Source organism: Eurosta solidaginis, chromosome 2 (assembly GCF_040869045.1).
Source record: "Eurosta solidaginis isolate ZX-2024a chromosome 2, ASM4086904v1, whole genome shotgun sequence".
NCBI classification, from domain to species: Eukaryota; Metazoa; Arthropoda; class Insecta; order Diptera; family Tephritidae; genus Eurosta; species Eurosta solidaginis.
This window is the reverse complement of record NC_090320.1, coordinates 266,121,250-266,182,320: the sequence shown is the minus strand read 5'-3', so window position 1 is coordinate 266,182,320 and position 61,071 is coordinate 266,121,250. Positions and strand designations below refer to the sequence as shown.

Genomic DNA, 61,071 nt, shown 5'->3' with positions numbered 1-61,071 from the left:
ATTAATATACGCATTCTTTAATATTTTTTGGTCTACTAAAGTGTGTTTTAGCAAAAAAACTCATATCAATGTGTGCATGTTTATAAAGAAAGAAAGTGAAATATGTAATTGCATAGTATAAATAATCGTGAGCAATTCTAATGCAGAATAGTAAATTTTCATTTCCACATACATACAAGAAAAAAATTCTTGTTACAGTGCTTATATGGATCTACTTACAAAATACATACCATTAAGATTTATTATCCAAAATTGAAAAAAAATGATTAGAAAATTCGGTGTAAAAAACGGCTATGTGTGCAATAAAATACCCATCCATGGTCTCCATTAATTATTGTGACGGAGGTGTGTTTGCAGCAGCAAAGTGAACCCAAACAGTGTAGGTCGTGGTGAGTGTTGTTCGTACATGCATGCATGGAGTACTCGCGATTTTTGCAGGGTATATGTTTCGCGTTATTAACAAAATCGTCCCAAATTTTATGAATTAACAGATCGCTACGACTCTGCAAAAATCGCGAGTACTCCATGCATGCATGTATGGAGTACTCGCTATGGACCAACCGAGTGCTCCAAAATTAACCACAATTCATACAAAAAATATGGTCCAATTAACATTGCGATGTCCTAGGACTGGACCATATACTCCAGCTCCGCATTACATCAGAGTAATCCATGGAGCACCCACAGCCCAATAAACATCGTGTAGTGATTACAATCGTTAAAAACGAACAATGCTCGGCCTACAATATGTTCGTGTAGAAACATGAGTTGGTCCATTGCTGCATTACAGTTGGGTATAATGGTAAGTACTCCAGTGGACCACATTATCCAACGATTTTTGCAGGGGAACGACAAAGCACCCGAACGTGTGATCAAAGAAAGCACTACAGAAATTATTGCCGGCGGGGCCGTATTCTACAATCCAGTACAAGAATTTAATCGTGATTTAAGTATTTCAGTACTTAATGTATCAAAGCGGTTGATAAGAGAGCGGGAAGCGGCGGCGCATAAAAATGCACAAATTACAAACGAAAGCAATGCTAATGACAAGAAACCATACACGGCTGGTGTAAAATACGACGATGGACTGCGAATATTGGAAGCGCTTGCTGCAACAGGTTTACGTAGCATACGTTATGCAAAAGAAGTAGCAGGCGTGCGTGAAATTGTTGCAAATAATCTATCTAAGGTGGCAGTAGATTCCATTAGCGTAAATATGCGACACAATGGAGTGGAACATTTAATTGTGCCAAGCGAAGGGTATGCAATGTAGGTTTCATATACGAATCAATAGCTAGTGATTTAACTGTAATAATAATAAAATTCGCAATAGGACTCTCATGTACCTTTCAACTTCATATGAGAAGCGTTTGGATGTTATAGACCTAGATCCTTATGGTTGTCCGAATCGCTTTCTGGATGGCGCTATACAATCACTGACGAGTGGGGGTTTATTACTTGTAACTGCGACTGATATGGCTGTGCTGGCTGGCAATACGCCTGAAGCTTGCTATGCCAAATGTAGTTCAGTGCCTTTGCGTATGAAATGCTGCCATGAGATGGGATTGCGTATACTATTGCATTGCATTGAAACGCACGCTAATCGTTATGGAAAATATATTGAGCCTCTTTTGAGCATTTCTGCCGATGTTTATATACGCGTATTTGTGCGTGTGCATAGTAGTCAAGCGAAGTGTAAATATAGCATGAGGTTGGTATACAGCATTTTGGCCTTTTACCACAATCCAATTACATACCATATCTTTATATTATGAACACAGCAAACAATCAATGATATTTCAATGCACTGGTTGTGATACCTATACGCTACAGCCTATGGGTATTGTTAAAAGCAAGATCTCAGATAAAGGCAATGCGGAAGTTAAATGCGGTATATATGCGGTAATATATACCTATTATTAAAAATTAATACAAACAATATTTTCAACATTTTTTCTCGATTTACGAACACATTTAGAAAGGCTACAACGCCTGCTAAAGAGCCGGTATCTTGCCAACGCTTTGGCTTGGATTTAGAGGAGGATCTACAAACTTTGCTAGAAGCACGCGCAGCTCCTCGTGTAGTGAATATGGATCAACACGAAAGTACCGTTGCTGTTAGCGGAAATGCAATGAACAAAATATTTGAAATGGAGTATGATGAAAATAAATCCAACAATGCAAACACTATAAAGAGGATTCCTTATAATTTTTAAACGAAGGCATCTTGTGACGAAACTATATTCGAATGCCAACAGCAACGTACGTCTGATGAAAGTTTTATGGCTTTGGAAAAAATGTGTGATAAAACAGCATCTGATCCTGACAGCACACTATTTAAGTACATACATAGCGAGAACAAGGATATGGTTATAGAAGATGCTAAAAAGCGCAGCGCCGATGGAAACTATTTTAAAACCCCTTGTAAACAAGGTAAGTGAATATACAACATATTGAAAGTTGATAAGATTGTGTGGTTTAAATTTAATAATATAATATTAGAACTACAAGAAATAGATGAAGAAGCACAATCATTGCAACGTCTATTGCATGACTTATGCGTACAGGAGCAGCATCAATTGGATAATGAAACTCCTTTAAAAAGTATTGATGTAACACTCCTAGAAGATATTGAAGCGCCATCTAAAATGTGGGACTCCACAATAGTGGGCGATACCACTTTACAAACTTTACCTTTGAAAATGGTGAGACTTCTCAGACCATCTACTATACTAGAGGAAAATTGCGAAGATCAGTCTAATAGTTCTTTGGGTGGTGATGATGTATCATCACACATAAGCTTTCAAAGCGCTCAAAAAGGCAGTGAAACTTCAGCGACAACAAGCTGTTATGAAACAGCACATGACACCACAGGCGCAAGTGCACCCAGGAAAGTTTCACATTATACCCAAAGCGAGTCCTCCGAAGAATCGCATGAACTGGAAAAAAGTATAATATTGTCACGGATATTGGCATCGCTGAGCTGTACCATCACTAAGGCGATGCTAAGGCCATGCCAAGCAGTATTTACGTCAATAATCAAATCATGTATACACATATATAAGGCAGCCGAAAGAGATGACACACACAGATGCATTTACTTATGCGCCTATGTATCCGCGAGAGACTGTAAACTACAAACATTCACATCAATAATTCAATCATTATGTATCTACATAAACGAATAAATAATTGCGTCTACACATATGTACGTCTACGAGCAGCGGAGCGGCAATGCACAAATACATGCATATATCTTATCTCAGTTTTCACAAGAGAGGGCAATAATTTTTGCACGTATTTGTGGCTGGCGATTTTGTAGCCCAAATAACTAGTAAGTTCTGGAAATCGAAGAGCCTAGAAGTATGCAGCGTAAACTATAAAAGCGGGGCAGGCGAGTAAGAAGTAATTCAGTTTGAGTTGAGCAATCAATCAGTTATTGATTAAGCACGCGATCTGGCGGCCAATAGTAGAGTTTAATTTGAGTTATCAATCAGTTTGGTTATTAAGCCAGCGAGTAGCAAAGTATAAGTGTTATTGTGAAGTACTTTAATAAAGGCCATTTTTTCATTATTCAATATTGGAGTTATTTATTCAACAGTTTAGCGATACGAACTTAGCAGAGGATTGCAAATAAGAGGATTTGCAAGCAAATTCGTTACAATTGGTGTCAGAAGAGGAATTGTTAAATAAATTCCAGAGGACAACAAGGACATGGCAAAGTTCAGTGAATTGAAGATCCAGCAACTAAAGAAGGAGTTGGAGAGCCGTGGATTGAATACAAGCGGCGTTAAACTTGAACTTCAGGCACGGCTACTAGAGGCAATGGAAGGAGAAGGAATTGATGTGGAAGAGTATGACTTTCATCTTGATGGCGAGGAAATAACAAAAATCGAAGAAACACCGCAGACAATGGCGAACATAGACTTGAACATGATTTTGGCTGCAATATCTGCTCAAACATCGACAGTGGCTTCTCAACTGGAATCGCAAAGGACAGATATAACATCTCAACTGGCATCTCAACTAGAAGAACAGAAAACGTATATGTCATCTCAACTAGAAGAACAGAAGACGTATATGGTATCCCAGATGGAATCACAAGAAACGCGTATGTCAGAAATGTCGACACAGATTACATCGAAGATGGAAGCACAAGAAACGCGTATATCCGAAATGTCGTCGCAAATGTCATCTCAGCTGGAATCGCAGGAGAACCGTATAACAGCGAAGATTGAAGCACAAGAGGCACGGATATCCGAAATGTCGGCTCAAATTTCAGCACAGATATCATCGCAGATCTCTGCTTAACTGGAAGAGCAAGAAGGACGTATTTCCTCGAAGTTGGAGGCGCAAGATACAAAAATTTTACAGTTTGAAGAAAAAATAGAGGCTGTACAGGATTGGCCAAGACCACAGAACCTACATGAATTGAGAAGTTTTCTTGGGCTGTGCACATATTACCGCCGATTTGTACCAAATTTGTCCAGCGTAGCCCATAGCCTCCATGAGCTTACAAGAAAAAACACAGCTTTTGAATGGAAGAAGGAGCAAGAAGTGGCTTTCCAAACATTGAAGGAGCGTTTGTGCACTGCCCCAATGTTAGCATATCCGATTCCAGGAGCAACATTTATTCTAGATACAGATGCAAGTGGATATGCTATAGGAGGCGTTTTATCACAACTGGTCGATGGACAGGAGAAGGTAGTTGCATATTACAGCCGTTCGATTGGAAAACCAGAGAGGAACTACTGTGTTACGCGGAGAGAGCTGTTGGCATTGGTAGAGTGCATTAAACATTTTCACAAATACCTCTACGGCCAGCGATTCCGTGTCAGGATAGATCACGCAGCGTTGAAATGGCTTCTGCAGTTCCGTAATCCGGAAGGACAATTGGCACGGTGGATCGAGCGACTACAAAGCTATGACTTTTCCATTGAGCATCGAAAAGGTAGTACCCATGGAAATGCTGATGCAATGTCACGAAGACCATGTAGTTTGGAATGCAAGCACTGTTCAAAGGCCGAGGCTAAAGAAGACATTATAGATGTCCGGCTAATGACTATAACGTGTACGGATGAATGGGACAAGGAACAACTAAGAAAATGTCAGCTAGAAGATACAGATCTGTCACATGTTATGCAAGGGCTCGAACGAAACGAAAGACCAAGCAGAGAGGATATGTCAGCAGAGAGTCCCATTGCGAAGTCATATTGGGCACAGTGGAACAGTTTGGAATTGATATCCGGTTGCTTGCATCGATTATGGGAGAGTGAGGATGGTCAATGCAAGAAGAAACTGATAGTTGTTCCCAGAAAGAGGATTCCTGACGTGCTCAGCGAGTTGCACAATGGTCCAAGTGGAGGCCATCTTGGAATCACGAAGACACTCGAGAAAATTAAGCAGAGATTCTATTGGGTTGGTTGCCGTCAGTCGGTCACCGAGTGGATTGCCAATTGCGAGGTATGCAACAGAGCGAAAGGGCCCAAAACCCGAAGTCGTGGCCAGATGAAGCAGTATATTTCAGGTGCACCATTTGAAAGGATCGCCATGGATGTCGCAGGTCCATTTCCTACTAGCAACCGCGGAAACAAATACGTACTGGTGGTTATGGATTATTTCAGTAAATGGCCAGAGGTATACCCAATCCCAAACCAAGAAGCAGAAACAGTAGCAGAAGTGGTTAAAAACGAATGGGTTGCAAGGTATGGTGTACCAATGGAGTTACATTCTGACCAAGGCAGGAATTTTGAATCAGCTGTGTTCCAAGAACTGTGCAAGAAGTTGGGCATTCGAAAAACACGGACAACTGCATTGCATCCTCAGTCCGATGGTATGGTGGAACGTTTCAATAGAACATTGGAGGAGCATTTAAGGAAAGTAGTCGACAAGTACCATAAGGACTGGGATACACACATATCATTATTCTTGATGGCCTACCGATCGGCAGTACATGACACAACGGTCCAAACTCCCGCAAAGGTAATTTTTGGCAATGACCTTCGACTGCCAGCTGATTTGAAGTATGGGATAGATGCCGATGCGGAGAGGAATGTCAAGAAATCCACTGATGTCTTAGAAGAAGAGCTGAGAGAGATACACGATCTGGTAAGGCAACGAGCAAAGATTATGAGTGACAAGATGAAAGCGAGGTACGATAAAGCAATTAATTCGGAAGGGTTTCAGGAAGGAGATTTGGTGCTGCTATACAACCCACAACGAAAAAAAGGTTTGTCCCCGAAATTGCAGTGTAACTGGGAAGGCCCATACAAAGTTGTAAAACGGATCAACGATGTAGTGTACCGCATACAAACCACTACCAAACCACGAACCAAAATGAAAGTGGTTCATTTGGAGAGATTAGCAGCGTTTAGATCGAGAAATTTGTCTGATCGGGACGATCAGACTTAGGTGGAGGGCAGTGTCACGGATATTGGCATCGCTGAGCTGTACCATCACTAAGGCGATGCTAAGGCCATGCCAAGCAGTATTTACGTCAATAATCAAATCATGTATACACATATATAAGGCAGCCGAAAGAGATGACACACACAGATGCATTTACTTATGCGCCTATGTATCCGCGAGAGACTGTAAACTACAAACATTCACATCAATAATTCAATCATTATGTATCTACATAAACGAATAAATAATTGCGTCTACACATATGTACGTATACGAGCAGCGGAGCGGCAATGCACAAACACATGCATATATCTTATCTCAGTTGTCACAAGAGAGGGCAATAATTTTTGCACGTATTTGTGGCTGGCGATTTTGTAGCCGAAATAACTAGTAAGTTCTGGAAATCGAAGAGCCTAGAAGTATGCAGCGTAAACTATAAAAGCGGGGCAGGCGAGTAAGAAATAATTCAGTTTGAGTTGAGCAATCAATCAGTTATTGATTAAGCAGGCGATCTGGCGTCCAATAGTAGAGTTTAATTTGAGTTATCAATCAAATAAATAAAAAAATAAATGTAAGGCGCGATAACCTCCGAAGAGATCTAAGGCCGAGCTTCTCTTCCAATTTGCGTCGTGCTCCTCTTGATTTTTCCCTACAAATTGGCCGGACGGGACCTACATGTTTTATGCCGACTCCGAACGGCATCTGCAAGGCAGATGAGTTTTCACTGAGAGCTTTTCATGGCAGAAATACAATCGGAGCGCTTGCCAGACACTGCCGAGGGGCGACCCCGTTTAGAAAAATTTTCTTCTAATTGAAAAATCTTATTTCTAAAATTTTGATGTTGATTTGCCCGGGAGTTGAACCCAGGGCATACGGTGTGATAGGCGGAGCACGCTACCATCACACCACGGTGGCAGTTTGGTTATTAAGCCAGCGAGTAGCAAAGTATAAGTGTTATTGTGAAGTACTTTAATAAAGGCCATTTTTTCATTATTCAATATTGGAGTTATTTATTCAACAGTTTAGCGATACGAACTTAGCAGAGGATTGCAAATAAGAGGATTTGCAAGCAAATTCGTTACAATATTGATAAACCTAGATAACACACTAGAGCCGCCAGCAAATGTGCATGCAACTGTGACTGAACTTATCTCCAATGATAATAAAAATATGCATGGCAGTAAAAACTATCTTCCAGTGGGTCCTTTGATGATTCTTTAGAAGTAATTGAGTTGTCGGATGATAAGTCACATGAAACGGGCGGAAATTTAAACAAAAGTGTCTTTATTAAAGAGGAGAAAGAACAACAAAAGAAGGAAATTGCAATAGAGCCAATAGCACGAAATGCGGAAAGCATGCTCAGTAATTACCATAACAAAAGTTCTATTGACTTTGAAGAATCATTTGAAAATGATAAAGAAAATCGTAGTTTGTTCAATGAGAGTACCGAAAAATCATTGCACGTCAATGATACCATGGAAGAAGTTGAGTACATGACGAAAAAAGGTATGCAGTATATGCAAGCCGCTGAACCTACAACAAATCTGGGTAATCTATCGCCAACCGTAAATGAAACCCAAATGGCGGTGAAACCATTACAGGAACGTGAAAAAACATTTACGTATTCGCCGAAAAAAGCAAAAAGCAACTGTGGCTCGCCAGCTAAAAAGTTTATCAATGGAAAACCTACAGCTGTTGTAACAGGCACTAAAGGTATGCAGGCAAGAGTTTTTATTTTTATAATCATTTGTTGGAATAATCCTAAAGACCTTGTGAAGTCATACCATATCTCATTAGAGATGTTGATGTTGTAGCGATAAAGACACTCGAAGGTTTTAGAGATTGTTAACGATGTAGATGGTCCTTTTTCGGATATAGATGCGTACACTCCGGTAACAAGCACTATTATCCCCAGTGCATTAGGGGGCTTAGAATATAGACGCGGCAGGTGTGCCTGTTGGAGGAGGCGACTAAAATACCAAATTGATTCAAGGGGTTGCCAGCGCAATATATAGATACTACAACCCAATTGTCAACTTCCCCTAAGCATGGTGCACCCTGTTTCTTTAACAACTGGAGCTCTGGCGACCTCATAACTTTTGGGGTGAGAGGGCGGAATGGCATTGAAGGTTTCATGCTGCTATAACATGTTTGCCTGTTACTTTTAGCTCATCTTGATTGCATTGCCATTTGGAGGCGATAGTTTTGAGCACAGTAGAGAATGAGGGCATACCCCAACTACAAGTAATTAAAATAAATTCAACTTTAGCACTGGTTGTTGTTGTTGTTGTAACAGTGCTTCGCCCCATCCAATAGGTCTGACTAATCACAAATTGTCATCAATATCCTCTAACGGGAGTCCAAGGAAACTTGCTGTTTCAACAGGGGTGGACCATAAGGAAACTCAAGGAACTTGGGGTGGGGAGGGAGGGATGGCCTGAAGGTTTAACGTGGCCACATAAATCGTTCCCAAGATGGTCGGGCTAGCACTTTAATGATGCTGTGTTACCGGAGCGTACCGGATCTGTATCCGGCAAAGGACCATCACATCGATAACACTCCCCAAAGCCTTCGGGGAGCAACCTTATCGCTACAACAACAACAACAACAACATAAGGAAAGGGGTGTTAGAGGCGTTGGTTCCACATTACAATTAAAGGGATGGTTGGTGTCATGTGGGGACACATTGCAAGCGAGGCATACATTTTGTATGTCGGGGTTGATTCTGGATAGGTAAGAGTTTAACCTGTTACAGTATCCAGAACGAAGTTGAGCTAGAGTGACTCGCTTTTCTCTGGGGAGTACGCGATCTTCCGCAAGTTTTGGGTACTGTTCTTTGAGTACTGGATTCACCGGGCAATTCCTAGCATAAAGGTCCGACGCCTGTTTGTGGGGCAGCATTTTGGCAGGCCTGTATTTTCTTCCAGTGAGTAACCTTTAGGCTTGGCGACCATATCGGAGACGCGTACCATGCAAACGTCTATTTATATTTACCCCAAGTACTGCCGATTTATCGAATTATATTAAATGTTTGTTACAGCTCTGGATTTTCGTTACTAGTATTCGTGCTAGTGCATGCTCTCCAAGATGTAGATCCTGATCGAAAGTCGCACCCAAAATTTCAAGGTGTAAGACAATCGGTAGGGTAATGTCATATGGTCGACATTTGGCGCGGCCATGTTTTAAATAAGATCACCGATGATTTGGTTCGTTACAATATCAGGTTTGCGAGGCGACAAAACTGGAGAGATTGGGGAGATAGCTGTTTATTTTATTACAAAGCTCATCGGTGTAGGAAACAATAGCATAGGCGTAGAAGCAATAGTGACTCCTGGTGGTAAAGGTAGATATTGATATGTAGAAGTTAAGTAGAAGTTTGAATATGAGTTTTTGAATAAGAAGTTATTGCAAAAAAAACGTTGAGGATTTTTAATATCTTATCAGGTACCTTCGTACATGTTTCTAAGAATGAAGAATAAAACCTATTCAAACCTCGCTATACTTTAACATACAATAATTTACCCCATTTTGACACAACTATCATTTTTTGATTTTATTAAATTTTATAAAATGTTTCTTCCTCTACAGTTCAATTTACTTATTAGATGGTAAAGTTGGCTTCGCATTATCTCCATCAGTAACCGTGGCAAGGTGGCCACAGCGTGACTCGGAGCGTCTCTTCAAGAGCTCTCTAGTGGTGATGGTGACAGCAGAGAAACCCAACTGTTTATAAATGTTACACTTCAAAAAGAATCAAAATATCTGCCATTGCGTCTACGGCTCAAATACCCACAGTATGTGAATGAATCGAACGCACCTAATTTTCTGCCTAACGGATAGTATACATAATTAAATCGAAAATATTGCACCAAACGAACTAGGTCTGAATACTGAAACGGTACACATATTCAAAATCGATGAGAAGGCTGTGATGATGGTAAAGGGCGAGTTGTTGAATACCATACGAAAACCACTTTGACCCATTTATATATTTGCATTACAGCTAAAGTTTTACAAACAGCAAAAATTGCTGGCGCCAAGCAATTGGAAAAGGCAGTGAAGCATTCATCACACTGTACGGATGGTGCGAAGTTAGAAACTGCTGTTGTAACTGCTGCCACCGACACAACGGTCATGGCCTGAAGGTTTAATGTGGCCACATAAATCGTTCCCGAGATGGTCGGGCTAGCACCTTAATGGTGCTGTGGTACCGGATCTGTATCCGGCAAAGGACAATCACATCGATAACACTCCCGAAAACCTTCGGGGAGCAACCTTATCGCTACAACAACAACAACAACACAACGGTCATCTCTACATCGCCGAGTAGCGGCTCGTCCGACTATCTATCGAAGACAGTATAATCATATCTTTTGCCAACAGAAGTTAGCGATGTGCTTGCACAGGAAAAGATATCAATTGAACCCAATTAAGAAAATTTATTTATTATTAAAGTACTTACTTTTCTTTATATCAACAGTATTAATTTAAGTTGCAATTTCATGTACATATATAATAAGGGATGTGATACGATTGCTGCCGGAATTAGATTTGAAACCAATCAATACTCCTTCTATGGGTTGCAGAATTATTGCTTGAATGATTAGATTTAGAACAATAATAAGTCTGACTCAATTACTAGTCGTACATTTTTAAGTTCATCAATTACGACAGCAATCGGATTCCACGACACCTTTGAATATTCTTGATCTGAAAAAAGAGTAAACCTAATCTGAATTTCTACTAAGCTTTAAGTTGTAGATTATTCAAATAATTGGAGTTTTTTCTAAAGCTTAAAATTATTTTCTGCTTGCTTAGAAAATATTTCAAATGGAAAACAATAAACCAATTAAGAGAGTTTATTTATTATTAAAATACTTACTTTTCTTTATATCAACTGTATTAATTTAAGTTACAATTTCATGTACATATATAATAAGGTATGTCGTGATACGATTGCTGTTGGAATTAGATTTGAAACCAATCAATACTCCTGCTAAGGGTTGCAGAATTATTGCTTGAATGATTAGATTTAGAACAATAATAAGTCTGACTCAATTACTAGTCGTACATTTTTAAGTTCATCAATTACGACAGCAATCGGATTCCACGACACCTTTGAATATTCTTGATCTGAAAAAAGAGTAAACAACCATGGAAACAACTCAAATTTTACATGAATATAACACACTCCTGAATTGTCCAAATATAAAGTTAGCTGCTGCAGCAATATAGCTCAAAGCAATTAATATATTTTTTATGTTATTAAAGTACTTACTTCTTTTTTATATTAAATATATTAATTTAAGTTGCAATTTCATGTACATATGAGGCTCCAAGATGCAAAACCAGATAAATGCTTATATTATATGTTATGTTTGGTTGTTATAATTAAAAATAAATATTGAAAATTAAATTTTTTGGTTCATATTTTATTCATGTGGCTTCTCCAGGTAAAGTAAATCGGCAGGTAAAATTCAAGTTATATGGCGGTTATATAAATGGTAAAACCGCAGTAAACTTTATTGTCAAAAGACTCGAAAATGTTGAGTGAAATGACTGAAGAAATGACCGCCATTTGACGAGCATTGTGCCGTGTGTGAGCAGAACAGTGCTATGCTCAATCCTATAAGTGGGAGCGGAATGCACGATCACATTAATAGGAACGAAACGGAAAATTTGGTCACAAAAGTTCATTACGCCCATGCAAACGTGACTATGAATATAACCGCTGCAGAAAGTCACAATGACCGTAAAATTACTAGTCAAATGACGTGGAGCGTTTTTGCAGGGTAATAAAAGGGAAAGGAGTACTACCCAAAGCAATAATATGCGCGCACTGCTTTTGTAACACCAGCGAGCAGGGACCCTTCGTTTTGTTGTTGTTCTGCTATGCAAGCAGAAGCGACTAAAATTGATTTGCGGTGCTTTGCTATTGTAGCCATGGCGGAACGATACAAGGTGGCAGCATGGTGACATACCTACATACATAAATAAGAATTCCATGTTCTTTGTTTTTGTAAATTCGATGGAAAAATGTCAAAATCGTACTGCGCCGGAAGTTGATGTATCAAATCAAATAAAAAAAGGTTATAATCAGCTGTTCGATGCGGCCACCTTGTATCGTTCCGCCATGATTGTAGCTTACCGTTGTCCAATGAAATAAAAAGAATACGGAACTTACTGTACAAAATAACTTTTATTTTGTGATCTTTGGATAATTGTTAGTGCTTGGAGTGTTGTCCAAAATAATATTGTGCGCACACGTCCGAACAGTTCGCAAGCTCAAAACCACTGTATATTTTACCAAGTAGCGCAACTAACAGCTGATCGGTGAAAATTCGCACTTTCACACGCACAGTTCTCGACTCAGTTTCAAAAAAAAACTTTAGATTATTTAACTCAAATTTTAAAGTGAGATAATCATTACGAATTTATGTATATACAATATATAAGGCGTTTTTGTTGTTACTAAAACAATAGTTTTATTTATATTAAAGCTTTTATCATTTTTTTTTTAACTTTGAAAAAACTCTGAACACCATTCCTTCATTATATGACATTCGACTGCCTAGTCCACTGCCTTCCACTCTATTCGCAACATAACCTCTATTTAAGCTGCCAAACTATATTGTTCAAGCGAGCGATTAGCGCACGCAACTTTTATTGAATTTGTACCCTTTGAATTTTATTTTTAATCACCACACCACTGTAACACACCCAACACATTAAATGCGTGGTTGGCAACGCGTGCGCTACTCGCTCGCCTGAACGAGCATCTACTGTCCATCATAGCGGAACGATACAAGGTGGCAGCATGGTGACATACCTACAAACATAAATAAAAATTCCATGTACTTTGTTTTTGTAAATTCGATGGACAAATGTCAAAATCGTACTGCGCCGGAAGTTGGTCTACAAGTAGGATATGTAGCAGAACGCACACAGCCACGCTCACCTGATGAAAATGCTTGTTCGTGTTCGTTTTTTTGTGGATGCTATTTGGCATGATTTGGCACTGTTGTACTTCATAGGTGCAAAAAAAGCGTATTAGCTGCCAAAGAAAACTGCGTAAAAAATGTTGAAATATTGGAATAAATAATTTATACTAAATTCTTACCAGAGATATAGTTTGTGTCAAAAATTTCCATGTTTTCTTAAATTTTTTTGATAATTTTATAAAATTTGTTTTAAGTTGGCGAAGTACGGAAAAAGCAACCATGTACGAAGATAAACAATCAGACCAATTCTAAATATTCTCGCGGATTTTTTTATTCCCGCGGAAAAATTCCTCCAATTCTTTTCTCCTAGGGAGAAGAATAATTGGGGAATAGGAATTTCGAATTTTCGAAGTCAGCTGTTTTGTCAATTGAAATTTCGTTGCGCATTTCTTATTTTGTTTAAAATATTGTAAAGTTTAATTATTGTTGCCAATTTGTTTGAAATTAAGAAATAAGGTATAAACAATGCACATTATTGCTTTTCATGTGGTATTCACTGAAATGAGTAATGAATTGGTGCCAAGCACCATCAACAGAGGAGCATAAGAAGAAGACCGGCGGGATAACACAAATCCGCCGGACTTGCCTGTATTCATTCTGCAAAGCAATTTTCTGGCAGCCAGGTCAAGTTGAGTTTCGCCATATGCCAAAATCTATTTAAGCCTTCTTAAAAAATCATTGCGCAATTTCTGGATCGCTGCATCAAATATGCGAAGAGCTCTTCCGTTGCTTATGATATATTTTTCGACTTAAATAAAGAATATTGTGGTTGTTGTTGTATTAACAGTGAGAATATTGTGATAGAATGTAAATACATATTTTAGCACAAATTTGTACAAATAAGTGTTCTTTCTTAAAATAACCAATTTCCCTTAACGATTTTGATGCATTCCCTTTAATTTAACTAGTGAAAAAACTTCTATGAAATGGCAGAGAAATCTCCCTCTCCCTCACATTCATAATCAGCCCAATTCTAAACGAAAATTCCGTGCGAGTTTTCTCCCTTCTCCCATTCCTCGTATTCTAAATAAAAATTCCTTGTGAGTTTTTTCACTTCTCCCTTTCCTCCTATTCTGAACAATGTTCGAAAAAGCGGAAACCGGTTATGGGAGAAAAGTAGGTATTATGAATGTGAGGGAGAGGGAGATTTCTCTGCCATTTCATAGGAGTTTTTTCACTTGTTAAATTAAAGGGAATGCATCAAAATAGTTAAAGGAAATTGGTTATTTTAAGAAAGAACACTTATTTGTACAAATTTGTGCTAAAAGATGTATTTATATTCTACCACAATATTCTCACTGTTAATACAACAACAACTACAACCACAATATTCTTTATTTTAAGCCGAAAAATATATCATCAGCAACGGAAGAGCTCTTTATATATTTGATGCAGCCATCCAGAAATTGCGCAAGGATTTTTTAAGAAGGCTTAAATAGATTTTGGCATATGGCGAAAAGCGAACTCAACTCGACTTGGCCGCCAGAAAATTGCTTTGCAGAATGAATGCAGGCAACTCCGGCGGATTTGTGTTATCCCGCCGGTCTTCTTATGTTCCGCTGTTGATGTTGCTGTGGCACCAATTCATTACTCATTTCAGTGAATACCACATGAAATGCAATAAATACTGTGCATTGTTTATATTTTATTTCTTAATTTCCAACAAATTTGCAACAATAATTAAACTTTTCAATTTTTTAAACAAAATAAGAAATGTGCAACGAAATTTCAATTGACAAAACAGCTGACTTCGAAATTCCTATTCCCCAATTATTGTTCTCCCTAGGAGAACAGCATTGGAGGAATTTTTCCGCGGGAATAAAAAAATCCGCGAGAACAAAATTCCGCGAGAATATTTAGAATTGGTCTGACTACCTACTTTGCTCCCATAACTGGTTTCCGCTTTTTCGAACATTGTTCAGAATAGGAGGAAAGGGAGAAGTGAAAAAACTCACAAGGAATTTTTATTTAGAAAACCAGGAATGGGAGAAGGGAAAAAACTCGCACGGAATTTTCGTTTAGAATTGGGCTGAATTTCTCTTGTTCTTGCTTGTTCACAATAAAATGTCTTATAGATAAAATCCATATGTTTTGGACAATTTTAATTAACAAATTGTGATACTTTATTACCGGTATAACGATTGCCAAAACACGACCAAAACCGTCGGGGGAGGTATTAATAGACGCGTTTTTGCCTCGCTTCCAATAATTCGAATACTTTTCCGCCTTTGGACTATTGATAACAGGACAAAACGCGTCTTTTCATTTTTCTTTCCGGTTTTTTGGACGGGTTATTGCGGTCGACCTCGGTTTCAAACTGTTTTTCGCGGAAAACTTTTGAACGGGTAGAAAAACTTAAATCCCGTGTTTGTATTCTTAATACTGGAATAACTACGCGTCCTCAGATATCCCAATTGAAGACTTTTTTATAATTTTCTGAAAGACCCATATGGGTGCACTTAAAATTTCCTACTAAATTCGTTCAAAAAATTTACCATCACAGCAACCCATATCTGATACTCCGATCCCTTTTTTGCTTCCCTGTGTCGCTTTCGACGAAGCAACCCCGGTAATTTTGACACTTCGTTCAGTGTCAAAACTCATGTTCCACGCAGGTTCCACGCTAGTTTGACACTGACCGAAGTGTCAAACTGCCGTGTGTTAGAAAGGGAAATTGTTTCCCTCTCATACATATCATACTTGTAAACTTGTACAATGTCCACTGTCAACACTTGTTGTTGACATTCTCCTTTTTACTTTTTTTATATATTCGAAGAATTTAACTATCCCGGTTGCGATTCCTTTGTTTTCTCCTAGTGAATTTTTTATGAAATAAAACTGTAAAACCTTTTGAAGTCGGAAAGATATTCGTTTTCTACAGTTTACTAAATTATAATCATTATACCCCCTCGTGTGTGCCATTTGCACTAATTAAAAGTTGATCAAAATAAATTGTAAATTTACTCGAAATATATTGAGTTGTATCAAGGTTTTTTCCACAAATTTCAACGAAGTCGTTTAAGTTGAGAATACGCCTGCAACTCCATTCGTCACAGCCGCCGCATATCCAAGGGCAAAGACTAGTGCTATCGCCATCCTCATCACCTGTACCGTCTTGAGACTACAGCAGCGGAGCTGTCCAATATAGTAAACAATGCTCCAAACTAAGTCAAGTCGATCATTTAAATAAAATGTCTATCAGGGTTGGGAAATGACATTTCATGAATTGTACTAAATCCACTCAAAAATCGTACTTTTTTCGTTAAAATTGTACTGAATTTTTTTTGTGTATTGATTTAGATATATTGCACTTTTACTCATTTACTTTTTTTACTTCTTAGTACCAAAATAAAAATACGTGCTTAATGTATGTATTCATTTGAAATAAATTATTCTTTTTATTTAGAAGGAAACATTTTTTTTAGTCCAATAAGGGTTTTTGAAAAACATAAATATTCTTTTCTCATACATAAAACATTTTATTATTGCATAGGTATATTTTAAATATTTGTATATATGTATGTATGTTTGTTAATCAAAACTTTTCATCCTCGTCAACGATTAAGCTTTGTTCACGACTAACTCCCTTATCAATTTGCATATTATAACAACATTGCCCTGTGGCCTTAATAAAATCTTTTGTTTTTATCAAAGAAGAAACTGATTCAACAAGTGAATGATTTCTACACCTGGTTTTAATTATATTCTGTATCGAAAATATTCTTTCAACATTCGCTGAAGAATGTGAAATTGATAACACCCCCTGTGCAATTCTGTATATATTTGCAAAAAAAAGGCTCGTTCAGTTCATTTTTCAATAATCGCACATTTGCCCAAAACTCAGAAATGGAATGATTTTTAAGAGCACGTAATTCTTCGTGTTCTGACAGGACTCGATATTCCGAATTAATTTCCTCGATTTTACAATTTCACATGTAGGAAGTATTTTAGCAACCAGTGGAAGAATGCTAGTTACTTCTCCTGATAAAACAGTTTCAGGACAAGCTTTGTGACCCAATTCAAAATTTCATTATCAAAGTCAATTTTCGTCTATAGGTTTTTACAAAACTCCATGTAAAATAGTTTGACGTTTAGTTTAAAATTTTGAATATCTTGTTTTTCCAATAAATTTTTACAAATGGACAGATCTACTTCAGCGCCGCAATATATACTATCTATATCCATTTGGTTTTTGGTTACATCTATTTTAGAAATAGTAGTGTTATCCACATATTTTTTTTGCAAAAAATTACGTGCTATATGCCGGAATAAGTATTTCATTCTCGGCCAGAATATATGTATTCCGGCTTTCTATGCTTGCATTTCAATATTAACGTTGTTTATTATTTTTTAAATATAGGAGAGAGAAAGAATATACATTTTAAAAGTAGGACTCAGAAGCACTGAGGTTATGAACTGAATATTCTGGATTTCTAGTTTATTTCCTAAATTTTTTTCAAAATCAGAAAGCGTAAAATAATATTTTAGTGCATTCCACTGCTCTAAAACTTCAATGCACGATTGTCTAGATAACCACCGTGTTCATGAGAACTTTAAAATAACATGAAGCTCGGTTCCAAAGTAAAAACTGCTTGAATTCTTCTCTTCTGTTCGTACTGTTACAAAAATGGAAGTTTAAAAGTCTTATGAACTGATCAATTTCATATGGCATTTTTTTAAAGGCAGGTGCAGACACCAGATTTATGTTATGGCAAACACAGCCAAGAGTAAATAGATTTGGTGCTACCTCCTTAAACTTTTCTTGGCAACTTTTCATGACATTACAATTTCTGCAGTGATTGAAATCATGTTATTCAGAGGAATTAAATGATTTTTCAGAATTTCTATTATTTTATCGAAAATCCCTTGTGCTGTGCAATTAGTAATTGAAAAGAGCCCTAAAAATCGATCAATACATTTGGTTCCATATCACGTTATCACTACGGCAATGTTTTTCGAGACAGACACATCCGTGCTTTCGCCTATTACTACAGAGTAGTAACTTCTCTGGCAGAAACTCGAAATAGATTTAACATTTCCTGGTGCAGTTACAGTGTTAGTAATTTTTTGTGCCTCTTGTTTACTGTTTTCGAGTGGGAAATTGACTGTTTTAAAAGCAAATTTAAGTGATCTAACACCGTAAATGGCAAACTGTGTTCAGATATAAATACACTTAGCCTTAATTGCAATAAGTGAGCCGCTGCTGCTGTTGAGTCGCTATTCTGTTTATTTTCAATAAATTCTAGTAATTTTGGAGTTTGCTTTGCCCTATTAACATTGCGCAAGTGGTGTTCGCAATCTGCATGACGCTGTATATGAGTCAGGCCTCCAGCTATTGGAACGTTGCATACTACACATTTCTTCCCCTGTATACTATTTTCTTGCACCAGCTAAGCAAATTTATTTTTCAACTCAACCCGAAATCCTACTTCGTATTTTCTTTTTTTTTGCTAAAAGAAAGGTTCAACTGTTAGAAAAGAAATATTAAATTGATAGAAATTGATTAAATTGCTCACCTTTTCTCTAAATCCATTTCATTTCGTTTATTCCTTTTGCAGCAGCTGACCAGAAACTTTGCAATGAATTTCGAAATTCGTTATTTTGATTTCAGTGAAAACAGGTGGGTTTCATACATATGTATGTAGGTACATATAATTTCAAACTAATTATTGCTTGAAAAATCGTATGTGATAAAGAGAGACAGTGCTAATCGAACTACTAGTGCAAGTACACAAATGAAAGCAACGTTGTCGTTAGTTCGAAAGAAGGTTGCTAAGCGCCAAAATACATTAATTACATTAGAATATTAGCTGTAGGCAAAATTGTACCAAAAATGGCAGCCTAGTACTTCAGTACTTTCTTCAGCCAAATTGTATCAAAAAAGTACAATGGTATCGAAAAACCCAACCCTGATGTCTATACATTGAATTATAACGAGGGTTGCTAATTTGTGTTTGCAAGTATGCATTGAATGTGATTATATACATATTTTACGAAAACCCTACAGGGTTGTATTTAGCTTCAGAACATAGATTAATCCATTACAATTACAGTGGTAACATATAATTAATACAAGTCAAACAAATAATGATGATTTCAATTACGTACGAACATACATAAATATATGATTGCTTCAAAATTAAAATTATAAAATTTATGGATGAATTTTAACTGGAACTCTATATGTTTAAAATAAAAATGTATTAAAGAAATTTTCGCGTGCCAAAATTAAATATATCATTTTAAAGGAAAAATATCAAGCTTTTATTTAAAAATAAAAATATAAAAAATACCCCTCTTTGAAAAAAGTTAAAAAAAAAAATTTTAATAAAATTTTTACTAAAATTTTTATAAAATTTTTTTTATATTTATATTCGAAAAGAATGGAAAAAATACTTTAGAAATCGTGATATTCATTTCTTCTTAGAAAGCCAATTACACGACTGATGATTTATAGAAAAAAGGCTTCTACAAAAAAACCATCCAAAATTTAGGAGCGAACTTAAGTGAAATTAACACTACTGTATAGCACAGCAATTTCACCAAATTTCATTCAAATCGAAGCGATGAAGCTTTTTAAGTGGAACGGTTGATATACTTTACCCCATACGTCCTATTCGATTTGCCTGAAATTTGGTATATAAATTTGCCTATATTAGTAATATTAGTATTTACGATCATTTTTTCCGGGAAGTAGACCAGAGACGGACTGGGGCTGAGACTCGGAGTGGGACCGCGACTGGGACTGGAACAAAATACATACCACCCTCTGGGACAGGCAATAAGGGATGAAGAAGAATGAGAAGAACTTGAGAGAAGAGAAGAGAGAGAAGGAGACTGAGAAAGAGATAAAATGAGACGAAAATGGAGATAGATGGGGGGGGGGAGTGAATAAAAGGATTAGGAAAAAGTGAAGAGGGCGGGAAGGCAGAGTTAGACGGAAAAAGCTAATTAAAATGTATGCAGATAGGCCAAATTTAGGGCAGAACAACGTCTGCCGGGTCTTCTAGTATCTATATAAAATTCAATCAAACGATACTACTTATCAATCCATTGACACAGTCGTGGAGAATCGCAAGCTGTGTATTGTCCGGTTGAGTTTCTTAACTCCTTGGAGCCACCAGGAATTCCTCCTCATCGATTGATCCTTAAAAAGTGTCCATAATAGTATGCTTCGTAATTTGGATCCTCCACGCTTATGTAATGCGACAAGGCTTATCACCACAAAACTTCCAATGTCATTGAAGCAATGATTTGATCGGGAAATTTCGAAAACAACAAAGTTTTCATAACAAGGATTCAATTAATACCGACAGATATGCCTTTAAATTTCAAACGCCTCAAATTTTCTATTACGTTGGCTTTCGCAATGTCTATCAATAAAGCTCAAGGACAGTCATTAGCTGTAGTAGGAGTCAATCTTACCAACTCATGTTTCGCTCATGGCCAATTATAGGTAGCCTAATCCAGAGTTGGCTCATCAAAAAATCTTTTTATTTATACTCCAAATAATTTACAAAAAATATTGTATATCCTATGGTTTCAGCAGTACCTAAATTCGCAAATACACATCCTTAAAATAACTTTAAAATTTGTGTTATTAATTTGCATATTTTTATAGAAACGTGGGATGGAACCCACCGGAATAAGCTAGTTTAATATAAGACCCATAGTTTTTCTGTGTTACATAAAAGTTACATTTATTAAAGTTTTACTTAAAATGAACGGGTTTGACTACAGCAAAAACCACACCTAGCATAACAACTTGCCCTCCAGATTATAACATTTTCCTTATATTAATATAATCATAAATAGATGATATATTATCCAAAGTATATAAGTTTAATATATAAGTATAATATAAGTTTCTATAATAAATTCAGGTGGTTACATACACTCCTTTAACGCAATAAATATGTCTAATAGAATCAAATGGTAAACTTGTAGCTGTGATGCAGAATATAAAGTAACCCATGTACCCCAAAAACTTGTACTTTTTTCTATAATCTACTTTAACTTGGGTTGTACATACATAGGTATATAAATATCTCAATAGCATTATTCACAGTTTCAAATTTTTAACTCCACTTTCTATATTGACGTCTTGTAAATTTTGATCTGGCTCTTTCAGCATTTTTAACAATTTACTTGCGATATTCTTATGTTTATTGGCTATAGCAACTTGTAATAATGTATTCCCTTGATTATTACGAGCATTTGTTATAGCTAAGAACTCATCAGGTTTTCTTGTGTCTAGCTTGCTGATAGATTCAACATTACCATTTTTTATATCTCTAAACAATTCTTCAATTAATTTCAGTAGGTTAGTAACTTTTTGGTCCTTAGATAAATCAATAGGTATTTTACCTTCTTTGTTCTCAATGTTATAAATTGAACCATGTTTTAATAAAGATTTTACAACTTCCAAGCAGCCACCTTTAGCTGCCACATGAAGTGATGTAGTGCCACTAGAAGTAGTTTTGGCATTAATAAAGTCATTTAATTTATCACGACTGATATGTTGTAACAGAATCTCAACAATTTCTTTGTAATATTTGGAAGTAGCAGTGTGTAATGGTGTATTACCTTTATTAGTAACTTGACTAACATTAGCTCCATTTGTTAGTAAGATGTTTACAATATCTATGTGTCCATTGCTAACAGCGTAATGCAACGGAGTTCTACCATCAATATCTTTATCGTTGGCATCAGCTCCATCTTTTAACAGACGCTGAACAGTTCGTATATCACCTTTACTAGCAGCAATGTTGATATCTTTCTGCAGATGCTGGAGCACCTCTGATGCTTCGCTACCGTCAAGCTTAAATCTAAAATTAATCATCTCTATCTTTGTTAAAATATCTAAAACACTTGGATGACTTGGTCCAAAAACAGCTTTTATTTGTTCAAAACTTTCTTTGTAGACTTTGAGTGCGCCAATCAATTTGCCTTGAGCAAAAAGTAAATTTGCTATGTTGTATTGAGTATTCAAGGTTTCTGGGTGATTTGGTTGCAAAGCTTTTTTCTGGATATTTAAAACCTCTTGAAAAGCTTTCAAGGCTTCATGATATTTTTTTTGACTATAGAGTACCCCAGCAATGTTATGTAACGTTCTCAAGGTATCAGCATGATTAATACCTAAAATTATTTTCTTCTTTTCAAATACCTCTTTATAGATTTTTAAGGACTCGTCGTATTTACCTTGGTTTGCTAGTACCATTGCTATATTATTTTTGGCACTCACAGTGGCTAGATCATGTGCACCTAGTGTTTCTTTCCTCTTTTCAAAAACTGCCCTATTGATATTTAACGCTTCTTCATATTTTCCCTGTTTATCTAATACTAATGCCATGTGAAACTGAGTATTTAAGGTATCTGAATGATTTGACCCTAGTATTTCCTTTTGTCTTTGATAGACTTCTTGATAAATATTAAAAGCTTCTTCATCTTTCCCCTGTCTATGCAGCACTAAAGCGATTGTATCTCTTGTACTTAAAGTATCCTTATCGTTTAAACCCAGCATTTCTTTTTGTTTCTGAAAAATCTCTTCAAACATATTTAAAGCTTCTTGGTAAATTCCTTGCTTATATAGCACTTTGGCCATATATGTCCGAATATCTAAAGTACCAGGATTGTCTGGTCCTAGTATTTCATTTCTTCTTTCAAATGCGCTTCTGAAAATACTGAAGGCTTTTTGATAATTGCCTTGATTCATGAGCACTAAAGCTGTACCAATCTGAGCGGATACGTCACTTTGCGATATCAGCTTCAACTGCTCGACTTTTGAAAAGTTACTATGTACTGCAGCAACTACTAACGTTTTGTTCTCTATATTACGAGCACTCATCACTGCCTTTACTGTATCAATATCCTTTATCTTATTTAGGTCATTAATAACATGAGCATTACCATCTTTAACCTTTTTAAATGATTCAGTCACTAGTTTAAATAAGCTAGTTATACTTTTATCCACAGCAAAATCTGATGGTGTTTTCCCAGTGTCAGAGACAGCATTGTATACTGCACCATTAGACAATAGAGCCTTTACAACTTTTAAGTGGGAGAACTGAGCAGCATAATGCAGAGGTGTAAACCCCTTGTCACCAACAACCAAATTAGGATTAGCTTTATTTTGTAATAGAATATTGACAACTCCATCATAGCCCTTCCATGCAGCATAATGTAATGGTGTTACACAATCCGCATTTTTGGCATTAACAAACGCTCCTGCTTTAATGTAATTCTCCACCTCTGAGGAGCTATTACGTTTTACAGCCTCAAATAATTTCTCAGTTGATGATAATAAATTGATAACGTCTTTATCGTTAGTCATTTCTAATGGTCTTATACAAAGCTTGTCAACAGCGTTATAAACTGCACAATTTTTTAATAAAACTTCAATAACATCTTTGTAACCAACATTAGCAGCAATATGCATAGGAGTTAAGCCATTAGTATCTTTAGCATTAACGTCAGCACCTTGTGCTATCAAATACTTCACAACTTCTAATCGACCTTTCATTGCAGCATAGTGTAGTAATGTCTGGTTAGCTGTACCAAGCTCATTAATACTCAACCCCTTGCTAAGGAAGAACTCTACGGTATCTTTATAACCTTCTCTGGCTGCAATGTGTATAGGCTTTGATCCAGCGGCATTTTTGGCATTAATATTAGACCCTTCATCTACTAGAAATTTTACCATTTCCAAGTTACTTTTCTGTGAAGCAATGTGCAGTACAGTCCAATCATCATTGCCTTTACCATTCATATCTACTTTTTTATACTGCAGTAACATTTTAACCACTTGCAGATGACCCTGTGACACTGCTATTTCTAAAGATGTTCTACTCTTATTGTCTTTAACATAAATTTTTGCTCCATTACTTAATAGGACTTCAACAACATTAGCAAGGCCAAGTCCTGCAGCTATATGTAGCGGAGCACCTTCAACATTTACAATGTTAACATTAGCCCTATTTGCTATCAAAGTTTCAGCAATTTCCCCATGGCCTTGTAGTACTGCAAGATATAACGGTGTTGTGCCATTAATAGTCATAGCATCAACATTAGCTCCTTTTGTTATCAGAGCATCTACTATCTCCTTATGACCCCTTTGAGCAGCCAAATGCAATAGTGTCGTATTTTCAGGACCTTTTGTGTTAACATTCGCTTTATTTCTTAGCAAAATCTCTACAATATCTCTGTAGCCAGCAAGAACTGCGAGTAATAAAGGTTCACCATCTTCTACATTAACACTAGCTCCATTTGCTATAAGAACTTCAACGATTTCCTTATGATTATTTTTAATAGCAGAAAGCAATGGTGTTAGGTGGTTATCGCTCTTAACATTAACATTGGCTCCATTTGCTACCAGAATCTCAACGATGTACTTGTGACCTGCTTCCACAGCTACATGTAATGGTGTACTGCCTGCAATATCTTCCGCGTTAACTTTAGCTTTATTTTTTATTAAAAGATTAACAACGTCTTTATGGTCTCCTATAACAGCTGCATGTAACGGTGTAATACCATAATTATCTTTAGCATTTACTTCAGCTTTATTTTTTATTAGGAAAACAACAGCATCTCCACGGCCATTTAGAGCAGCTGCATGTAATGGTGTCATACCATCATTAGTTCTAGCATCGACTTCAGCTTTATATTTTATCAAGTTATCAATAACATCTATGCTACCGTTCATAACAGCTGCATGCAATGGTGTACTACCCTTAATGTCTTGAGCGCTAACTTGAGCTTTGTTTCTTATTAGGAGTTCAATAATATCTTTGTGACCTTTCAGAGCAGCTACATGTAATGGTGTTAGATTATTATTTGCTTTATCATTGATTTCTACACCATTTTTTATTAAAAGCTCAGCAACTGTCTTATGGCCACTCTCTGCTGCATAGTGTAAGGGCGTAGCATTATTTTTATCTTTAGCGCGAATGTTAACCCCCCCATGCTCAAGAAGAGCAACAACTATCTTCAAGTGGCCACCCTGCACTGCAAAATGTAGTGGGGTTATACCTTGCACAGTGGCAATACTAGCATTTGCCTTATTTGTCAGTAAAGCCTTAACAATTTTCTCATGCCCATCTTTTGCTGCGTAGTGCAAAGGTGTGTTATTATAGGTTTTGTCAACAACATTAACATTAGCGCCATGCTTCAATAAAATATTAGCTACCTTTTCATGACCGTTTTCTATTGCATAGTGTAATGGTGTACAACCATCTATGACGCTAGCATTAACATTTGCCCCTTTCAGTATTAAAGCGTTTACTATTTCCAGATGGCCATTTAACGACGCTGCATGTAATGGTGTCCAATCTCTGTCATTTCTAGCATTAATGTTTGCCTTATTTTGGAGTAAGAAATTAACTAACTCCAGGTGACCACTTTCTGCAGCTTCATGCAATGGAGTATAGCCACCCATGGCCTCATTACTATCAACATTCGTATCTTTTTCTAGTAGAACCTTAACAACATTTACATGATTATTTCTTATCGCATAATATAAAGGTGAAATACCACTCATATCTTGAGTAACAGTACTGGCTTTATTTTTTAATAAAATCTCAACAGTATCCTTGTGACCATTTTGGGCTGCAATGTGTAGTGGTGTTTTGCCATGATTATCTGCATCATCAACATATAAATCAGCTTCCCCTACAAAAAACTGCACAATATTTTTTCTACCATGTGCAGCAGCGATATGTAGTGGGGTTTGACCATTAATATCTATAACATTAACGTCTAAAATTTGTTTAAGCACAAATTTTACAATTTCAAGACTAGGCCCCTTAGCAGCAAAATGCAATGTAGTCCATAAATTAATACTTCTAGCATTGATGTCTGCTCCTTTTTTGAGATAACTTTTTAAGTCGTCGAGATTCCCTTCTTCCAATGCGACAAACATTCTTTCCTGATTAGTAATAGTAATAACAGCTTGATCGTATTTATCCTTCAATTTGGAAGGATCGTCTCTCACTAACTTGCCAACTTTTCTCTTACTTATCATTATGTTTTCTGTAGTAAGTTTTTTAGCGTTTAAGATAACTGCTATTGAGGGATCAGATAACAATACATCGACCAAGGCATTATCGTGTGCTAAGTGATTACGCAAACATTTGCCAGTTAGTAAAGGAGTATTCTCATCTAAGAAAAGTAAATTGTTTTCTAGACAATTCTTTGAGCTGCCTAAGATTGACATTATATCCAGCACAAGCATTTCTACTACTGCTTGCAGTTTCTTATTACTCTTATAGGAAGGGAGTTTTTCAGTTAATTTACCACTCAATGCATTATGCTTTAAAATACTTTTCAGTTCAGTTAGCTTCAGTGCAAGTTGATTATTATATTTTTCTTCCGTTATATTGTAAGTCTTCTTTTGTTTGTATGCAGGAATAAAAGAACCTTTCTCATTCAACTTTCCTCTTAATTCCTCAATCCATTTTATATCACCTGTACCAAATTCAGCAATATAAAAAATTTCGCAAGTTAATCTTTTTATTTCATCATGGTTGTCTGCTCTTATTCTTGACTTAACACTATGAAAAATCTTCCTCGATAGCTCAGCAATCTCTTTAAGGCTATGCGATTCTATACGGGGAATAATATCCACTAATGTTTTATTAGCACGAAATTTCATTCCCCTAATAACGTTATGGTCAATCTTATTATCACTAAAGACAATACTGAAACTCTTTAATAATGCAAACCCTGTAATATAATCAGTTCTGATATTTTCTGATTGAGTTCCTGAACAACTGATTATGTTATTAATTTTATTAAACAGCTCTTGCTCGTAACTTGTCTTTTCAGTTATACTATTGCTTAGTTTTGCAATCAGCTTTTTAAGCTTTTCGTGTTCCATTATTACAAAGTTTCCTGTGGTTATTTCATCTAAGTTAGCGTTGCTAAATGCTTCGGTGACTTCTTTTATCTCATCCAAGTTCTGACTATTAATAATTTTTTTTAGTAGTATTCTGATAGTTTTAATTTTGTTGTCATAAAGAATACTAGTAATCACATCACCAACTTTCTTAGTGTTATTTTGAACACCAATAAAAAAATTAACATCTGTATTTTCCTCAATCTCTGTTCTTTTAGAGAGTGAATATGCATGTGATATTGAGTTACGTAAATCTATAATGACTTCTCTTGTGTTCTTTGGTAATGATAGTAGAAGAAGCTCGCTTGTAGTGCTAGATAACTTGGGAGATTCTAGAGTGTTTTTTAAATATTCACCAATAAACTGTAAAACCCTCATAATAATTAACTGTCCTTCCCTTTCTTTAGCATTAGCTGATAATGCCAACTTTATATAGTCACTTATTTTCTCTAAAGCATGAATATCCCCAATCTGTTGATAATCATTATATAACTCTTCAAATTGTGGATAGTTGCTAATGATCTCTGCAACAACTTTCTCACGTTTTAGCTTTGGAAGATCAGCAATTTCACCAATATTTACACATTCTATAAAATCTTTTTCGGTTTCAAGTTTCTTTACAAAAATTTCTAAGTAGTATAGTATCTTGCTTTTATTCAGTACGGTATGATAAAATAAATTAATTTCTTGTCGCTTTGTGTGAGAAAAAATAAAGCTAACTAAACAAAATTCCATTTCTTCCCAAGGCAGTCTATCGTAGGTTGATTTCAACTGCCGCTTTAATATATGAATATTTTGTGCAATAAACTTTGCTATGTATAAAAACTTTTCATCTACTTGTTCTGTGTGCGAATATTCTGCCTTTAGCAAACTAACGTTTTGAAGTACTAACTCAATCCGATCTCTGATGCTATTAAGACAACTCTTCACATTCTGATTTTGTTCAGCAGCACTAGAGAAAAAACGGAGGTTTATCAACTTATTTTCAACAAAAATTTCTATCTCTTCTGATAATAATACGTTCTTTAGTTTTAATTCCTCATAAGCGCGTGAAAGAATTTCATCTAATTCCCTGAAATGAACAGCAAAATAATTACCTGGCCATTTATTAATGAGTGTATCAAGAAGTTCAACATTGCCTGAACGTATAGCATAATAAAACGAATTATGGCATGTTTCATCCTCATCATCTGGTAATATAGTAGTTTCTCTGATGCCAACAGATAAATTACTGAGTATTTTACTATTACTGCCAAGTAGGTATTCTAAAATATTTACCTTATTATGTTTACAAGCTAAGATAACTAAGTTAGTACTCTTAACAGTGTTGTTAGCATTATCATAATAGTCTCTCAAAGTTACTTGATCTTCTGCATCACTTATGTAATCAATAAAGTTGCTTAATTTTTTTAAGCTATCGACATTACCATCTGATATTGCCTCTTCGATTTCAGTTAAAATCAGGAGGTAAAGTTCTTTAGCTCTTGCTTTTCTGCAGTAGAGTTTTTTATATTCTCTAATAAACTTATCTTTTGATGTGTAAGAACGTGATAGAAACTGTTTATCTTCTTGATAAAAACTGGTTTGTTGTTTAGATATATGCATTTGCTCTCTCTGAGATATATTTACACCAATATTAGTACGGTTTGTTGCATTTACATCAGCACCATGTTTCATAGCAGAATGTAGTGGAGTTTGACTATACATGTTTCTTGCATTCACTTCAGCACCACCTAATAAAAGCTCTTTAGTAATTTTTATACTACTAGTAGTATGAAGTAACGTATTCCGTTCTACTGTAAGCTTAGCATTAGCACCTGCAGACAAAAGAGCTTTAACTTTTTCGAAGTTTCGTTCATAGACTGCTCTTTCTAATTCTTTAATATTATTATTAGCAAATTTTTAAAATCCTCGTAAATTTCACTATTTTGTAACAAAACTTTTCTAGATCTTGGCACCCTCATTACAGCTTCATTTAAAAGAGCTATAACTTCAAACTCTTTACTCGATTATCTACGCTGACATCTTGTAAACTCTGATCTGAACTTTTTAATATTTCTTATAATCTATTTGCAAGGTTTGAATGTTTATTGATTACTGCAACCTGGACTAATGGCTTGTCTTATTACGAGCATTTGTCGCAGCTACGCGCTCATCGGGTTTTATTTCTTTCAGCTTACTGATAATTTCAACATTACCATTTTTTACGTTCTCAAACAGCTCTTCTACTAATTTCAATAGGTTAGTAATATTCTGGGCTCGAGAATGATCAAGTGTTGTTTTACCTTCTTTATTCTTGATGTTAAAATTTGCACCATATTTTAACAAAGACTTTACATCTTCGAAAAAGCGATTTTTAGTAGCAACATGCAACGATGTAGTGCCTTTAACTATTGTTTTAGCATTAATAAAATCACCCAATTTATTGTGGTTGGTTGTATTCCAAGTATGTTGTGATTGCAGTAATATTGTCGATTCAGGATGTGCGTTCTTTGTTTTTTTTTTTTTGAGTTTGAAATAATGGTAATGTAATGCTGTAGAATCACTATGGAATCACTTACTTTATTTCAATAATAGAGATAACAGTTCAAGGCTAGTATCGATTATTATGCTTATTAATAGTATCGAGTTTAATACTTAAGGCTAGTATGTAGGTGTATTTATAACAACTTTCCCCTTCAGAGAAGAAAACTTCGAAATTACGTTGAGATGAATGTAGTTTTCAGTTTATCTATTCTTCGTAGGGCTGAAAATTTTCATCGTACGTTAGACGTTGTTTTGGAACGCGCTTACGTTGTGACCGTCTGGGTTCCGATACTGTCTGCTCCTCAGTAGTACTTTCATTTTCTGAAGATGTCGGTGGTTCTTCTACCTCAGCTTGAGTATTGATGTCTTGAGCCGTGGTTGAAAACGATGGTCTTTGAGCTGCGATTTCTTCATATGGTAGATCTCCATAGTGATCATTTCTGTGTTCGGAAATACTGTCGCCGATTCGATGAATTTGGTTGATGTTTCGTTTCCATATTATTCCATATTCCAAGAGGACGTTATAGTGCAATTCCCCAAGTTTTCTGAGAATACCACCGAACTGATACTTTTTATCGTAGTAATCTCGCACTGATAACGTTCCCCTTCGTACAACTTCCGACTCGCCGGGGTAATAGTCTAGTTGAGGGGTCGACTGCTAATACCCTACCAAAAATATCGAGAGAGGTGTCATAAGACGCGTATTAATCTCGAGAACAATAATCCGATGGCGGAAAGAAAGAAAACTTTTATCTTTGTTCGGAGATATTTGCAGTTGAAGTTGGCGATTTCCATGTGGTTGTTGTTGGGTTGTACCCCCAAAAAAAACTGTGCATCACATTGGCGATAGCCACGGTTATACCACACACCCGGAGTTGGCGTGGCGTAGCCCAGGGTTATTTTTTATAAGCGCGGCCGAAGGCCGCCAACTCAGAAAGGTGTTCTGCCCAAAAATACTATGGATCCCACCCCCGGTTTCGGAGTACCCGCGGGTCTTTTTCGGTTTTTCGTTAATATCTTTTGACCGAGTTAATATTTTTATTTTCCGCCTTCGGATTATTAATACAGATGTCAAGACGCGTCGTTTGATACCTCTGCCGATATTTTTGGTAGCGTATTAGCAGTCGACTCCTCAACTAGACTATTACCCTCGCCGGTTTAATTTGTTTTTCCCGGTCTTCTTGTGCTGCTGGCAATAGCAAATCCAATCGTGAACGAATCTGCCTGTTAAACATTCGCTGTGCTGGTGATACGCCCGTGGATGTATTTACTATTCGACGGTAACACATTAAAATTTGTGCCAATTTTGTGTCTATGTCTTTCGTACTGCTGTGCATAGCTTTGAGCTTATCTTTCAGCGTCTGTTATGGTTACGCATTTTCGGTGGAAGCAGTAAGGAAGGCGGTCGGCATGATGTGGTGGTGCACAGTGGCTAGTCATTGTCGGCTGGGGCGGGTCCTTGCCAACCTTACTGTTCCTGCGCAATAATCAGAAAAAAAGTTCCTATCATGCCTATCGAAACGAGCAGCTGTCAAATTCAAAACAAACTGACAGAAGCGCAGAGACCGACTCAAAACGCTTATCAATATAAAATAAAACAACATCCGGCCGAACCGGATGTCACGGACAGACCGTTACAACATTCAAAAATTTAAAAATCTAAATTCAAAATTCAAAAACTGACGCAAGAAAAAATTACCGAACCGGACATGACCGGTTACCAAACGATAAAATCAAAGAGAAAAAAAATGCTGAAATTAAAATAAAAGAACCAAAAGGGAAATAAACATAAAGGGCCGAATATATAGAAGGGCGCCGCGGGTGTTGTTGCGACGCCCGGTGCTATGCCCACCCTCAAAAACCATGGCCACCGACGCACCTAAATTTCGGTGGCCCCTTACCTGTATGCCTACATGCCTTCTAAATAAATGGCGACGCCAGCATTCTCATTTTAAATTACAAAATTTATTTAAAATTCATCATAAAAAAAAACTGAAATATCATTAAGTATATCTATGTGTTTTAATCTTCGCGAGCTTCCTGCTCATAAGGCAATACAATCTGATTCTTTTTTTTTTGTTTTTTACTTTCGTGAAGTCTAAGTTATAATTTGGTTGGCTTACATAACTATTTTATAAATTCATAAACGTATATAGGTTGGCACCTATCGGTATAATAGATTTATTATAATAACGTGTTGGTATCTTTGTTTCTAAATACCCTCTTGAAATACTATTCTCCTTTGTGTACATAAATTCTGTTATCTGTCTAATTGCAAGTTTTGGTTAAGTTAACTTACTATTGATGTGTTTATGTACATAGAGCAGCCTATTTAACTTATTGGGTAGGTAGGGATTAGTAAGATTTTGAAGCTGCACATCCGTGCATTTCTTTACATATGAATTGATTTCCTTATCTCTGCCAAGAAGGTACCCAACAAAAAAATATCAAGTTCATGAACTACGGTACATGCATGTCAGTAGGTAGGTATGTTAGAAGTGAAGGAATCAAAATATATGCAGAAAAAGGAAATGGATATTCACTGGTAGGAGTGATTAACCATACCAAAAAAAAAAATATATATATATATGTTTCTTTATTCGTCCAAATGGCATTGAATGGCCTGGGCATGTATATGTATTCTATCTTAAATGAGTCTTACTGAATGCTATGTTACTTCAATTGTAGGCAGTAAAAGTTAATAAATACGTGTATAATTTTTAGGTATGTGTTCGTGTTAATTGTAAAATACTTTATGATTTTCCAGAATCAAAAAAAAAAGAAGTTGTCGGGAAAATATTTCAACATTGGCATAATTGGTGCTTGCAAAGGGTTGCACGTACGTACATACAAATAAACCATAATGGCATACGTTTAAAAGCTAATCGCATTATTATACAAATTGGCTGGATTTATACATTGAAAATATATTACGCTTTAGCGAAGTTTGTCGCCTTGACATGACAGTCTATTTTCTGGCAGATAATTCCAATGTTCTCCTTTAAATTGGCTTATACTAGTACAAAGGCATAGTGGTATATTGTTATGATAGGTACATCTGCGAGTAAAAAAAGAAGCAAATTGGCTTGCAAGTTGCAGCAATTAATCCTCTATTTCCATTTCCCTCAATTGTAAAACCGGGTTTACTAATTTAAACGACAATGAGTGTCAACCAATTTCGAATCCGTTTTGGAGCACGATGTAGTCTAATTTAAGACGAGTTCCAGGTTATATATATAATTCTGTTCCATACAACAATGAGAATTTTGCTTTGAAAGTGATAAAAATTGCGTATTATTGTTGCTGCAATTTTATTGCTCGCAGGTGTATGTAGGACATCCTACATTATACAAGTCTTTACACATTAAAATCTAATCCACTGTTCAAAACAATTTAACTAACTTTTTAACGCGGTAAAATATGTCGGATACAAAATCAAAACATTTACATGTGAATTATCAAAATTTTGTACATAGTTTTGGCTGCTTTAGCTATATGACCATTTCATATAGGGTGGTGCGTATGCTTTGTTTTGTTAAAAAAAACTTGTAGAGCTATTTATAAGTTCACTCAAGCGAAGGCAAAATATAAAGGAACGGACTCACCGCTTTAACCGCTAATATTCGCTGTCGCAATAGGCCTGACCGCAGGCCTAGGTTCGCTGCCCTGTGGTTGTCATTGTAGCTGATATATTATAGCCCGTATGGTCGTAGCTGATAAAGATGCGGCTATGTTGTTGTAGCCGTTATAGTCGTAGCTGATAGGATTACGCTAGTATTGTTATAGCCGGTATGGACGTAGCTGATGAATATGCAGCTATGTTGTTGTAGCCGTTATAGTCGTAGCTGATAGGATTACGCTAGTATTGTTATAGCCGGTATGGACGTAGCTGATTCAGATGCGGCTAGTATTGCTGTCGGTGGTACCGCTTGTTGTAGGTGTTAACATTAGTGGCCGCAGGCCTATGTTCGCAGCCCCGCTGTGTGCGTTGCAGCTGGCGGTGGCGGTACGTCTGGTGGTTGTTGCGCTCGTGGTTGGCGCTAATGGATGGGTTGGGGGAGATACTACTGATGGTGATGCCCGTGATAATAGTAGGCGCCGTTGGTGGTGGTGGGCGCTTTGGGTCAAGGTAACCGAGTGAACCGGCTGGCGATAAAGCTCCGCGCTACCCTGTACGAGCCGGATGACTTGGCTCTTTGACGTCAATTGTATTACGCGGCGGCGTACTGCTGGCCCTGGAGGCGGAGGTGGTGTCGGACGCTTTTCCGCAGGTGGTAGCGTTCTTAGTAAACGTAGAGGAAGAGGTTTATCTCGCTAAGCGTGACTGCGAACGCCGACCTACTTCAACTGGACCTTGTGTCCACACAACATAACCTGTGCAGAGTTTATTACCACCCAAAATAGCCGCGTAGAAACGAGATTTGTCGAAAAGAACGGTTTCGGTGCTTTGCGCTATTGACTCTTTCCTCGTTTCTCGACAATTTCCTGCGTAGGTGCACAGCTGGCGAAGATGTTTTTCGATCACCAAAATTTTACGCCCTTTCACTTACTTATCTTCCCGGAAACTTAATGCCATCCTTTTTGCTAGTGATGGCCGGTCTGTCTTTTTCCTTCTTTTTCGATACTTTTTATCGCAACTTTCGCCACATCACTAGGTGTGTTCGCGTGAACACGCTCCCAAGTGGATCGTAGCCGTAGACCGTAGCAGCAGACCATAACAAACCTGCTTCGCTTTGAAGACCTGACGATGAAGCGAACAGGAAACCGGATCATCTGTGGGAAGCCACTGCCAGGGATCTCCGACGACAAGCAACGTGGGGCACGACTCACCCCTGAGACAAGAGTCTCAAAGTCCTACTACGAAGATAGCCGGGCAACATAGGTCCATCAAAAAAAACTAAGTCAAGTTGGGAATTAATTCTGTTTCCTAGTTTAAAAGGGCTTTGCGGCAATTAGACATTTGTTATGGAGAACTCGTCAAAACTCCGAAAGATGATTTCTAGTGGGTATCGTTCCCACAGGAATGCAAAACAAAAAAAAGGTGTAGAAATTTTGATCTGGAGAACTCGTCCAAACTCCGAAAGGCTAGTCCGACCTAAGCGTGGACTGCCAGGGTGTTCACGGTCCTCGGTGAGTACACGCGTGAACATCCTATGAGGTCAGTGCTCGGGGAGAATACTGGGCGAGATGTCCCCGACCGCCAAGACGCCCAGACAAGAAAAAGCCCGATTGGTAGGTAGATATAAAAAAAAATCAAATTGTAATTTGGCAAAGAAACGTTCTTTCTGGTTCATTGCGGACGAATGTCCGAAGCGTGAAAGCGACCTATCAATTTCCCGTTTAGGTCTTCGAGATCATACAGTGCGTTGCCTATTTTTCGAAGCACGCGACACTTCAGGTATTTTGGTAGGAATTTGGCGTTAATGCCCTGTTTGAAGTTACTTAAGGCAAAGTTTTTCCGAAAAACTTCCTGACCTTCCTTATAGTTGACTTGCCTAGCGCGCTTGTTATAGGTGGTTACTCCCCTATCCTTGGCCTGATCTAAATTTCTACGGATCTGCTCACGAATATTAGTCAACTTGTCAGCTCGGCTTACTACCGTAACCTGGTCTTCCCGAAGGCTGCCGAGTTTCCCTAAAATGTTGTACGTTGAGGCATGCTGGACCATATTTTGGCCATATAATGCAAAGTATGGAGAGCACTGAATCGCCGTATGAAAATTGCTTCTCAAAACTGATAAAATCTCGGGTATATGCTTATCCCAATCGGTATGGTCAGGTTTATCCTTCAGGAAAATCCTAATCTTCGAAACAATTTCTCTATTAACGCGCTCGAATGCGTTTGCTTGGGGAGAATATAACCCCGTCCTCACGTGCGTCACCCCGTAATTTACTAAAAATTGGTTCATTTCCTTCGAGATAAACTGCTTGCCATTGTCACTATGAATAAATTCAGGGACCCCTACAGCTGGAAAAATTTCTGAAGCGAAGTAATTTATGACGTTAACAGTGGTGGCTCTCTGCATGGGCTTTAGCCGAACGTATTTTGAAAGATGGTCTAGTATTATAAAAAGAAATTGTTTTCGCCGCTTAGACCTCGGATACGGTCCCAGGAAATCGCAAAATAATCGCTGAAATGGCCTCTCGGATGCAAAGGTATTCTCTATAGGCGGTATCGACTGCTGATTAGTGGGTTTTACAGCTTTGCAGGTGTCACAACGCTGGACGTAGTCCCTGACGTCCTTAGCCTGCTGCGGCCAGAAGTACTTCTGCCTAACACGTTCTAAGGTTTTCTGCCACCCGCCATGGTAACTCCGGTCAGCGTCATGTGCTAATATCACTGCTTCCTCAGTTAACCCTTTCGGCAACCATAATCGCCACAGCGAGTCTTCTTCCTTTTCCACTCCCTTACGAAATTTAACTCGTTTGAAAATTACCCCGTCCACCACTCGCAAATCCGGAAGCGATTCCTCATTTTCGGTGACAGTCCAAATTAAGTCTAAATATTCGTTGCTGTTAAATTCGGGAGAGACTAAATCTATTTCCCCGGGTGTGGTAGTGAAAGACAACTCATCGGCATCAAATCGCGACAGCGCATCTGGTACTACATTCAGGGTGCCCTTGCGATGTTCCATTTTGAAGTCGTATCTTTGTAGTAAGAGCGACCACCTCGCCAACCTCCCGCTCAAGTCCTTTTGTGTCATTAACCACTTGAGACTGGAGTGGTCCGTGATAATACGAAACGGTAATCCCTCCACATAGGGTCGGAAACGCTTCACGCTGATTATGGCGGCGAGACATTCCAGCTCGGTGACCGTGTAATTGCGTTGAGCATTATTCAGTTTTTTTCGACACAAACGCGATCGGATGCTCAGCGCCCTCGTCATCGACCTGGAACAACACTCCGCCAACACCTATTTTGGAAGCGTCGCATTGTATTACGAATTCCCTTGAAAAGTCTGGTTGGGCCAAGACAGGGGCGGAACTCAAAGCTACTTTTAGCTTTTCGAAGGCCTCTATAGCTTCAGAGTTAAGCTTGAACGGGCCTGCTGACTTACGGAGACAGTCGGTCAAGGGACCTGCCAAGTCAGCAAAATTGGTAATAAACGCCCTGTACCAATTCGCCATGCCCACAAACCTACGCACTTGCCGAGGGGATTTAGGGATCGGGAAGTTTTGCATTGCTTCTATTTTTCCCGGATCCACTTTCAGACACCCGCTGCCTATCAAGTACCCTAAGTAGCGTATTTACTTCTGACAAAATTTACTTTTTTCCACGTTTATTGTCAGCCCTGCGTCTCTCAAACATTGGGCCACTTCCGCTAGCAATTTCAGGTGGTCTTCAAAATTAGTGCTGCATACCATCAGGTCGTCCAGATAGACAAAGACGTTCTCTCGCAAACGCGAAGGGATTGCCTTGTCCATCAGCCTACTCATAGTCTGCGGTCCATTGCACAGACCAAATGGCATTACTTTGAAGTGGTACAGAGGCCTCCCCGGAACTGCGAATGCTGTTTTTTCCTTAGAGGACTCTGTCAATTTGATCTGGAAGAACGCGTAATTCAGATCAATGCCACTAATAAAATGAGTATCTTTCAGTCTGCTCAATAAGCCGTTGATATGAGGCAGGGGGTACGAGTCTTTCTTAGTCCCCGCGTTGACCTTCCTGGAATCTATGCACAACCTAACTTTACCTGGTTTCCGGACCAGTACTACAGGACTAAACCACGGGGAGTTTGGTTCTTCTATAACTCCTAATTCGAGTAACCTGTCTAGTTCTCTAAAAGCTTCGGCTTGCCTCGGTGGCGAAAGAGGGAAATGTTTGCTTTTTATGGGAACGGCATCACCGGTGTCGATGTGATGTTCCACTAATTTAGTTTGCCCTAGGCCTAAATTCTCGTACGAAGGAAACGTCTCGATGACCTTTTGCAATTCTAATTTTCGTTCTGGTAACAATTCATGGAGGTTAAGTTCCTCTTCCTTTTCAAGTTTAATCTCTATACACTCTACGCTTGGGAATATTTCGGGAGCTAACGCAAATGCTCTCCAAAAATCTACCCCGAAGTACGCTTCTTGGAGCAATGAGGGAACAAGGTAAAAATGAATAACCTTTATGATATTTTTGAAGATGACTGGTAGGGATACTGAGCCTAAAATTTTTTGCTTGTTGCCGCCCGCGGTATATACGAACGCGTGTAAGGGCTGATATTCGAAGCCGTTATCCTCTAGGAATTCTAATCCATTTTTCCCTAAGATGGAGACTTTGGCTCCCGAATCCAACAGCCCTACAAGAAAACTATCTTTAATTTTAGCCTTTACGAGAGGCCTTTCATCCTCTGTAAGCGTTAACGTGGTGGCTTGCAGCAGTCTACGCTCCTATACTCTCCTGTGGTATTTCTTCCTACACTTCAAAATATTGTCCGATACCGGGAATTGTTCGAAAATGGTATGTTTTATTTGTTCATACCTATGTTCCTTTCTTCTAGGTTTGGTGGAAATTGCGTTTGGCAAGCGACATCCCTATGCTGGCGTTGCAGAATTCTGGTCGGTTCGCCCATCGCGGATGAGGACGTTTGACTCTCGGATTCAGAACTATTCGAATTGTCTGTACTGTCAGGGTAAGTTATTATCACATTTGAGGGTTCTTCTGCCACGGTACCACTGCACCTCGGAAGCTCACCACCTCCATGCAGAGATTCACCCCCTGGTTCAGTGCACGGGACGACGCCTCGAGCACTGGCTGGTGTGGGAGCTATGAAGCCGAACGAGGTTCCCCCGCCTTCTCGCTCGGGTACTGGTTTCCCTGCCTGCGATGGTCCTTAGGGCATTTTGGAGTTAATACTTCTCTATGTCCACACTTGAAACAAAAGGGATTCATAATGGGTTTCTCGCAGTATATGTATGAGTGGCCCATTGCCTGGCAATTCCAGCATTGGATTCCCGAATAGTCTGGCCTCCTGTTGCGTCGATATTCCAGCGCCTCTATCTGCGGATCCATTTCGCCGTCCTCGCCTTCCATCCTTATGTCCGGAGTTGTCACGCGTGCTTCGTTTACATGCCGTCCTGGGTAAGTGGCTCCCAACAGCTTGCTTTCTTTCAGCACTTGTTCACCTCTGCGTGCTACATCGCGTAAATCATGAAGGGTCCTTACCTCTGCGTTAAAAAGCATCAGCTTAAGGCTACTGTTGACGTTTCTTTTTATTATGTCAATCAGTAGAAGCTCCGACATGGGTTCTCTTAAGCGCGCGTTCAATGAGATTATGTCCGTGTGGAACACGTCATAGCACTCACTTGCTTTCTGCTTGCGCATGGAGATCTCCATCATGATCTCGTGGTCAGTTTTAAAGTGCCAAACTCTCTTTTCAATGAGTAGCACAAAAAGGCATAAGTCGCGTTTGGGTTTTGTTTCGTGAAAAGCCAGTACCATTCTTCGGCCCGCCCGGAAAGAAACAGGTGGAAACTAGCCATTATTTGTTCTTCCGTGCAATGTGTGCGCTCACACAAGGTGTTCAGTTTAAAAAGGAAATCGGCTACGCTCCCAGTGCCGTCGAACGAGATTTTCCACTCCTGCGGTTTCACTGCTATGCTGCTTGGAGTCGGGTACATTGGTGGTACTACCGTTGGCGCGGATTCGAGAGCGGCGTTGAGCTGGTCCATATTGGTTCTAATTGACCCCATCTCTCTCCGCATTTCCTCCTGCGAAGCCTGGAACAGCTGGTGTAGCACGTCCACCCACGAGCCTCCACGAGTGGCTTCGTCTTGCATTCCTAGGGTATTCGCCCGATCACTTGTAGCGTCTCCAAAATTTCCCATCTCCTGATTTGGTGGTAAAGCACCAGCTCCTTCGGGTGCATAGGTCGACACATTGGTCAATAGCCCCGAGATATCGTGCGCGTTCACGTGCCTGGTGCTTCCCGGCCGGTCCAGTTTCTCGCGAGGGTCATTCAGGTCCGAGCCCATGTTTATTAACGCGGGATCTCCGTATTGTCCCCCTACTGGGTTGTGCACCACCAAGGGACGCCTGGCCTGAGAGAAGGCCCCTCTATTTTTATTACCCCGTTGCTGGTTTCTCCGGGAATTCCCCGCACTCCCGAACGGAGTGTTCCGGTCCGGTTGCCCGAATTACTGGTTGCGCGACATATTCAAAAAAAAAAAGGTCAAATCGTGGTTAAAAAAAAACTTTTGCCACGTAAGGCAGTTAGGGATTGGAGGGAGAAAAAAAAGTTAAAGTCCACTCCCTTCACCTAGCATACCTAACGATGATTGATAGAAAACAATTTTATATACATATCTACAGGTGCGCGAGGAAATACAAAAAAAACTTGCAAATAATAATTACTATGATTGATAGCCAAGAAAAAAAATCAAGCTGCAAGAAAAAATGATTAGTTATGTAATCAATGGGAATGCTGGCATCCCCTTCCCGAAGACACTCGGGCCACAGGCAAAACAAAAAATTACATAAATTCATTCATACTTGTCCCTAGTGCTCCCATCCGCAATGCGAGGGGGTCTTAAGGTCCCCCTCCGAGACTGGTTGGGGCCACTAGGGTCACTCCAGGCACACACGGGTTGGTCTCAACACGCCCAGCCGCAAGGCAGGGGCAGTCTCCAGGGGCTTGCCCCTGGGACTGGTTGGGGGTGTTGAGGCCTCCCGTCCATTCTTACTGGACACCCCTCCTGCCTCCGCCGCAATGGGTGGAGCGGTTTCGAAACCGCTCCCCAGTCTGGTGGGACAGGAAGGAGTGCCACTCTGAATCCCAGCTCAACCCGTCACAGTCCAGGTGGTATTCGAAACTACCACCTGGGACGTGGGATGAGCTGGGGTTCTTTCAACACATACACACACACACTCACTCTAACAACACAAATTCGGCAGATAAACTAAAAAAAAAATTACTTTACAAAAAAAAAAAAACCAATTAGCGGGCACATATTTTACCTAAGCCGACTAACGGACCACATTCCGGGAAAATAAAAACCCCACTTACAAAAAAAAATAAAGTGCGTGCAGCACTGCCTCATCGGGTGAATACAAAGTCCGGAGGACACGACGTTCAGTCCCGTGGCTCCTTCGGCCACTGCCCCCGATGACCAGCCCGGACAACCTGATCTGTCAACCATCCCACCGCAACGTAGGTGGCAGCTCCTGTGGCTGCTCACTCGGACTGGTGGGATGGTCAACTTCACAGGTTGACCCGACTGACCCTCGCGGCAGCGCCTCAGGCCCCACGTTGGGCGCCATCTGTTATGGTTACGCATTTTCGGTGGAAGCAGTAAGGAAGGCGGTCGGCATGATGTGGTGGTGCACAGTGGCTAGTCATTGTCGGCTGGGGCAGGTCCTTGCCAACCTTACTGTTCCTGCGCCATAATCAGAAAAAAAGTTCCTATCATGCCTATCAAAACGAGCAGCTGTCAAATTCAAAACAAACTGACAGAAGCGCAGAGACCGACTCAAAACGCTTATCAATATAAAATAAAACAACATCCGGCCGAACCGGATGTCACGGACAGACCGTTACAACATTCAAAAATTTAAAAATCTAAATTCAAAAACTGACGCAAGAAAAAATTACCGAACCGGACATGACCGGTTACCAAACGATAAAATCAAAGAGAAAAAAAATGCTGAAATTAAAATAAAAGAAACAAAAGGGAAATAAACATAAAGGGCCGAATATATAGAGGGGCGCCGCGGGTGTTGTTGCGACGCCCGGTGCTATGCCCACCCTCAAAAACCATGGCCACTGACGCACCTAAATTTCGGTGGCCTCTTACCTGTATGCCTACATGCCTTCTAAATAAGTGGCGACGCCAGCATTCCCATTTTAAATTACAAATTTTTTTTTAAAATTCATCATAAAAAAAAACTGAAATATCATTAAGTATATCTATGTGTTTTAATCTTCGCGAGCTTCCTGCTCATAAGGCAATACAATCTGATTCTTTTTTTTTTGTTTTTTACTTTCGTGAAGTCTAAGTTATAATTTGGTTGGCTTACATAACTATTTTATAAATTCATAAACGTATATAGGTTGGCACCTATCGGTATAATAGATTTATTATAATAACGTGTTTGGTATCTTTGTTTCTAAATACCCTCTTTAAATGCTATTCTGCTTTGCGTACATAAATTCTGTTATCTGTCTAATAGCAAGTTTTGGTTGAGTTAACTTACTATTGATGTGTTTATGTACATAGAGCAGCCTATTTAACTTATTGCGTAGGTAGGGATTAGTAAGATTTTGAAGCTGCACATCCGTGCATTTCTTTACATATGACTTGATTTCCTTATCTCTGTCAACAAGGTACCCAACAAAAAAATATCCAGTTCATGAACTACGGTACATGCATGTCAGTAGGTAGGTATGTTAGAAGTGAAGGAATCAAAATATATGCAGAAAAAGGAAATGGATATTCACTGGTAGGAGTGATTAACCATACCAAAAAAAAAAATATATATATATATGTTTCTTTATTCGTCCAAATGGCATTGAATGGCCTGGGCATGTATATGTATTCTATCTTAAATGAGTCTTACTGAATGCTATGTTACTTCAATTGTAGGCAGTAAAAGTTAATAAATACGTGTATAATTTTTAGGTATGTGTTCGTGTTAATTGTAAAATACTTTATGATTGTCCAGAATCAAAAAAAAAAGTAGTTGTCGGCAAAATATTTCAACATTGGGATAATTGGTGCTTGCAAAGGGTTGCACGTACGTACATACAAATAAACCATAATGGCATACGTTTAAAAGCTAATCGCATTATTATACAAATTGGTTGGATTTATACATTGAAAATATATTACGCTTTAGCGAAGTTTGTCGCCTTGACATGACAGTCTATTTTCTGGCAGATAATTCCAATGGTCTCCTTTAAATTGGCTTATACTAGTACAAAGGCATAGTGGTATATAGTTATGATAGGTACATCTGCGAGTAAAAAAAGTAGCAAATTGGCTTGCAAGTTGCAGCAATTAATCCTCTATTTCCATTTCCCTCAATTGTAAAACCGGGTTTACTAATTTAAACGACAATGAGTGTCAACCAATTTCGAATCCGTTTTGGAGCACGATGTAGTCTAATTTAAGACGAGTTCCAGGTTATATATATAATTCTGTTCCATACAACAATGAGAATTTTGCTTTGAAAGTGATAAAAATTGCGTATTATTGTTGCTGCAATTTTATTGCTCGCAGGTGTATGTAGGACATCCTACATTATACAAGTCTTTACACATTAAAATCTAATCCACTGTTCAAAACAATTTAACTAACTTTTTAACGCGGTAAAATATGTCGGATACAAAATCAAAACATTTACATGTGAATTATCAAAATTGTGTACATAGTTTTGGCTGCTTTAGCTATATGACCATTTCATATAGGGTGATGCGTATGCTTTGGTTATTCCTCATCGACCGGCACCAGGTGGCAAACCTTCTTTGTTTTGTTAAAAAAAACTTGTAGAGCTATTTATAAGTTCACTCAAGCGAAGGCAAAATATAAAGGAACGGACTCACCGCTTTAACCGCTGATATTCGCTGTCGCAATTGGCCTGACCGCAGGCCTAGGTTCGCTGCCCTGTGGTTGTCATTGTAGCTGATATATTATAGCCCGTATGGTCGTAGCTGATAAAGATGCGGCTATGTTGTTGTAGCCGTTATAGTCGTAGCTGATAGGATTACGCTAGTATTGTTATAGCCGGTATGGACGTAGCTGATGAAGATGCGGCTATGTTGTTGTAGCCGTTATAGTCGTAGCTGATAGGATTACGCTAGTATTGTTATAGCCGGTATGGACGTAGCTGATGCAGATGCGGCTAGTATTGCTGTCGATGGTACCGCCTGTTGTAGGTGTTAACATTAGTGGCCGCAGGCCTATGTTCGCAGCCCCGCTGTGTGCGTTGCAGCTGGCGGTGGCGGTACGTCTGGTGGTTGTTGCGCTCGTGGTTGGCGCTAATGGATGGGGTGGGGGAGATACTACTGATGGTGATGCCCGTGATAATAGTAGGCGCCGTTGGTGGTGGTGAGCGCTTTGGGTCAAGGTAACCGAGTGAACCGGCTGGCGATAAAGCTCCGCGCTACCCTGTACGAGCCGGATGACTTGGCTCTTTGACGCCAATTGTATTACGCGGCGGCGTACTGCTGGCCCTGGAGGCGGAGGTGGTGTCGGACGCTTTTCCGCAGGTGGTAGTGTTCTTAGTAAACGTAGAGGAAGAAGTTTATCTCGCTAAGCGTGACTGCGAACGCCGACCTACTTGAACTGGACCTTGTGTCCACACAACAGAACCTGTGCAGAGTTTATTACCACCCAAAATAGCCGCGTAGAAACGAGATTTGTCGAAAAGAACGGTTTCGGCGCTTTGCGCTATTGACTCTTTCCTCGTTTCTCGACAATTTCCTGCGTAGGTGCACAGCCGGCGAGGATGTTTTTCGATCACCAAAATTTTACGCCCTTTCACTTACTTATCTTCCCGGAAACTTAATGCCATCCTTTTTGCTAGTGATGGCTGGTCTGTCTTTTTCCTTCTTTTTCGATACTTTTTATCCCAACTTTCGCCACATCACTAGGTGTGTTCGCGTGAACACGCTCCCAAGTGGATCGTAGCCGTAGACCGTAGCAGCAGACCGTAACACGTCTGCACATACCTTTCGGTCTGTCCGTTTGTCGCCGGATGAAATGGTGCACTTCGTTTATGTGTAATACCATTGCTTCGCAAAAATTGCCTAAACTCATTCGACGTGAGTTGTGTCCCGTTGTCGCTGACCAATACTTTTGGAATTCCAAACGTTCCGAAAATTTGGCGGCAAACTTTGATTGTCGACTGTGTTGTGATATTATTCATTATATGTATTTCGGGCCATTTGCTGTATGCGTCTACCAGAATGAAGAACTACTTCCCCATAAACGGTCCTACAAAATCGATGTGAACCCTTTCAAAGACACTTGATGGTGGATCCCAAATGTGTGTTGAAATTTTGCTAGGATTTTTCCGATTTTGTTGGCATGGGCTACAGTTTAGAGTGATGTTTTCAACATCCGAATCTAACCCAGGCCACCAAATGTAGCTTCGTGCCAGTGTTTTCATTTTTGATGTACCAAAATGTGCCACGTACCCTGCAAAAATTGTTGGATTACGTGTTCCATTTTCTTCATGTTGGACTACTCTAACAATACTCCTTTGCAATGCGTTTGCGGACCACCATCAGCCGATCATTGCTCGTTTTTGAACGACAGTGATCACGACACGATGACGATCGAACAGAGTTGCCAAAAGTAAAATATTGCATGCAAATAACTAATAATAAATTTTTACTTTGGCAACTCTGATAAAATGCAACTGCGCACTGGTTTTATGTATACATATTATATTAGTTTCTTTATTCACGTATGCGTATGCGTATTATATTAGTTTCTTTATTCACGCAAATGTTAAATAACATAAGAATATTCGTAGTATAAAATATAAAAGTTGTATTGCCCCTCTTCATTTACTTTCATTTTAGATTAAATTCACTTCGATAATTCTTTCCTACACAATTCCTCTTTAGTACTTTGGCATATGATCCTCTGTGGGTGCTCCATGGAGTACAACAGTGAAAGTACTTTGGAAAGTACTCTCACGTATGTACTCTATGGAATACTCACAAACAAAGCGAGAGTGGGATCACCTACTCCTCTCCTAGGACATCGCAATGTTAATTGGAGCACATTTTTTGTATGAATACAGATTAGATTTGGAGCAGTCCTATACTCCCAAAGGAGTATTCCTTACATTATTTATAGAGTACTCGCGTTTTTTGAAGGGTAATCCAACAATTTTTGCAGGGTAATAATAAAATTTTACTTTGGCAACTCTGATAAAATGCAACAGCGCACTGGTTTTATGTATACATATTATATTAGTTTCTTTATTCACGTCTGCGTATTATATTAGTTTCTTTATTCACGCAAATGCTAAATAACATAAGAATATTCGTAGTATAAAATATAAAAGTTGTATTGCCCCTCTTCATTTACTTTCATTATACTCAGTTGAGCAGAGCTCACAGAGTATATTAAGTTTGATTGGATAACGGTTGGTTGTACATATATAAAGGAATCGAGATAGATATAGACTTCCATATATCAAAATAATCAGGATCGAAAAAAAATTTGATTGAGCCATGTCCGTCCGTCCGTCCGTTAACACGATAACTTGAGTAAATTTTGAGGCATCTTGATGAAATTTGGTATGTAGGTTCCTGAGCACTCATCTCAGATCGCTATTTAAAATGAACGATATCGGACTATAACCACGCCCACTTTTTCGATATCGAAAATTTCGAAAAACCGAAAAAGTGCGATAATTCATTACAAAAGACCGACAATGGGCGTGGCACCGCCCACTTTTAAAAGAAGGTAATTTAAAACTTTTGCAAGCTGTAATTTGGCAGTCGTTGAAGATATCATGATGAAATTTGGCAGGAACGTTACTCTTATTACTATATGTACGCTTAATAAAAAGTAGCAAAATCGGAGAAGGACCACGCCCACTTTTAAAAAAAAATTTTTTTAAGTAAAATTTTAACAAAAAATTTAATATCTTTACAGTATATAAGTAAATTATGTCAAGATTCAACTCCAGTAATGATATGGTGCAACAAAATACAAAAATAAAAGAAAATTTCAAAATGGGCGTGGCTCCGCCCTTTTTCATTTAATTTGTCTAGGATACTTTTAACGCCATAAGTCGAACAAAAATTAACCAATCCTTTTGAAAATTGGTAGGGGCATAGATTTTATGGCGCTAACTGTTTTCTGTGAAAATGGGCGAAATCGGTTGATGTCACGCCCAGTTTTTATACACAGTCGTCCGTCTGTCCTTCCGCAGGGCCCTTAACACGATAACTTGAGCAAAAATCGATATATCTTTACTAAACTCAGTTCACGTACTTATCTGAACTCACTTTATCTTGGTATGAAAAATGAACGAAATCCGACTATGACCACGCCCACTTTTTCGATATCGGAAATTACGAAAAATGAAAAAAATGCCATAATTCTATACCAAATACGAAAAAAGGGATGAAATGTGGTAAGGTAATTGGATTGTTTTATTGACGCGAAATATAACTTTAGAAAAAACTTTATAAAATTGTTGTGACACCTACCATATTAAGTAGAAGAAAATGAAAAAGTTCTGCAGGGCGAAATAAAAAACCCTTAAAATCTTGGCAGGTATTACATATATAAATAAATTAGCGGTATCCAACAGATGATGTTCTGGGTCACCCTGGTCCACATTTTGGTCGATATCTGGAAAACACCTTCACATATACAACTACCACCACTCCCTTTTAAAACTCTCATTAATACCTTTAATTTGATACCCATATCGTACAAACAAAGTCTAGAGTCACCCCTGGTCCAGAAAGGCCCACTCCCTCTTAAAATACTCATTAACTCCTTTCGTTTGATACCCATATTGCACAAACGAATTCCAGAGTCACCCCTGGTCCACCTTTATGGCGATATCTCGAAAAGGGGTCCACCTATAGAACTAAGCCCCACGCCCTTTTAAAATAATCATTAACACCTTTCATTTGATACCCATATCATACAAACAAATTCTAAAGTCACCCCTGGTCCACCTTTATGGCGATATCTCGAAAAGGCGAACACCTATAAAACGAAGGCCCACTCCCTTTTAAAAATACTCATTAACACCTTTCATTTGATACCCATATCGTACAAACAAAGTCTAGAGTCACCACTGGTCCACCTTTATTGCGATACCTCGAAAATGCGTCCACCTATAGAACTAAGGCCCACTCCCTCTTAAAATACTCATTAACTCCTTTCGTTTGATACCCATATTGCACAAACGAATTCTAGAGTCACCCCTGGCCCACCTTTATGGCGATATCTCGAAACGGCGTCCACCTATAGAACTAAAGCCCACTCCCTTTTAAAATACTCATTAACACCTTTCGTTTGATGCCCATATTGTGCAAACAAATTCTAGGGTCACCCCTGGTCCACCTTTATGGCGATATCCCGAAACGGCGTCCACCTATGGAACTAAGGATTACTCCCTTTTAAAATGCTCATTAACACCTTTAATTTGATACCCATATCGTACAAACGCATTCTAGAGTCACCCCTGGTCCATCTTTACGGCGATATCTCGAAAAGGCGTCCATCTATAGAACTTTGGTCCACGCCCTTTTAAAATACTCATTAATACCTTTCATTTGATACCCATATCGTACAAACGCATTCTAGAGTCAACCCTGATCCACCTTTATGGCTATATCTCTAAATGGCGTCCACCTATAGAACTATGGCCCACTCCCTCATAAAATACTCTTTAATGCCTTTCATTTGATACACATGTCATACAAACACATTCCAGGGTTTCCCTCGGTTAATTTTCCTACATGGTTATTTTCCCTTATGTTGTCACCATAGCTCTCAACTGAGTATGTAATGTTCGGTTACACCCGAACTTAACCTTCCTTACTTGTTTTAAATTAAATTCACTTCGATAATTCTTTCCGACACAATTCCTCTTTAGTACTTTGGCATATGATCCACCCATGGAGTACTACATTGAAAGTACTTTGGAGAGTACTCTAACGTATGTACTCTATGGCATACTCACAAACAAAGCGAGAGTGGGATCACCTACTCCTCTCCTAGGACATCGCAATGTTAATTAGAGCACATTTTTTGTATGAATACAGATTAGATTTGGAGCAGTCCTATACTCCCAAAGGAGTATTCCTTACATTCTTCCACTCCCTTTTAAAAATACTCATTAACACCTTTCATTTGATACCCATATCGTACAAACAAAGTCTAGAGTCACCACTGGTCCACCTTTATTGCGATACCTCGAAAATGCGTCCACCTATAGAACTAAGGCCCACTCCCTCTTAAAATACTCATTAACTCCTTTCGTTTGATACCCATATTGCACAAACGAATTCTAGAGGCACCCCTGGCCCACCTTTATGGCGATATCTCGAAACGGCGTACACCTATAGAACTAAAGCCCACTCCCTTTTAAAATACTCATTAACACCTTTCGTTTGATGCCCATATTGTGCAAACAAATTCTAGGGTCACCCCTGGTCCACCTTTATGGCGATATCTCGAAACGGCGTCCACCTATGGAACTAAGGATTACTCCCTTTTAAAATGCTCATTAACACCTTTAATTTGATACCCATATCGTACAAACGCATTCTAGAGTCACCCCTGGTCCATCTTTACGGCGATATCTCGAAAAGGCGTCCATCTATAGAACTTTGGTCCACGCCCTTTTAAAATACTCATTAATACCTTTCATTTGATACCCATATCGTACAAACGCATTCTAGAGTCAACCCTGATCCACCTTTATGGCTATATCCCTAAATGGCGTCCACCTATAGAACTATGGCCCACTCCCTCATAAAATACTCTTTAATGCCTTTCATTTGATACACATGTCATACAAACACATTCCAGGGTTTCCCTCGGTTAATTTTCCTACATGGTTATTTTCCCTTATGTTGTCACCATAGCTCTCAACTGAGTATGTAATGTTCGGTTACACCCGAACTTAACCTTCCTTACTTGTTTTAAATTAAATTCACTTCGATAATTCTTTCCGACACAATTCCTCTTTAGTACTTTGGCATATGATCCACCCATGGAGTACTACAGTGAAAGTACTTTGGAGAGTACTCTAACGTATGTACTCTATGGCATACTCACAAACAAAGCGAGAGTGGGATCACCTACTCCTCTCCTAGGACATCGCAATGTTAATTAGAGCACATTTTTTGTATGAATACATATTAGATTTGGAGCAGTCCTATACTCCCAAAGGAGTATTCCGTACATTCTTTATAGAGGACTCGGGTTTTTTGAAAGGTGATCTTATAATCGCCGCAAATTCTAACTTTGTCGTTACTTTTAGGTACTGGAACGATTGGTGTTGCCCATTCGCTGGTGTCAACTTTTGTAATACGCCATTTTGTACCAAGTCGTCAATTTCTTTTTCGATTCGTGCTCGCATTGAGAACGCTGATCGCCTTGCTTTCTTGAAAATTGGTGTTACGTTAGGTTTCAAGTGAATACGTGCTTTCAACCCGGTTAGCTTGCCCATTGGTGTTGTGTCGAACACACGTGGATACTTGTGCCTCAATGTTTCTAAAGATATTTTGGCATCGATTTTCGCGAGTGTATGCTCGCCACGAAAAACTTTGTTCCAGTCCAACGGCAATAGGTTTAGCCACTCACGCCCCAATAATGGATGGCGTTTTGATTCGACAATGTATAATCGTAGCTCATACATTTTCCCCTTGTTATGGAATCGCATTTACAGTGGAAGCAGTAAGGAAGGCGGTCGGCATGATGTGTTGGTGCATAGTGGCTAGTCATTGTCGGCTGGGGCGGGTCCTTGCCAACCTTACTGTTCCTGCGCCATAAACAGAAAAAGTTCCTATCATGCCTATCAAAAAAACTCAGCTGTCAAATTCAAAAAAAACCGACAGAAGCGCAGAGACCGACTCAAAACGCTTATAAATTCAAACTAAAACTACATTCGGTCGAGCCGAATGCCACGGACAGACCGTTAGACATTCAAAAATTTAAAATTCAAAAAGAAATAACCGCAAAAAAAATACCGAACCGGACATGACCGGCTACTAATCGCTGAAAATCAAAATAAGAAAAAACGCTGAAAAATTAAAGGAAAACAAAAAGGCCGAATATACATAGGGGCGCCGCGGGTGGTGTTGCGACGCCCGGTGCATTATCCCACCCTCAAAAACCATGGCCACCGTCGCACCTAAAATTCCGGTGGCCCCTTACCTGTAAACCCTACGTGCCTTCTAAATAAATGGCGACGCCAGCATTCCCATTTTAAATATTAATTTATTTATAATTCATTATCAAAACATTTCAGTAAAAACTTATTCCTTATATACATGGCATTACAGGCTATATAACTAAAGCTATACTAAGGCTTATGAAAAATTATTATAAGGGAAACCCTAAGCAAAAGAAAACTCAAGGGTAAGTGTATTTTAAGATGTGAGAGTATCTGACTTAATTGGATATTCTTTTCTACGGCGAATACAACCCAAACGCTCCTAAGAAAATTGCTACTCGTAAGTTTTTCTATTTCTTTCTTACGCTAGATTAGTAGGGGTACCATCCCGACGCGTACCTGTACTCCCTCTTTAAAAGTTTCCTCAACTTCCTACCTATTCTACCTTTATTGTGTTTTATTTTATTTTATTTGATGTTATTTTATTTTATTGTAGTTTATGCTTTCTTGACTATTTAGGTTAAGCTTACTGTGATTGCTTTTCTTTTATTGTTATTATTATTATTTATAATCTTTATCGTTTTATTAAAGTTTATTTTATCCTGATTTATTTTATTTCTGGTATATTTCATTTAATTTTGTCATATTTTATCTTATATTATTCTATCTTGGTTCCAGTTAATTTAATTTTATTTTATTCCAGTTCAATTCTACTTAGTTTTGTTTTATTATTCTATTTTATTTTATTTTATTTTGACTTACGTTCCTTCTTTATCTATTTTTTTCTTGTATAATTCTGGTAAGTAGTGTTGTTCGGGTTTTAATAAGGTTTCAAAATAATAATAGATACATAAATAATATAGCAAATTAAGAATAACTACGTAATATATTTACAGAGGAACGTTTTTCATACTTTTCATGAAAATGAAATGGTATATTAATTTCGTCACGAAACCGAAAATTGTAAGTCCTTAAAGGAAAATAGATAGACCCACCATTAAGTATACCGAAATAATCAGGTTGAAGAGCTGAGTTGATTTAGCCATGTCCGTCTGTCCGTCTGTCTGTTTGTATGCAAACTAGTCCCTCAATTTTTGAGATATCTTGATAAAATTTGGTGAGCGGGTGTATTTGGGTGTCCGATTAGACATTTGTCGGAACCGACCGGATCGGACCACTATAGCATATATCCTCCATACAACCGATTTTTCAGAAAAAGAGGATTTTTGTAATATCTTACCCAATTTAACAGATTGAAGCTTCAAACTTCACCATATACTTTCGTATATTGCACATATTGTTGCCTGAAAAAATTTATGAGATCGGTCGTATATATAGTATATATCCCCAACAACCGATTGTTCAGATAAGGAACTTTTCGTAATTACTGCCCTATTTTAAGAGCTAGAGGCTTCAAATTTCAACGAATGCTTACGTATATAGCATATATTGTTGTCTAAAAAAATCATAAAGATCGGTGGTATATATGGTATATATAGTATATATATATAGTATATATATATATATATTTTCGCAAATTTTAGCCCCATTTTAACAGCTAGAAGCTTCAAATTTCACCGAATACTTACGTATATAGCATATATTGTTGTCTGAAAAAATCATAAAGATCGGTGGTATATATAGTATATATATGGTGGTATATATAGTATATATATATATATTTTCGCTTCAAAATTTTCAAAGCTTCGAAGCTTCACAAAACTTCAAATTTCACCGATTGCTTACATATATAGTATGTATTGTTGTGTCAAAAAATCATAGAGATCGGTGATATATATAATATATATATGATGGTATATATAGTATATATATATTATATATATTTTTTTTTACGATTTCGGCCCCATTTTAACAGCTAGAAGCTTCAAATTTCACCAAATGCTTACGTGTATAGCATATATTGATGTCTGAAAAAATCATTGAGATCGGTGGTATACATAGTATATATCTCATACAACCGATTGTTCAGATAAGAAACTTTGCGCAATTTCTGCCCCGTTTTAACAGCTAGAAGCTTCAAATTTCACAAAATGCATATATTGTTGTCTGAAAAAATCATAGAGATCGGTGGTATATATTATATACTTCATATAAACTGTCATTTTGACCCCTTTTTTAGAAGCTTCAAAATTCATCAAATTTCATCAAATAGTTACGTTTACGTCATATATTTTTGAAATACGTGATTCGTAGTCATAGTTTTTATATGCAGACCACAAAAAGCGTGAAGCTTTGCATCCTCACACAGATTACCTACCTATTTTTATACCTTTCATGAAAATGAAATGGTATATTAATTTCGTCACGAAACCGAAAATTGTAAGTCCTTAAAGGAAAATAGATAGATCCACCATTAAGTATACCGAAATAATCATGTTGAAGAGCTGAGTTGATTTAGCCATGTCCGTCTGTCCGTCTGTCCGTCTGTCTGTTTGTATGCAAACTAGTCCCTCAATTTTTGAGATATCTTGATAAAATTTGGTGAGCGGGTGTATTTGGGTGTCCGATTAGACATTTGTCGGAACCGAACGGATCGGACCACTATAGCATATATCCTCCATACAACCGATTTTTCAGAAAAAGAGGATTTTTGTAATATCTTACCCAATTTAACAGATTGAAGCTTCAAACTTCACCACATACTTTCGTATATTGCACATATTGTTGCCTGAAAAAATTTATGAGATCGGTCGTATATATAGTATATATCCCCCACAACCGTTTGTTCAGATAAGGAACTTTTCGTAATTACTGCCCTATTTTAAGAGCTAGAGGCTTCAAATTTCAACGAATGCTTACGTATATAGCATATATTGTTGTCTGAAAAAATCATAACGATCGGTGGTATATATAGTATATATATGGTGGTATATATGGTATATATATATATAGTATATATATATATATATATTTTCGCAAATTTTAGCCCCATTTTAACAGCTATAAGCTTCAAATTTCACCGAATACTTACGTATATAGCATATATTGTTGTCTGAAAAAATTATAGGGATCGGTTGTATATATAGTATATATCTCATACAACCGATTGTTCAGATAAGAAACTTTTCGCAATTTCTACCCCATTTTAACAGCTATAAGCTTCAAATTTCACGGATTGCTTACGTATATAGCATATATTGTTGTCTGAAAAATCATAGAGATCGGTTGTATATATAGTATATATCTCATACAACCGATTGTTCAGATAAGAAACTTTTCGCAATTTCTACCCCATTTTAACAGCTATAAGCTTCAAATTTCACCGATTGCTTACGTATATAGCATATATTGTTGTCTGAAAAATCATAGAGATCGGTTGTATATATAGTATATATCTCATACAACCGATTGTTCAGATAAGAAACTTTTCGCAATTTCTACCCCATTTTAACAGCTATAAGCTTCAAATTTCACCGATTGCTTACGTATATAGCATATATTGTTGTCTGAAAAAATTATAGAGATCGGTTGTATATATAGTATATATCTCATACAACCGATTGTTCAGATAAGAAACTTTTCGCAATTTCTACCCCATTTTAACAGCTATAAGCTTCAAATTTCACCGATTGCTTACGTATATAGCATATATTGTTGTCTGAAAAATCATAGAGATCGGTTGTATATATAGTATATATCTCATACAACCGATTGTTCAGATAAGAAACTTTTCGCAATTTCTACCCCATTTTAACAGCTATAAGCTTCCAATTTCACCGATTGCTTACGTATATAGCATATATTGTTGTCTGAAAAAATTATAGAGATCGGTTGTATATATAGTATATATCTCATACAACCGATTGTTCAGATAAGAAACTTTTCGCAATTTCTACCCCATTTTAACAGCTATAAGCTTCAAATTTCACCGATTGCTTACGTATATAGCATATATTGTTGTCTGAAAAATCATAGAGATCGGTTGTATATATAGTATATATCTCATACAACCGATTGTTCAGATAAGAAACTTTTCGCAATTTCTACCCCATTTTAACAGCTATAAGCTTCAAATTTCACCGATTGCTTACGTATATAGCATATATTGTTGTCTGAAAAATCATAGAGATCGGTTGTATATATAGCATATATCTCATACAACCGATTGTTCAGATAAGAAACTTTTCGCAATTTCTACCCCATTTTAACAGCTATAAGCTTCAAATTTCACCGATTGCTTACGTATATAGCATATATTGTTGTTTGAAAAAATCATAGAGATCGGTTGTATATATAGTATATATCTCATTCAACCGATTGTTCAGATAAGAAACTTTTCGCAATTTCTACCCCATTTTAATAGCTATAAGCTTCAAATTTCACCGATTGCTTACGTATATAGTATGTGTTGTTGTGTCAAAAAATCATAGAGATCGGTAATATATATAATATATATATGATGGTATATATAGTATATATATATTTTTTTTCGATTTCGGCCCCATTTTAACAGCTAGAAGCTTCAAATTTCACCAAATGCTTACGTGTATAGCATATATTGATGTCTGAAAAAATCATTGAGATCGGTGGTATACATAGTATATATCTCATACAACCGATTGTTCAGATAAGAAACTTTGCGCAATTTCTGCCCCGTTTTAACAGCTAGAAGCTTCAAATTTCACAAAATGCTTACGTATATAGCATATATTGTTGTCTGAAAAAATCATAGAGATCGGTGGTATATATATTATATACTTCATATAAACTGTCATTTTTGCCCCTTTTTTACGGCTAGAAGCTTCAAAATTCATCAAATTTCATCAAATAGTTACGTCTACGTCATATATTTTTGAAATACGTGATTCGTAGTCATATTTTTTACATGCAGACCACAAAAAACGTGAAGCTTTGCATCCTCACACATATTACCTACCTATTTTTATACCTTTCATGAAAATGAAATGGTATGTTAATTTCGTCACGAAACCGAAAATTGTTAGTCCTTAAAGGAAAATAGATAGACCCACCATTAAGTATACCGAAATAATCAGGTTGAAGAGCTGAGTTGATTTAGCCATGTCCGTCTGTCCGTCTGTCTGTTTGTATGCAAACTAGTCCCTCAATTTTTGAGATATCTTGATAAAATTTGGTGAGCGGGTGTATTTGGGTGTCCGATTAGACATTTGTCGGAACCGACCGGATCGGACCACTATAGCATATATCCTCCATACAACCGATTATTCAGAAAAAAAGGATTTTTGTAATATCTTACCCAATTTAACAGATTGAAGCTTCAAGCTTCACCATATACTTTCGTATATTGCACATATTGTTGCCTGAAAAAATTTATGAGATCGGTCGTATATATAGTATATGCCCCCACAACCGATTGTTCAGATAAGGAACTTTTCGTAATTACTGCCCTATTTTAAGAGCTAGAGGCTTCAAATTTCAACGAATGCTTACGTATATAGCATATACTGTTGTCTGAAAAAATCGTAAAGATCGGAGGTATATATAGTATATATATGGTGGTATATATAGTATATATATAGTATATATATATATATTTTCGCAAATTTTAGCCCCATTTTAACAGCTAGAAGCTTCAAATTTCCCCGAATATTTACGTATATAGCATATATTGTTGTCTGAAAAAATCATAGAGATCGGTTGTATATATAATATATATCTCATACAACCGATTGTTCAGATAAGAAACTTTTCGCAATTTCTACCCCATTTTAACAGCTATAAGCTTCAAATTTCACCGATTGCTTACGTATATAGCATATATTGTTTTCTGAAAAAATCATAGAGATCGGTTGTATATATAGTATATATCTCATACAACCGATTGTTCAGATAAGAAACTTTTCGCAATTTCTACCCCATTTTAACAGCTATAAGCTTCAAATTTCACCGATTGCTTACGTATATAGCATATATTGTGTCTGAAAAAATCATAGAGATCGGTGGTATATATATTATATACTTCATATAAACTGTCATTTTGACCCCTTTTTTACGGCTAGAAACTTCAAAATTCATCAAATTTCATCAAATAGTTACGTTTACGTCATATATTTTTGAAATACGTGATTCGTAGTCATAGTTTTTACATGCAGACCACAAAAAACGTGAAGCTTTGCATCCTCACACAGATTACCTACCTATTTTTATACCTTTCATGAAAATGAAATGGTATATTAATTTCGTCACGAAACCGAAAATTGTAAGTCCTTAAAGGAAAATAGATAGACCCACCATTAAGTATACCGAAATAATCAGGTTGAAGAGCTGAGTTGATTTAGCCATGTCCGTCTGTCCGTCTGTCTGTTTGTATGCAAACTAGTCCCTCAATTTTTGAGATATCTTGATAAAATTTGGTGAGCGGGTGTATTTGGGTGTCCGATTAGACATTTGTCGGAACCGACCGGATCGGACCACTATAGCATATATCCTCCATATAACCGATTTTTCAGAAAAAGAGGATTTTTGTAATATCTTACCCAATTTAACGGATTGAAGCTTCAAACTTCACCATATACTTTCGTATATTGCACATATTGTTGCCTGAAAAAATTGATGAGATCGGTCGTATATATAGTATATATCCCCCACAACCGATTGTTCAGATAAGGAACATTTCGTAATTACTGCCCTATTTTAAGAGCTAGAGGCTTAAAATTTCAACGAATGCTTACGTATATAGCATATATTGTTGTCCGAAAAATCATAGAGATCGGTTGTATATATAGTATATATCTCATACAACCGATTGTTCAGATAAGAAACTTTTCGCAATTTCTACCCCATTTTAACAGCTATAAGCTTCAAATTTCACCAATTGCTTACGTATATAGCATATATTGTTGTCTGAAAAAATCATAGAGATCGGTTGTATATATAGTATATATCTCATACAACCGATTGTTCAGATAAGAAACTTTTCGCAATTTCTACCCCATTTTAACAGCTATAAGCTTCAACTTTCACCGATTGCTTACGTATATAGCATATATTGTTGTTTGAAAAAATCATAGAGATCGTTGTATATTTAGTATATATCTCATACAACCGATTGTTCAGATAAGAAACTTTTCGCAATTTCTACCCCATTTTAACAGCTATAAGCTTCAAATTTCACCAATTGCTTACGTATATAGCATATATTGTTGTCTGAAAAAATCATAGAGATCGGTTGTATATATAGTATATATCTCATACAACCGATTGTTCAGATAAGAAACTTTTCGCAATTTCTACCCCATTTTAACAGCTATAAGCTTCAAATTTCACCGATTGCTTACGTATATAGTATGTATTGTTGTGTCAAAAAATCATAGAGATCGGTGATATATATAATATATATATGATGGTATATATAGTATATATATATAGTATATATATATTTTTTTACGATTTCGGCCCCATTTTAACAGCTAGAAGCTTCAAATTTCACCAAATGCTTACGTGTATAGCATATATTGATGTCTGAAAAAATCATTGAGATCGGTGGTATACATAGTATATATCTCATACAACACAATACAATTGTTCAGATAAGAAACTTTGCGCAATTTCTGCCCCGTTTTAACAGCTAGAAGCTTCAAATTTCACAAAATGCTTACGTATATAGCATATATTGTTGTCTGAAAAAATCATAGAGATCGGTGGTATATATATTATATACTTCATATAAACTGTCATTTTTGCCCCTTTTTTACGGCTAGAAGCTTCAAAATTCATCAAATTTCATCAAATAGTTACGTCTACGTCATATATTTTTGAAATACGTGATTCGTAGTCATATTTTTTCCATGCAGACCACAAAAAACGTGAAGCTTTGCATCCTCACACAGATTACCTACCTATTTTTATACTCAGTTGAGCAGAGCTCACAGAGTATATTAAGTTTGATTGGATAACGGTTGGTTGTACATATATAAAGGAATCGAGATAGATTTAGACTTCCATATATCAAAATAATCAGGATCGAAAAAAAATTTGATTGAGCCATGTCCGTCCGTCCGTCCGTCCGTCCGTTAACACGATAACTTGAGTAAATTTTGAGGTATCTTGATGAAATTTGGTATGTATGTTCCTGAGCACTCATCTCAGATCGCTATTTAAAATGAACGATATCGGACTATACCACGCCCACTTTTTCGATATCGAAAATTTCGAAAAACCGAAAAAGTGCGATAATTCATTACAAAATACCGATAAAGCGACAAAACTTGTTAGATGAGTTGAACTTATGACGCAAAATAGAAAATTAGTAAAATTTTGGACAATGGGCGTGGCACCGCCCACTTTTAAAAGAAGGTAGTTTAAAATTTTGCAAGCTGTAATTTGGCAGTCGTTGAAGATATCATGATGAAATTTGGCAGGAACGTTACTCTTATTACTATATGTACGCTTAATAAAAATTAGCAAAATCGGAGAAGGACCACGCCCACTTTTAAAAAAAAAATTTTTTTTAAGTAAAATTTTAACAAAAAATTTAATATCTTTACAGTATATAAGTAAATTATGTCAAGATTCAACTCCAGTAATGATATGGTGCAACAAAATACAAAAATAAAAGAAAATTTCAAAATGGGCGTGGCTCCGCCCTTTTTCATTTAATTTGTCTAGGATACTTTTAACGCCATAAGTCGAACAAAAATTAACCAATCCTTTTGAAAATTGGTAGGGGCATAGATTTTATGGCGCTAACTGTTTTCTGTGAAAATGGGCGAAATCGGTTGATGTCACGCCCAGTTTTTATACACAGTCGTCCGTCTGTCCTTCCGCAGGGCCCTTAACACGATAACTTGAGCAAAAATCGATATATCTTTACTAAACTCAGTTCACGTACTTATCTGAACTCACTTTATCTTGGTATGAAAAATGAACGAAATCCGACTATGACCACGCCCACTTTTTCGATATCGAAAATTACGAAAAATGAAAAAAATGCCATAATTCTATACCAAATACGAAAAAGGGATGAAATATTGTAAGGTAATTGGATTGTTTTATTGACGCGAAATATAACTTTAGAAAAAACTTTATAAAATGGTTGTGACACCTACCATATTAAGTAGAAGAAAATGAAAAAGTTCTGCAGGGCGAAATAAAAAACCCTTAAAATCTTGGCAGGTATTACATATATAAATAAATTAGCGGTATCCAACAGATGATGTTCTGGGTCACCCTGGTCCACATTTTGGTCGATATCTGGAAAACACCTTCACATATACAACTACCACCACTCCCTTTTAAAACTCTCATTAATACCTTTAATTTGATACCCATATCGTACAACAAAGTCTAGAGTCACCCCTGGTCCAGAAAGGCCCACTCCCTCTTAAAATACTCATTAACTCCTTTCGTTTGATACCCATATTGCACAAACGAATTCTAGAGTCACCTATAGAACTAAGCCCCACGCCCTTTTAAAATAATCATTAACACCTTTCATTTGATACCCATATCATACAAACAAATTCTAAAGTCACCCCTGGTCCACCTTTATGGCGATATCTCGAAAAGGCGAACACCTATAAAACGAAGGCCCACTCCCTTTTAAAAATAATCATTAACACCTTTCATTTGATACCCATATCATACAAACAAATTCTAGAGTCACCCCTGGTCCACCTTTATTGCGATACCTCGAAAATGCGTCCACCTATAGAACTAAGGCCCACTCCCTCTTAAAATACTCATTAAATCCTTTCGTTTGATACCCATATTGCACAAACGAATTCTAGGGTCACCCCTGGTCCACCTTTATGGCGATATCTCGAAAAGGCGAACACCTATAAAACGAAGGCCCACTCCCTTTTAAAAATACTCATTAACACCTTTCATTTGATACCCATATCGTACAAACAAGGTCTAGAGTCACCCCTGGTCCACCTTTATTGCGATACCTCGAAAATGCGTCCACCTATAGAACTAAGGCCAACTCCCTCTTAAAATACTCATTAACTCCTTTCGTTTGATACCCATATTGCACAAACGAATTCTAGAGTCACCCCTGGCCCACCTTTATGGCGATATCTCGAAACGGCGTCAACCTATAGAACTAAGGCCCACTCCCTTTTAAAATACTCATTAACACCTTTCGTTTGATGCCCATATTGTGCAAACAAATTCTAGGGTCACCCCTGGTCCACCTTTATGGCGATATCTCGAAACGGTGTCCACCTATGGAGCTAAGGATTACTCCCTTTTAAAATGCTCATTAACACCTTTCATTTGATACCCATATCGTACAAACGCATTCTAGAGTCACCCCTGGTCCATCTTTACGGCGATATCTCGAAAAGGCGTCCATCTATAGAACTGTGGTCCACGCCCTTTTAAAATACTCATTAATACCTTTCATTTGATACCCATATCGTACAAACGCATTCTAGAATCAACCCTGATCCACCTTTATGTCTATATCCCTAAATGGCGTCCACCTATAGA

General features: G+C 37.7%; 2 protein-coding genes across 3 annotated transcripts; one reads left to right on the top strand and one right to left on the bottom strand.

Annotated features, from left to right (window-relative positions):
• The first annotated feature begins 763 nt into the window (after positions 1-763).
• LOC137241856 (uncharacterized) lies at positions 764-8,486 on the top strand. Its single transcript, XM_067769229.1, has 6 exons — positions 764-802; positions 1,368-1,594; positions 1,979-2,180; positions 2,265-2,433; positions 2,503-3,023; positions 7,593-8,486. Exons 1-6 carry the CDS (start codon positions 764-766, stop codon positions 8,220-8,222), a joined length of 1,788 nt encoding a protein of 595 aa, XP_067625330.1. The 3' UTR covers positions 8,223-8,486.
• A 12,596-nt stretch (positions 8,487-21,082) lies between these two features.
• LOC137240899 (uncharacterized) lies at positions 21,083-29,868 on the bottom strand. 2 transcript variants are annotated; one of them, XM_067767835.1, is made up of 2 exons: positions 29,586-29,868; positions 21,083-29,528 (listed from the first exon to the last, which is right to left on the bottom strand). In XM_067767835.1, exon 2 carries the CDS (start codon positions 29,005-29,007, stop codon positions 21,472-21,474), a length of 7,536 nt encoding a protein of 2,511 aa, XP_067623936.1. In that variant the 5' UTR covers positions 29,008-29,528; positions 29,586-29,868; the 3' UTR covers positions 21,083-21,471. The 2 variants fall into 2 exon arrangements, with proteins under 2 accessions (XP_067623936.1, XP_067623935.1); XM_067767834.1 differs by having other exon boundaries at positions 21,083-29,525.
• Between the last annotated feature and the right edge of the window lie 31,203 nt (positions 29,869-61,071).

Excerpts from the sequence above, each read along its gene's own strand:
- LOC137241856 (XM_067769229.1), top strand. The coding sequence starts at position 764 with ATGAGTTGGTCCATTGCTGCATTACAGTTGGGTATAATG. Across the intron at positions 803-1,367 it reads CATTACAGTTGGGTATAATG|CGTTTGGATGTTATAGACCT; the intron begins GTAAGTACTCCA and ends TCATATGAGAAG. Across the intron at positions 1,595-1,978 it reads CTATTGCATTGCATTGAAAC|AAAGGCTACAACGCCTGCTA; the intron begins GCACGCTAATCG and ends GAACACATTTAG.
- LOC137240899 (XM_067767835.1), bottom strand. The coding sequence starts at position 29,007 with ATGTATAGTCAAACTCCACTACATTCTGCTATGAAACATGGTGCTGAT.